General features: G+C 39.9%; 1 protein-coding gene and 1 long non-coding RNA gene across 4 annotated transcripts; one reads left to right on the forward strand and one right to left on the reverse strand.

The window, feature by feature from the left end:
• Nucleotides 1–1991: 1991 nt before the first annotated feature.
• On the reverse strand, nucleotides 1992–31552 carry LOC118888038. Of its 3 annotated transcripts, none has more exons than XR_005018225.1 (6): nucleotides 31226–31552; nucleotides 25069–25290; nucleotides 23615–23724; nucleotides 10828–10944; nucleotides 7276–7603; nucleotides 1992–5368 (listed from the first exon to the last, which is right to left on the reverse strand). It is a non-coding gene; the product is annotated as an uncharacterized LOC118888038 (long non-coding RNA). The 3 variants fall into 3 exon arrangements; XR_005018226.1 differs by lacking the exon at nucleotides 31226–31552 and adding an exon at nucleotides 30621–31190; XR_005018227.1 differs by lacking the exon at nucleotides 1992–5368 and adding an exon at nucleotides 6760–7007.
• Nucleotides 31553–31806: 254 nt separating this feature from the next.
• ING2 (inhibitor of growth family member 2) lies at nucleotides 31807–39093 on the forward strand. The gene is made up of 2 exons (XM_036839020.1): nucleotides 31807–32432; nucleotides 37051–39093. Exons 1-2 carry the CDS (start codon nucleotides 32261–32263, stop codon nucleotides 37719–37721), a joined length of 843 nt encoding a protein of 280 aa, XP_036694915.1. The 5' UTR covers nucleotides 31807–32260; the 3' UTR covers nucleotides 37722–39093.
• Nucleotides 39094–72089: the final 32996 nt, after the last annotated feature.

The following is a 72089-nucleotide window of genomic DNA, read 5'->3' on the forward strand; positions in this document are numbered from 1 at the left end:
TTATATTCTAGAAATAATAGAGGATACTTTATATACTTGAAGTAATTGTTTTTATTTCACTAGGTAACTTTTTTAAAAGTTTCATTTTTGAGCATGTTAAATTGGATACCAAAGTTTAAAGTCCATATTATGTAAATGGGTTGCCTTTATATAATATATTGTGAGGAGAAATGGCATGAGTGTTGTGAAAGCAGTTTTAATTACCTCAGTTTCCTCAGCCTTGGAATGTGTATTTTGTGGGACAATGATTGCAAGAAAAGTAAGAATAAATTTCTGTAATGCATCTAATTAGGTGGTTTAGTAATTTCCTGAATTGGCTAAATTTCCTAAATTTCAAGTTAATATAAAAGTTACTGAAAATATTTTAAATTACAGTAAACTTCTTATATGGTGGCATTGCAGGAAGCTGCTTAGTGTAAAAACAAACATCTAATTAATAAACATTTGCTATAACTTTATTAAAAGCTTATAATCAAAATTTAAAGAACCCCTGATTTAAGAGAAATGCATATTTTACAATTCTTCAAAATAGTGTAGTGCAGAAGAAAACAAGCTTTGGAATCTTATTCTTGAGATAGAATCTTGGCTCTTCCTCTTTAAGTAGGCATGTAACTGGGAATTTAACCCTTTATCTGTAAAATAGAAGAGTTGCCTCAGAGCTGTGAGGATCAAACAAGATAATACATGCAAAGTACATACCATAGTTGAGGAATTGCTTGTATATGTATTCTCATTTTCTCAGAACCTGATGAGTAACTATTGTCATTTGGTCCATTTTTCAGATGAAGAAACTGAATAATTTTGTCAAAGATCAATTTCAAGCCCATATCTGATTCCAGAGTCCAAGCTCTTACTATGTTTTATTGCTTATTACCTTTCTCACTTCTCTAAATGATAACATTTCTGAAAATCCCCCTCAGACTGGTTTCCTACTAGTTTTAAGTGACCACATCATTCCAAAGGCTCATTTCCTTGAACTGGGTCACATAAGGAGATCTAATGTTGTACTGCTTCTCCTTAGTATTTGCATGTCTTGAATATTCTTGACTAGGGAATTATCCCATATGGGTGCAGTTGAAGTTTGTTAAAATAATTTGAAATCAAGTTTACTGAATAGGATATTGTGAGAGGAAATACTGATTTTTCTTCTAAATCAATGAGGTGAGATGATGACCTGAAACTAATTTTCCTTGATGGTGCTAAAGTCCAGAATTTTTTTTTTAACGGTAAAGTTAGAGAGTTGACTTTAAAGAATGGTATTGTTACAAGTTTTTAACCCAAATTTTTGGGGCCTACCCCTGCTGCCATTGGCTGGGATAATTGTCATGAGGATATGTATAATTCCAAGGCTTTTGGTATGTGTTATCAAAAGCATGCTCCATTTTAAATTAGGTATAAAGGGGCCATCGTTTTCCCTGCCAAGTACAGCTTTTCTTGGTACGGATTTCTCCTTCCTCTTTGGATTCCTGAGCGATGGCAGTGAGGAGGTAACCAAAGCAAGCAGCAACTGGGAACCAGGTCAGTCTTAAATTTGTGTTATTGCTAGTTGAAGGGGAATTTGTAGGCTTTGTCTTAAAAAATGGTGCTGAAGCCCTGTATCGACTCACTGCCTAGACACTGGCAAATCTATGGGTATCTGTTTAAGCACGACTTTAAAAAAAAATGTTTGTGTGGTTTATGATTAAAGAAATTCTTTGTAGCTTTCTACCGTTTAAACAAAAACAGATAAATGCAGGGTTGTCAAGCCATTAATGTTCCTACTCCCTCTCTGCAAAAAAAATTAATAGAAATTTCAGTGAATGTAGCTTAGTTGCTATTCAGCTAGAACCATTCCTTTTTCCTTTTCTTCCCTTATTACCAGCTTTATTCTATCCACTTTTCTATTCTGTTCTTTAAAAAGACTACTGAAGGAAGATCATTATCTAAAAATCCTAATTTTTAAAGTTCTCTTTATCTGTTCCTTTGTGGTTTATACAGCAAGAAAAGTAGTGTAGTTAGTGGACAAGGTCCCAAACAAAATTGACTAACTTGGAAGGGGGGAAAAAAGGTAATACTAAACAGGAAGGGTTAGATACAAGATATTCTTTTTAGTAAAAGCTAGAGATTTCATGTGCCAGTCCTTAACACAAAGCAATCAAATACGTTTTGTGATCTTGAAACTTTAATGAGTAGAATCAGAATCCTCCTTGGAAGTCATTAGTAACAACCAAACTAACAGCATAAACAGTAAGTATATGGAGTTATAAAACTGTACTATGATATGAAGTGGAACTATTATAATGTACATAAAACTTGAAAAGGAGTGTAAAGACAAATGCACAAAAAGATAATCACCTAGTGTTCTCCTTATGACTCTTTTCATGTTTGTCAGTTTACCAGGGCTCGGACATTGAAATGATAAAACCCGAACTCTGAATATGCGTTTGGTGGTTTTCAAACTTTATTTTAGTCATATTTCTTCAAAGAAAAATGGAGCCCTGTGTGTGTAAAACAGAGAGGAGCAGACCTACTTTGAAAGAGGGCAGTCACACCCCATCAATGAATTCCTCTACCTTCCTTTCTCAATTCCTTGGCACCTCCTTGGACTGAACAGAAGGGGGTTTAGCAACTATGAGGCCTGGTGTAGATGCCAGCTTCCTTCTGCAACTGGTATTAGAGTGATGTAAGGCAGAAAGTTACCAATTTACTAAATGGAATTAATCTGTTTTAAAGTAATATGCCATATTAGAATTTGCAATTAGTAGGGACTCAGGTCAGGCTTAAGGGACCATCACGTAAATTAACATTTAGATAACACTAAAAATAGCTACTATTTCTTACTTTTTTGTGAACTATAATTGCAGAAGTCCATATATAAAGTCCAATAATTATTAAATGCCCACATAATGATTACCTAGGTCAAAAAACGAAACTATATCAGCAATGCAAGAACTCACCATGTGGGTAGCTATCATTTATTGGGTGCCTACAGTATACTGATGCTTTATGTACATCTTACTTAAGCCTCCTTACCCTTAGGTGGGTTGGTATTGTTGATCCTATTTCACAAATGAGAAAACATGACGATTTTGACTTGTTTCCCTCAAATCACAGAACAAGTAAATGTTGAAGTAGGGACTCAAATCCAGTGTTCTAGAAGACTAAACAATGACTTGGTTCTAATTTGGGGCACTGAATGTGGATGCCAGTGAGACATGCTGGCCCATGGTATTTGTTTATGTACTAGAAAATAGTGTAATCACACTTGGAAGAAAATTTGAGAAATTTTATTTAACAATTTAAATTAGGAAGTTTGTAAAGAAGTAAACTTTAAGGGAAGTTGCTCAAATATGTATCTGAAAAAATCGTTGGAAAATATTTTCTAGACATTATTTGTAGAATTTTAAAGGGACAATCTGCAGAGGCAGTGGTATAATCAATGATGTAACCAATGGTGAAACAAATTATATACCTAATGAATCCTGTCTCATTACTCTTCACCATTTGTATATTATTAAATACTTTTCTACACTAGCTGAGGAAAAAAAAAATGGTTCTCATGAAATAAAAACTCACAGAGGTCCACAGAGGCCTCTCTAGTTTGTCATACCTGTGTGGACTGTCATGGATTACTTAATGAGGGAGTTACACACATGCCCAATAACCTGCAATTTGGAAACCAATATGGGATAAAGTATGTGCACCTCTGTCCTCGTTTTTCATTTCAAAATATTGAATGCAATTAACAAGAGAAATATGATAAAGGTAAAATAAGAATACTATTCTGAAAATACTCATTCCTTTCCCTTGAAATTCACATTCTCTGGCAGTCATTCTGCCATTATGGCTCATATAGGGAAGGAGAGAAGGATAATGTGACTTTAGGGAAGTCCACGCAGGGATAGCAAGGAAGGAAAAATGCACCGTTCCAGCCCTAGCAGATTTTGCGGAGGGTAAAGCAGGGAAGCGGGCATTCCAGGCAAGTGGGTCCTGACCTCTCTTCGACAGCATGAACTTCGCGTGTGTCAGTATTGCAGCGGTGGGAGTAATGACAGTTCCCATGTAATGAGCCTGCCTCATCTATCCCCTGACTGTAATCAAAGAATGCATCCTTCCTTAGGAGGGTCCGAGACATTGAAACAAAGAGGGCTTGAGCGAGAAATCCTGAAGGCATCGAGACCTTGAATGCAAAGCTGCTGAGCTGCACAGCACGGGGCCGCGTTCACATGGAATACCGTGGATGTCACTCTGCACTGATGTCCTTGGGATTGCGGAACAAGGTGGCCCTTCTTGGGATCCCTGAGATTGCTGTACGAGTAAACTTAGAAAAATCTTACTTTAAAAAAGTAATTTGAAATAAATACTGGTGGTTTTTATAAAGCATGGATAGCATAAAAGTTCTAACAAACTGTTATTGGTGGTACATATGCTAAAGGTACTCGATAAAGCTTGGGGCACTATTTATACTTGGTCAGGCATTACTTTGCCCAACACATTCTTCTAGGGGAGGAATTATTTCGAGACAGTAGCCTAAAATCAAATCATACCAGGTGAAGCACAGCTGCTTGGGTTCTGGTAAAGATTTCTTTTTCTCTATTCACAACCTTGGGGCAAATTCAGGAACTAAGCAGATGAAGACTTACGTCAGCTCAAGTATGGAATAAAACAGGGTCGTCTTTGCGTTCTTTCCTTAATTACCCCAAGTTTTCTTCGGAACATTCTGTGTAAACCCAACAGCTCTTGCTCAGTTTCCCTTTGATATTTCTCTTTCTTGGCTTCATTTATTTTTTTCTCAGTTGTTACCTTTTGCTGTTGTGAGCTAACAAATGAGTGAAGATTTAAGCTTTTTACTTTCTGAAACCATGGACGATAGTACTTCATACGTCAGACATCCTGTAAATTTCAGTGTAATAATGGTTCTGGGAGAATCGTGAAAGACAGTTGCTGAACCCTTTTTGATCTTTGTCAATATAAAGCAAGAGGGGAAAGGATTGGAAGATAGAAATAATATAAGGTCAGCTCAAGAATTTTTTGTAGACTTTGGTGGCTTTTTAGAATTCAAAATTCTATCCTTTCTTATTGTAAGGGAATTTATGCTGCCACATGTCGAAGCAAAGCTTCCCTCCTGAGTCTTGGCCTAGAGCAGACAGACAGGTGACAATGACAACATGCTGAGCTTCTATTGTCACTGTAACAAATTACCACAGACCTGGTGGCTTAAACAGTACAGATCTGTAGGTTAGAAGTCCAGTGAGGTCCCCCGGGCTCACATCAAGGTGTTGGCTGCTCTGCTTTCCCTCCGGAGGCTCTGAAGGAGAGTCTGCCTCCCGGGTCTTTTCCAGCTTCTAGAAGCGCTTGCATTCCTTGGCTCACGATCCCCTTCCTCCATCTGCAAAGCCGGAGAGGGTAGGTTGAGTCCTCAAGCTGCATTGCACCGACCCTGCTTCTGCTGTCACATCTTTTTCTGACCCTGACTCCTCTGCCTCCCTTTCCCACTTACAGGGACCCTCGCGATTATACTGGGTTCACACAGATAGTCTCCCTATTTTAAGATCATCTGGTTAGATGGTCATCTGATCAACTTTTTAAACTCCGTCTGCAACGTTAATTCTCCCTTGCCATGTAATGTAATGTATTCACAGGTTCTAGGGATCAGGATACAGATAGCTTCGGGAGTCCACAAAGAGGTGTGAATTCACCACCAACATTTATCTTAAGAATGTTGGCTTTCTAACTTCATAAATCACAAAGTGTTAACTGCCTTACTGCTGAGCAAGACAGCGTGTGGAAGGTGGGTGGTACAGCTTAAAAATGAGTTCTGCCGAGCAGCGCGATACATTGCTAGAAGACGACTTACTGATTTTAAATGATGTCTGATCACAAGTACTTCCTCAACCATTTAATCCCTAAAGTCTAATAAGGGAACCTCTTTTTACTCCACGGATCCTTCAATAAGAGACTTTCTCTTAAAGGTCAAGTAATAGAAGTAACATAGAAGCTGAGATGGCCAACAAGTTGACAGTTTTTCAAGGCTTCGTTTGGATCATAGCAGACAGAACGAATACAACTTTGCCCTAAAGAGGCTGGAGGGTGTGGAAATAGATGGAAAGTAAGTGCTCTGTGGCTGACTTCACTTACCTAGTGCCTGACTGACCTCACAAATGTTAAATGTCAGCTTCTCACTGCTGAGCAAAATACATCTTAAATTTATAGCTCTCAAGTATAGCTGGACAAATAATCAAAAGGCATGTATAACTATTAAAGCACTCAATTCTACATTCTTCGTAGTCATATAAGTATATAATAAATAATCCTAGGCATTTGAAAAATCACACTGATTGACTTTAAATATCTAAAATGTCACTGCAAGTATCTAAAGGGGTAAAAGGGAAGTGTTCATGAGGAACATGACAGATGTTTTGCTCCAGATAATATGTATACTTCTAAAATCAGAGTTATGTTTAAAGAAAAAAAAAAAACAAATTTACAAATCCCAATTTTGTGTACCTCAAAGAAAAATATCTTTATTTGGAAAGAATATCTTTATTCCATTATTCTACCACTTTCAAAACATTTTTAGGGCACCCCTTTTGGAATTGCCTTTTGTTCCAGAAGCATATTCTTTGGAATTGCCTTAGCGATTTAGTGGTAGAAAATATTTGTATTTTATCGATTGATTTGATTTTTACTTTTACTTGAGTTTATGGTACAAAGTGCACTTATCATATGGGGCCTCAAATATCCTCATCAGGTTAGATGATTCACAAGCCCTCACTTAAGCTTTTAAAGCTGTAGGACCAGAACAAAGGTGAGTTACTTCTGTGTTTTCAGGAGTTGGCAATAGCTCTCGGACCAGCTAAAGAGGTTGTCCTGTGCTGGGCACCTGGACTGACATCTGAATTGAGACCAAGAGGCTGGGGGGAGGCGGGTGTGTGGGGAAAGTACAATAAAGTTCTCAGTGCCTCAGGGATAATTCTCCAGAGGGATGTTTAACCACAAAATGGGAAAGATGTGCTGGTACAGACGTCCTGTAGAGTGACAATGTGAAAAATTAGCTATTGGGACTCCCCAGTAAGTTCTTCCCAGGGCCCACACTGTAAGACGATGGTCATTAAAGCCACCCAGTTACCCAGGTCCTGGAGCACACCCTCTCCCCGTTCTCAAAGTCTTTTTCTCCAACAAGACCCCAAACAATTATGCCCCAGAAAGAAAACTGGGCAAGGGCTTTGCCTTAGAAATTCCCCCAGACAACTGATCAGAACAGGCTGGTGATGGTGCCTTTCCCAGAGGACTTACCTCACCCTGGTTACTGTGTTTTCCTTCCTCCTGGATTTCAAGCTGCCATCACACCCAGCTGAAGCAGCTCTTTGCTGTCAGTGCCGTGGTACCTTTCCCACCAGATGTCTACTGATTAAATCCACTGGGAAGCAGCTGCTGAACGATGTCAAGAATCTCACTTTACAGTTGACTTGGTCTCCCTGAGTTCCCTACCCTAATTTTTTGGTCATCACTGACTTCCTGGAGAAGCTTTTCTCATTAAAATAATCTCCAATGTTTTGTTCCATTCCAACAGTTAAGAGATGGCAATCACAAACACAGTACATGCTCTAAAATCTGATGTAACCTGTAAAAAGAATAAATCATTCAATCAGTAAAATTGGTGAAATATCAGCCAAAGAAATGACTTGTGATATAACTCACAACCAGTGGATGTCACACTCATGAAAAGGGCTGCTTCCTCAGGAGAGGAGAGAGCCAGCCTCATAAGATTATGCTTTTTTAGGCAAAGTCCATCTCAGGAGAGTCTGACAGCAGCCTACCTCTCTAGTCTTTTCCCACCTTCCTTGAGAAAGTCTCTGTATTGCACACAACACTCTGCCACCAGGAGGCAGCATTAGGGCATTGATTTTTCAGGGAATAAACAAAAACACAGGAAACACAGATAAACATCTTATTCAACAAACATGTATTGGGCATTTTATGTGCCAAACACCTAAGGAGTTTACATTTACTAGAAAATGGAATGGTGCTAACAGGTATCAAAAGCAAAACTGCCTACTTCCAATTTTGCTGATAGCTTAGCTGAACAACACGATCTCTTCCAAATATCCAAGTCAGCCTTTTAACAAACATTGTATTTTTCTCTTATTTCTCACTTCCAGCCCCTCTTCCTGTGATTAGTCCCACCTGTGGATGGATGAGAGTTCAGAGAATGCTCTGATCAATTCTAAGTGAGGCAAAGAAACGGTCACTATTGGCCACTCCTTTCTTAAAATTACAGACAGCATGTCAGACTTTTCTCTTCCCAATGTCATTGTAGGAATTATTTGTTTGGTTTCCTCTGGGCCACAAAGCCTGAATTATTTATTATCTGGTCCTTTACAGAAAAAGTTTGCTGATCCTTGATGTAACCCATCATCATCCTTTCTTGAACAAACTCAGAAGATTCCAGATGGTACATGAAGAGTTTCTGTCTGCTTCTTCCAGCACCCTGGCCTCGCTTGCTTCCTTAAACACATCAAGTCCTTACCCTCTTCGGGACTTTAATACTTGCTGCACCCTTTACCTGGAATGCCTTTAAAGGGTCATTCTCATCCTTAGGTCTGATCTCAAATATCACTAACTAGAGTGAGTATCCCTTGCTCCCAGGAATCACAAATCCTTCTCTATTTCCTTCATAATTATCTTGTCTATGTTTTGCTTAGTCATTGTTTCCTCCACTAGGATGGAAGCTTCCAGAGGCCAGGCACCTTACTGTCTTGTTCATCAGTGACTGGCACTTAGTAGGTGCTTGGTAATTTTTAAAATTGCAGTAAAATACACATAACACAAAATGTATCATTTTAAGTGTACAGTTCATGGGCATTAAGTACATACACATTGTTGTGCAACCATCACTACCATCCATCTCCAGAACTTTGTCATCCCCATGCCTCCTACCCCCAGCCCCTGGCAACCACCATATTCTACTTTCTGTCTAGGTACCTCCTATAAGTGGAAACATACGTGTCCTTTTGTAACTTGCTTATTTCACTGAGCATAATATCTTCAAAGTTTATCCATATTGTAGCATGTGTCAGACTTCTGTACCTTTTTAAGACTTCCTTTTCCTTTCCTTTATATGTACATATCACATTTTGTTTATCCATTCATCCATCTATGAACACTGTAGGAATTTCTTAATTAAAAAAAATAATCTTATCAATAGTAAACATTTCCTGGGTCTTTTAAATTAGGCTTAACTGAGCTTTAAAATTACAACTAACGGATGTACAGTTAGTATATGCTTAATTTTACATCTGAAACGTTCCCACTAGCAAAACCAAGAGAGTAATCAGCATGTGCATTCAATACTACTGAGGACAAGAAAAAAGGTAAGACTATATTTTCGATTTTGGAAATATTCATAAGTTCTTTTGTATCAGACTATGTTTATTGTTAAAGCAGAATACAAATGCAATTTCATTCAATTTTCTTAATTTAAAAACAGCACCTAGATCGGCAATGCTTTTTTTAATTAACAGGAATCTTCTTAGAAAATCATTTTGTGCTACCTAATTAAAATTTCAATTTCACAGTTATGGAGCCAAGGCTAAAGGAAAAACTGAAAGAATAAGTGGTCTGAACATAAGGAAAATGTAACAGAGGAACACAAAGAACAAAGGAAAGCTGGATTTTAGTTATTTATCTAATCACATCAAGTGGCAGTGGTAAATTGAAGAGGATCAGAATATGCTACCCGCAAATATGCCACTTTGGCATAAGGACTGTTTTGAGCTGATGGCAATTGAGAAGCAACAGATGCAAGAAAAACTCTCTGCTCTCCCCTTTCCTGCCTAAAAGCAGAGCACAAATTTCCGTTTTTGAGAATGTCATCCTCTCCTGTACCAGGAAGGGAAAAACAACATTCATCACAGGAGATGGAGCTGATACCAAGATGAGTCTGCATAAATGAAACCTTACTAAATAACCCTATCTTCCATTACTTTCCCCCATATATTTACTTTCCCACAATTTACCACCCACAGAAGTCCAAACCCCTTTTACTTTGTCTTGTCACTTCTCCAGAACTTATCACCATTTGTTAAGATGGTATATAAGCCCACGGCATTTCATTGTTTCTTTGGATATTCACTTTATATGAAGGCCTCCATGCATGTGAAAAAATTAAAATATTAACATCAAACAAAATTTGTATGCCTTTTCTTCTGTGAGTCTGTTGTCAGTCTAACTCGCAGGCCCCAGGCACAGAACCTAAGAGGAAAGTTTTCCTCCCCTACATAATTATTTGAGAACTTAATCCACTAGGCATTTGCTCAATGAGTTCTCTTTTAATGAGGAAGGAACAGTGGTGTAATGGAAAGAACTTTGACATTAGATAAGCCTGGATTGAAATCTTGAATCTACTGTTTAATGTATGACCTTGGGCAAGTTATTTAAACTCTGTGCCTCAATTTCTGCATCTATAAAACAAAGATGGTAAGACCCACTTAATGTCATTGTTATGAGAGTTAAATAAGATGAAATAGGTAAAATATTTTGATTTGTATCTCTGTTGTTAAAATAAAGATGGTTGGGAAGAGATAAGAGTTTAGGAAGCCGGATAGATAAAATGTGAACCTTGAGCTTTTCTCTCTTTCTCTCGTTGGAGCTAATGTAGAAATACATGGGGGCCCATTGGGTTAGCTGGCAGTTTTGTGCAAAGAACTTTGCAACTGAAAGAGGACTTTGAGAAAAATCCAAGATCCCAAAGAGTATAAAATAAAGCATAGAAGGGAAGCAACTATTGTGGATATTGCTGAATGATTCACAGGAGGAAGGGAGAAGGAAGGAAAAGAGAATACCTACCTGAATATCAAGACGTAGCAAGAGCTTTTACTCAATAATTCTGCTTCAAGGGGCCTCTATTAAGGGCATAATCCAAAATACATAAAAACAATTGAGCACACAGATGGTCATCTCAACCTTATGAGATAGAGAAAAACTAAAAACAACATGAATGACCAAACATTGTAATTAACTTATAGTATTTTTATATGATGGAATATTATTTAGCCATTATAAACAATGCAAATGAGTATATACATTATCAGCTCAATTTTGTAAAAAAAAAGTACACAGATGAAAAAAAGACTGGAAGGACATACAAAACAGTATTAAAAGTACTTAACTTTGTGTGGTAGATTGTGAATGTCGAAATTCAATGTACTTCTTTTTAGTGTTGCCTATTTTGAAAATTTCTACCCTTAATCAGAGTCATTTTTATAATGCTCCCTCTTGAAAAAAACACCACCACCACAATAAAAGGTATTCAAAATCCATATGCAGGAAAAATATCTGTAGTGCAGGCATTCTTTGTTATTGATTAAAAGGAGATCCGATCACTTCAGGCTTCAGATTTGTAGGTGGCAAGATGGAACTTAAAGAGCCTGAGACCTGTGTCCCCTCCAGTGCGGGAGGGCCTCCTCTGCCTCCACACAGAGAAGGCCTGCACACTTTCGATAGTAAATTTAGATTCTCAACTGAAGCCTCAGAATTTTGTACTTAAAGCATGGAAGAGAGAACCCTGGTTAGACCTTGGGGGCTATAGTTCCCAGTATTCCACATTACCATAAAAAGACCTCAATACGACTGTTGGAGAACATTTGATTTTGAACAGGACCGTGTGCACATACTTGATCACAAGAGATTTAAATCTGATAACTCAATCAGACGACTTCTCACTCCCTGGTGCTGGCAAGAGTTTAACTGTGCTTCTCTACAACAGGCGCTTTTGTCCTTCAGAGACCACAACGAGGAACGAATGACCGTGTTATGACTCAGCAGTGTATTTTCCTCCTGCTGCAAATAGGATCTTCCAAGGGCCATTCCATGGGGACGTTTTTTTTTTAGAGTTCCATTGTTCCTCTAGGTCAGAAATTTAAATAACTATAGGGACTTCCCTGGTGGCGCAGTGGTTAAGAATCTGCCTGCCAATGCAGGGGACACGGGTTCGAGCCCTGGTCCGGGAAGATCCCACATGCCGCAGAGCAACTAAGCCCGTGCACCACAACTACTGAGCCCGTATGCCACAACCACTGAGCCCATATGCCACAACTACTGAAGCCCATGCGCCTAGAGCCCGTGCTCTGCAACAAGAGAAGCCATCGCAATGAGAAGCCCATGCACCACAACAAAGAGTAGCCCCCACTTGCCACAATTAGAGAAAGCCCATGCGCAGCAACAAAGACCCAAAGCAGCCAAAAATAAATTATTTAATTAAAAATAAATAAATAAATATAGACTCTGTGGCCCTCATCTGATTTGCAGGAAATATTTGAGCAACTTTAGGCCAAACTCAAGAATGGCAGGCTGACACCAAAGTACCAACAAAGCTTTCTTCGTTCTTGCCTTCTCAGGAGCTACCCATCTCTTCGTTTTTAGATTTTCTAGGTGAGTCAGTTAATGTGCTGTGTCTCCTTGATTATAGGCAAACATATTAGACTTTCTGACAGTTCTCACTGAAATTACTCTCTCTTGACCTTAAGTATTCCCCACCCTTTCTCTCTGAATGACTCCACAACACAGCTAACTCTAAAGTAATCTTCACAAATCTTCTCTCTTAACCTTTTCATATCTTTAACGTAGATAAGGGGTCAAGACCCATGTATCCACGCTGAAATTTTTGCATGATGGTCTGTTTAGAATAAAACATATAAAGAATTCTTCCCTCAGCTAAAATTTTGACAGGAAGAGTCCCCTTAAACATTCTATCACATATATGCCAGTATATGCATAGAAAATCTCTGGAAAGACTGATAAGAAATTGGCTTTCTCTGGGAAAAGGAGCTGGGAAGGCAGGGTGAAGGGTGAGACTATACTTACTTTCACTGTATATCCCTTTTTACTGTTTGGATTTACCATGTGCACTTTTTTTTTTGAATTTTTGAATTTTATTTTTTTATACAGCAGGTTCTTATTAGTTATCTATTTTATACATATTAATGTATACATGTCAATCCCAATCTCCCAATTCATCCCCCCCACCTGCCCGCCGCTTTCCCCCCTTGGTGTCCATACATTTGTTCTCTACATCTGTGTCTCGGTTTCTGCCCTGCAAACCAGTTCATCTGTACCATTTTTCTAGGTTCCACATATATGTGTTAATATACGATATTTGTTTTTGTCTTTCTGACTTACTTCACTCTGTATGACAGTCTCTAGATCCATCCACGTCTCTACAGATGACCCAATTTCGTTCCTTTTTATGGCTGAGTAATATTCCATTGTATATATGTACCACATCTTCTTCATCCATTCGTCTGTCAATGGGCATTTAGGTTGCTTCCATGACCTGGCTATTGTAAGTAGTGCTGCAATGAACATTGGGGTGCATGTGTCTTTTTGAATTATGGTTTTCTCTGGGTATATGCCCAGTAGTGGGATTGCTGGGTCATATGGTAATTCTATTTTTAGTTTTTTAAGGAACCTCCATACTGTTCTCCATAGTGGCTGTATCAATTTACATTCCCACCAACAGTGCAAGAGGGTTCCCTTTTCTCCACACCCTCTCCAACATTTGCTGTTTGCAGATATTCTGATGATGCCCATTCTAACTGGTGTGAGGTGATACCTCATTGTAGTTTTGATTTGCATTTCTCTAATAATTAGTGATGTTGAGCACTTTTTCATGTGCTTCTTGGTCATCTGTATGTCTTCTTTGGAGAAATGTCTATTTAGGTCTTCTGCCCATTTTTGGATTGGGTTGTTTGTTTCTTTAATATTGAGCTGCATGAGCTGTTTATATATTTTGGAGATTAATCCTCCATCTGTTGATTCATTTGCAAATATTTCCTCCCATTCTGAGGGTTGTCTTTTCGTCTTGTTTGTAGTTTCCTTTGCTTTGCAAAAGCTTTTAAGTTTCATTAGGTCCCATTTGTTTATTTTTGTTTTCATTTCCATTACTCTAGGAGGTGGATCAAAAAAGATCTTTCTCTGATTTATGTCAAAGAGTGTTCTTCCTATGTTTTCCTCTAAGAGTCTGGTCTTAGGTCTCTAATCCATTTTGAGTTTATTTTTGTGTATGGTGTTAGGGAATGTTCTAATTTCATTCTTTTACATGTAGCTGTCCAGTTTTCCCAGCACCACTTATTGAAGAGACTGTCTTTTCTCCATTGTATATCCTTGCCTCCTTTGTCATAGATTAGTTGACCATAGGTGTGTGGGTTTATCTCTGGGCTTTCTATCCTGTTCCATTGATCTGTATTTCTGCTTTTGTGCCAGTACCATATTGTCTTGATGACTGTAGCTTTGTAGTATAGTCTGAAGTCAGGGAGTCTGACTCCTCCAGCTCCGTTTTTTTCCCTCAAGACTGCTTTGGCTATTTGGCGTCTTTTGTGTCTCCATACAAATTTTAAGATTTTTTGTTCTAGTTCTGTAAAAAATGCCACTGGTAATTTGATAGGGATTGCATTGAATCTGTAGATTGCTTTGCGTAGTATAGTCATTTTCACAATATTGATTCTTCCAATCCAAGAACATGGTATATCTTTCCATCTGTTTTTGTCATCTTTGATTTCTTTCATCAGTGTCTTATACTTTTCTGAGTACACATCTTTTACCTCCTTAGGTAGGTTTATTCCTAGGTATTTTATTCTTTTTGTTGCAATGGTGAATGGGATTGTTTCCTTAATTTTTCTTTCTGATCTTTCGTTGTTAGTGTATAGGAATACAAGAGATTTCTGTGCATTAATTTTGTATCCTGCAACTTTACCAAATTCATTGATTAGCTCTAGTAGTTTTCTGGTGGCATCTTAAGGTTTCTCTATGTATAGTATCATGTCATCTGCAAACAGTGACAGTTTTACTTCTTTTCCAATTTGTATTCCTTTTATTTCTTTTTCTTCTCTGATTGCCGTGGCTAGGTCTTCCAAAACTATGTTGAATAAGAGTGGTGAGAGTGGACATCCTTGTCTTGTTCCTGATCTTAGAGGAAATGCTTTCAGTTTTTCACCATTGAGAATGATGTTTGCTGTGGGTTTGTCATATATGGTCTTTTTATGTTGAGGTAGGTTCCCTCTATGCCCACTTTCTGGAGAGTTTTTATCATAAATGGGTGTTGAATTTTGTCAAAAGCTTTTTCTGCATCTATTGAGATGATCATATGGTTTTTATTCTTCAGTTTGTTAATATGGTGTATCACATTGATTGCTTGGCCTATATTGAAGAATCCCTGCATCCCTGGGATAAATCCCACTTGATCATGATGCATGACCCTTTTAATGTGTTGTTGGATTCTGTTTGCTAGTATTTTGTTGAGGATTTTTGCATCTATATTCATCAGTGATATTGGTCTGTGATTTTCTTTTTTTGTAGTATCTTTGTCTGGTTTTGGTGTCAGGGTGATGGTGGCCTCATAGAATGAGTTTGGGATTGTTCCTTCCTCTGCAATTTTTTGGAAGAGTTTGAGAAGGATGGGTGTTAGCTCTTCTCTAAATGTTTGATAGAATTCACCTGTGAAGCCATCTGGTCCTGGACTTTTGTTTGTTGGAAGATTTTTAATCACAGTTTCAATTTCATTACTTGTGATTGGTCTGTTCATATTTTCTATTTCTTCCTGGTTCAGTCTTGGAAGGTTATACCTTTCTAAGAATTTGTCCATTTCTTCCAGGTTGTCCATTTTATTGGCATAGAATTGCTTGTAGTAGTCTCTTAGGATGCTTTGTATTTCTGCAGTGTCCGTTGTAACTTCTCCTTTTTCATTTCTAATTTTATTGATTTGCGTCCTCTCCCTCTTTTCCTTGATGAGTCTGGCTAAAGGCTTATCAGTTTTGCTTATCTTCTCAAAGAACCAGCTTTTAGTTTTATTGATCTTTGCTATTGTTTTCTTTGTTTCTATTTCATCTATTTCTCCTCTGATCTTTATGAATTCTTTCCTTCTACTAACTTTGGGTTTTGTTTGTTCTTCTTTCTCTAGTTCCTTTAGGTGTAAGGTTAGATTGTTTATTTGAGATTTTTCTTGTTTCTTGAGGCAGGCTATAAACTTCCCTCTTAGCACTGCTTTTGCTGCATCCCATAGGTTTTGGATCATCGTGTTTTCGTTGTAATTTGTCTCTAGGTATTTTTTGATTTTCTCTTTGATTTCTTCAGTGATCTCCTGGTTATTTAGTAATGTATGGTTTAGCTCCATGTGTTTGTTTTTTCCCCTGTAATTGATTTCTAATCTCATAGCATTGTGGTCAGAAAAGATGCTTGATATTATTTCAATTTTCTTAAATTTACTGAGGCTTGATTTGTGACCCAAGATGTGATCTCTACTGGAGAATGTTCCATGTGCACTTGAGAAGATAGTGTAATCTGCTGTTTTTGGATGGAATGTCCTATAAATATCAATTAAATCTATCTGGTCTATTGTGTCATTTAAAGCTTGTGTTTCCTTATTAATTTTCCGTTTGGATGATCTGTCCATTGGTGTAAGTGAGGTGTTAAAGTCCCCCACTATTATTGTGTTGCTGTCGATTTCCTCTTTTATAGCTATTAGCAGTTGCCTTATGTATTGAGGTGCTCCTATGTTGGGTGCATGCATATTTATAATTGTTATATCTTCTTCTTGGATTGATCCCTTGATCATTATGTGGTGTCCTTCCTTGTCTCTTGTAACATTCTTTATTTTAAAGTCTATTTTATCTGATATGATTATTGCTATTTCAGTTTTCTTTTGATTTCCATTTCATGTGCATTTTTTTAAAAAATATATTCAAATAAAGTAAAAAAAAAAGTAGAAATAAAGAGACGATTAGAAATCCTGCTTAAATGGACATTTATATCATGTTCTTGGTTGGGACAACTGTAAAATGTTCAGTCCCCCACCTTATCTATAAATTTAGTGCAATTCCAATAAAAATCCTAGCGAGATTTTTTACAGGAATCTGGCAAATGAAAGTTAAAATATCTATGAATAAATAAACCTCCTCAAACTAGCTAAGATAGATTGAGAAAGTGAAGGGAATTCACCTATCAAATATTAAGAAATGGTATTGAGCCAACAAAACTTAAAAACAGTGTATTTCGGGTAAGGAAAGACAAAAAGATGGAGAGAACAGAACAGAGTCAAGATATAGAGCCAGGAATGTGTACGAGGACTGAGTCACACAGAGGTGGTATAACAAATCATAGGGGAAAAGAAGAATTATTTAATGGATGATAGAAAAGTGGTTTGCTTCACAGAAGAAAAAATAAACATTTGTCTCCACTATACACCATATACAAAAATAAATTCCAGTTGGATTAAAGGTGTGAAACATTTTTTAAAAACCTATTAAAAAGAGGAAAATTTCCTTAAATTTTCTTAAAAGAAGCCTTTGAATTTACAAATGGATATATGAGTATGCCAAAATTAAGTAGTTTCATTTGAAGAAAACATAATGGCAATGTTAACACATAGGTAACTGACTGGGAAGAGATATTTACAATATTGAAAACCAATAAGGGGAAAAATAGCTACAGAGAACTTATGCAAACCTGTAAGAAAAAAAAAAGAAACAGGAACCAATAAAAGAAAATGGTCAAAGAATTTTCATAAAGAGATTCTCAACCTCACCAGTAATCAAATCCAAAACTGAAAAAATAATGGTTTTTTTTAATCCAATAAATTAAACAAGATTAGGAAGTTGGATAGAACCAAGTGATGGTGAGGAAGTAAGGAAGGAAGAACCCAAATGTACAACTCATGGAGTGTTAATTGGTGTGGCCCTTTTGGAGGTCAATTTGGCAGTATTTAGTGAAGTGATAAAGTCCACATGCTATTATCTAGTAATTTCATTCCTAGATATACTCTAGAGAAAATTTTTAATGGTTCACAAGGGAACTTCACAAGTAAGTGCTCATTGTAGTGTTGTTTGTAGTGGCAAAGTTGGAAGCAATTACTACTATGCAATAATGGAGAATACTAAACATTTCTCATCAGTTATAAAAATGCTAAATACATTGCAATAGTTAAGCAGTTATAAAAAAGCAAACAGGTGTCACTTTAAGAAAATGATACTTCTATAAAAGTCTAAATTTATACAACAAATAAAATGAGAATTTGTATTATTAAAAGATTCTTTTAATTTATATCAGGATAATGGAAAAACTTTTATTAGAAACCAGAATACCTGACTCCACTATTCAGGAGCTATTTGACTTCAGGCTAGAATCTAGCCTAGATACTTAATCTCTTCAAGCCTATTCCTTCATCTGTGAAGTTTTTTTTAACTGGATTTATAAAAACAGAATTTACACATAACTAAAAGGGAAATATGGTATATACAGAAAAATCTATTTCTGGGTCAATTACTTTCAAGCAAGGTAGGAGGTAGAATATATATATTAAAACATTCTGGAGAATTTAAAGATAGGAATGAGAGTTGGCTATGGGAAGCCCCTATTTTCTCTTTAGAATAAACTCATTACTTCTCTCAGGAAGGAAATGGTCATAGTTTCAGGATAAGTGATATTTATTACAGTACAAAGTAGCTCAAATTTGGAAAAAAATTTAAATGTATTTTGTAATTTTAATCAGTCAAAGGGCAGAATGGAAATCTAACTTTGTAAATAGAATATGATTCAACAGTCAAAGGGAAGGACATCTATCTCCAAATCCATCATAAAAATTGTTTTAGTTCATTCTTCTGCACTTGTTGGTCAGTTAAGCATTAGGTACTTGATGGTATTGTTCAGATCTTATGTCTTTACTAATTTTTTTTTTTTACATTTCCTATTGATTCCTGAGGAAGGGGGGTGTTAAAATTACCAACTATGATTATGGAATTGTCTATTTCTTCCCTCAATCTACCTATTTTTGCTTCGTGTATTTTGAAGTTCTGTTAATTAGAAGTGTATACACACTTATAATCATCTTTTTGATATATTGACTATTTTATCATTATCAAATGTTGCTCTTTATCTCTGATAATTCTCTTTGTCTAGAAATCTACTTTATATAATATATAGCCACTCCAGCCTTCCTATGCTTATACTTTGTGTACAACTTTATCTATCCATTTAATTTCAACCTATCAGTGCTTTTATATTTAAATTGCATCACTGGTAGACAACATATAATTGAGTCTTACTTTTTAATACATCCTGACAATTCTTGCCTTTAATTAGATTGTTTAGTCCATTTACATTTAGAGTAATTATTGATATGGATTAGGTCTATTTTATTATTTGTTTTGTCTGTCCCATCTGTTTTTTTGCTCCCTCATTATTCTTTTCTTGATTTCTTTGGGATTGCTTGAACAATTTTTAGAATTCCATTCTAACTGATTAACTTTAGCAAAACCTTTAGGGTTTTTGTGTGCGTGTGTGTGGTTGTCCTAGGGCTTACAATACACATCCTTTTCAGTGTTTTTAAAGTTAATATTGCAGCACTTCACGTAAAATACAAGAACCCTACACTCCCCCTCTTATCTTTAACCTATAGTTGTCATATGTATTTCATCTGCATGTATTATAACCCCATTTTATAACATTATAATTTTTGCTTTAAAGTTATATATTTTAAAGATATTATATGGGAAAAAGCCATTTATATTTACCTTTCTGGTGTTCTTCATTCCTTCCTGAACATTCAGGTTTCCATGTAGTGTTATCTCCCTTCTGTCTAAAGAACTTCGTGTAACATTTTTTGTAGTACAGGTCTGCTGATGATAAACTCTCTTAGTTTTCTTTTAAATGAAAACGTATTTATTTTGCCTTCATTCTTGAAGGATATTTTTATTTCATTTCATCTTGAAAGATATTTCTAGATAGGGAATTCTGGGTTGACTTTTTCTTTCTTTTCTTTTAGCACTTTAAAGATGTCATTTCACTTGATTCTGATGAGAAGTCAATAGTACTTCAAATCTTTGTTCCCTTCATATAATAATATTTTCCCTGGCTACTTTCAAAACTTTCTCTTTGCTTTTGCTTTTCAGTAGTTTGACTCTGCTGTACCTAGATGTGATTTTCATTATAGCCTGCATGGGCTTCAATGAGCTTCTTGAATCTGGCTATTTATGTCTTTCACCAAATTTGCAGACATTTTGGCCATATTCCTTCAAAAAAAATTTTTATGCCCCGTTCTCTCTTTTCCTTCTAGAACCCTACATGTTAGATCTTTCAGTATTACCTTATAGGTCCCAGAGGTACTGTTCATTATTTCGTTTTAAAATATTCTTCCTCTCTGATCTTCAGACTGAATAATTTCTATTGATCTAACTTCAAATTCACAGACACTTTCTTCTGTTATTTCCACTCTGATCTTAAGGCTATCCAGTGAAAATTTTATTTCAGACATTATACTTTTCAGTACTAGAAGTTCCTTTCAGTTTTTAAAATCTCTTTACTTTTCTGAGATATTCTATATTTTCATTCATTACAAGGGTGTTTTCTTTTAAGTCCTTGAGCATAGTTGTGAGAGCCGCGTTAAAACCCTTGTCTCGAATTATAACTGATTCATCCTGGGCTACTCACCATTGATTGGTTTTGGGGTTACATTTTCCTACTTCTCCATATGTCTAGTAGTTTTAGATATCATCCTGGACATAGTGAATGATGTACTGAGCATCTCTAGATGCTCAGTTCTGTTATGTTTCTCTAAAGAGCAGCAATGTTTTTGTTTTGGCACGCTGTTCACTTGGCTGAACTCAAACTCTAACTCAGTGCAGTGCTCTTGGCCTTAACTGGGCTGCCTGGAGTCCACCTTGCACATGTGTGGTTTAGGAATTAGCTAGAGATTTGGGCAGTTTCCACACAGACTTTAAGGCTCCCTCTCTGTGACTCTCTTCTTTCTGGGATTTCTCCTCCACTTTCCATTTTTGTTCTTTTAATTGCCTCTTCTTCATCTCTTTGGTGAGGCAAGGATTCCCACCCTAGGGTTATGGGAATGGCCTAATACATGACACCCAGCACTTGTCAGGTGAGATCGATGGCAGTTTACTAGTCACGCATACTCATAGCCTGGGCGAGGACACCAGACACCATTCAGGGATACATGAGGGTTACACCAGAGAACACAGTAAACAACCAGGTACTGAGGGAGGCAGATTTTGTAGTATCAAGGTAGTCCCTGGTTCCTGTGGGGGGATGGGATTGGTTTCTTTGAATAATTCCACAGGCTTGCAGGGAAATGAAACCTGCCACTCAGGTACAAGCAGGAAATGTACCTGGTCCCCAAGACAAAAAGGGTTGTTTGGCTAGGGGATCTTAAGACCATGGGAGCAGATGGGGAAGGGAACTTGGTGTTAGGCTGTTCATAACCTTCCTGATTCTACCAGATGTCAAGGCAGTACATGATATTAATTCTAGGCCCTGTACCACACTGTGGTTGCCCTGGTCTCCATCCTCTGGCTCTTCAAGCCAGTACATCTGCAAGTTTCTAAGTTTAAGTCTTCCTACAAAACTGGGCACTGCAGGTTAAAGACATAAAAATAGGAAACGCCTGAAGTGCCATTTCATTCTTCCAAGTATTGACTTCTTTTGCTTGCTTTCCAGTGCCTTTTGGTATTTTTAAAATATTTTATCCAGAATTTATAGCTGTTATTTGTGGGAGGGTGATTTGATAGGACCTATCTGGCTAGTACCAGAAGCAGAACTTTCAAAGTTCATTCTTATTCTTTGGCTGTAAGCAGTTTAACTAAATAGCTGAAGAAATACCAGATATGATTTATTGATTATAACAGGAGTTGGGTGGAGTCTTTGGAATGATAATATAAGAGAATATTAACTCATAGCCACAATTAATAACTGTATGGCTCAAAAAATATTGTTACATAGAATACTTACATTTTGATTTAGTGCAAATTTTGATTCCACACAAATAATTCAGTCAAAGTTCTGCTGGACTCAGCACTCATCAGATAAAATCCAGAAAAAAATGTTTCTTATTTCATTTTTTTTTACATACTGCGAAAGTACATATGAAGGAAAAAAGCAAAAGCTATTATTTGACAACATGGTCCCATATTTCTTCTTAAATATGCACCATCTTCCATAAACCATGATTGACTCCTACAAATTTTACTCTCTTTTTCTCCCTTGCTTCTACATTTATTGCTAATTTGATTTTATTTATACTTGTGCCTGTAGGCATTTTCCTAACACTCTATATACGTGTTCTATATCCCTACAGAGACTATAAATATCTCCTGGACATGGACCAAAGATTTGATTCGGTTTAAATCCATACATAGCACATACTTGCATATGTTGATTATTCTTTTTTCAGTGAATCCTATCAAGACTCGAATGGACAAATTGGGTTTTAAATTTCTTCAGAACTTTATATATGGTCGTTTCCTTTGGTGATCCCAGAATCACTCACAAGCCTCAATAGCAGGTTATAAACATGGCTAGGACTTATTAGAGCAAAGGAAAGAGAGCAAAAGCAACGGGAAAAAGATGCATTGGGGAAGTCCAGAGAGGTCAGCACAAGCTTCCAATGTTCTTGGCCTTAAGTTGCAAGGAATTCTCTCTCTCTGTCTAGCAGCAAAACTACAGGCATGCGTGGAATAGCTCTACCTGAGGAAGCCCATTTGAGTCTCAGGGTCCAAGGCTTTTATGGGGAGCTATTAACGTCCACACATTCTGCTATACAATCAGCTATGGCAACTGAGACTCAGGACCCCAACAATGAAACCAGGTGTACGTGTTGTGCAAAGCAACCTGACAAGCCAGTATGGCGTTCCATTTCTCCAGGTGTACACAACAAAATCGTCACTAACATAAAGAACATTGCACAGGCCAAATTCCCAGGGTTGGCCAGGTCAGTCATGGTTTCCTTGGAGACATGCAAGGAATAAGCAACCAGACCTGCTGCATTACCTCTTCCTCCCAAGGGTCTGTCCATCCTTGCTATCCCCTATTACCGACTCCCGTCTTACTAATAGAAGTGATACAAAGCTAGCTAAGTCCTGGCTTGCGGGAAAATATTTTTAAGACCACTGCACATCTAAATCATTTCCTCTAGTCTCTCTACCCTTCCCAACATATTCCCAGCCTCCAATTTCTATGGCTGGCTGTTCTTTACAGACAAGCAGGTTACATCTAGGAAGCAACAGTTTATGCTGTTTGGAAGAGGAGGCCTAAAAAAAAACTACAGGGTTATAAACATTGTATGATTTAAATCTGTATCTTTCCCAACAAACCTGCTCTGCTTCCTGGATCTTCTATTCTGCACAACATTGCCACCACCTCCTTATGGCCCCGTCCCCTAAAAACAGTCACTAAACCCAGTTGATATTACCTCCTGGAAATTTCCTGAATCTATCTCCTTCCTTCCACATAACCTCATTTCCCTGTTAATTGCTCCTTCCTGGCTTCTCCTTCCCCCTCCCTACCCAGGCCCTTATTCATTACAGCAGAGTTGTCACTCCCATTCTTACCTAGAAAGCAACCCAACACACACCGAAGAATAATTTCTGAAAAAGATGCCTTATATGAGGTATTGTAACCACTCAGGTCACTATGTTCAATTGTTTTCCTGTCTGTTTCCCGTGTGTTTCCACTAATATCAATTTTATTAAAAAATAAATTCCTAGCCCAAACTGAAAACTATGCCCAGTGGAATGGAATCAGTTTCTTGGAGTTCTTTGAGCCACGCAACAGAAATAATAATAGCTGCTTCCTGTACCTCATCCTCTCTTTGCTTTATGACATCTGGGCTCTTCTCCCAATCTTTTTCCTTCCTCAAGTGCTATGTTCAGATTCCTCTTCATTAGATACTTCTGCGAAATTTCAATCCTATAGAGAAGACCACAGCTCAATAAGAGACATCAGGGAAGGACTCCTTCTGGGGTAGACACAGTTTGCAGTTCCCTTCTGAGGTTGCAGGTACAAGTTATAGATGGCATGAACACAGAACATTAGCCTGAATGTGAATTTTTAAAACATTTAACTCATAAAAATGATAAGAGGTATTCCCTCTTAACCTAAGGTATTCAAGTAAGATCACACAAAAATTTAGAAAGCTCTTAACAAGTTGAGGGCTATACTGAATGAGAAAAAAGCTACACATAACTTCTCCTAAACTGCTAAAGAACTTCACAAAAAAATGTATTTCTGAGCCAAAACTGCCTAGATCAGTTTCTAAAGTGTGATGTCTTCAAAAGCTTCAAGCTTAACAATGTGGTATTTATTAATTTTATTTTTGTGTAACAATATATATATATATTTGCAATTAGAATGCTAGTATGTAAAGTATAGACATTACTAGCAGTAGTAGCAGAAAAATTCTCAAAAAAGTGAACTAAATCTGAATACTGAGTATATTTACTCACGTGCTCCTTTCCCAGTAGGTAGTATACATATGCATTTTGTTATTGCAGAATGTACGGAAAGCTTTTTGCTTCTTTTATATTAAAAATAAAGTTTAAATTTTGTTGAAGCAATACGTGTATCAAAAAAATCAAATGTGCAAAATGATATTTGTGAAAACTAAGTCTCCCTCCAACTCCAGATCCCCAGGCTCTAAATCAAAGGCAACTACTACCATAGATAACACTGGACTATTCTTCCAGAGATATTTTACCTGAAGAGTAAAAGTTAGGCATATTCTGAAGCTAACATCAAGGAACTATATTCAATATCCTGTTATAAACCATAATGGAAAAGAATATGAAAAAGAGTATATATATATGTATAACTGAATCACTGTGTTGTACAGCAGAAATCAACACAACATTGTAAATGAACTATATGTCAATAAAATAAATTAAAAAAAAATAAAACTAACATCATGTAAGGAAGCCACTAGGCTCTTTTGCAATTATTTTTGAATCATCATGCCACTTTTCAAAGATTACGTTAGATAGGCTATTAGTCCAACCCTGTATTACAACTGTATTTTTTGTTATGCATAAAGGAGTAACAAATAGTTTCTGTAGATATAATTTAAATATCATGGTCCCTAAACTTTAATTCTCCTGTTGTACCACCACCGTTAATGCCTGAAATAATCATTCCTTTCTCTGTTTCTTCTGTTTTCCCATAACAGTAAGCTTTTTAGCCTCTAATACTTTCCATAGAAATTGTTCCCCATAACTTTTATATCTCTGCTTTTTTAATCTCTCTAATTCTAGTACTTACTTTCAGGAGGTAACAGAAGAAAGTATTTCTACTGTGACTTTCAGGCACTTCTTCAAAGTTGTCTCCCTGAAGATGTCATTTCTGTGACGAAAGTATATTATGCTAAAGGATCTGGAATGTATACCACAGTTAGAACAAGCAAAAGATGCCACACTTTGGCTGCAGATAGATAATGAAGAACACAACCTATGTTTTCTCAAGCAGAAAACAATTGAGGGCAGTCTAGAAAACAAAAGAAAATAAGATAAATTATTTGTTAAATATTTCTAAAATGTGGGTCTTTTACTTTATAGAACCAGCACATTTCAAATTACTTGTAGGGGCTTCCCTGGTGGCACAGTGGTCAAGAATCCGCCTGCCAATGCAGGGGACACGGGTTTGAGCCCCGGTCTGGGAAGATCCCACATGCTGCGGAGCACGCGCTCTGAAGCCCACGAGCCACAACTACTGAAGCCCACGCGCCTAGAGCCCGTGCTCTGAAACAAGAGAAGCCACCACGGTGAGAAGCACGCGCACCACAACAAAGAGTAGCCCCTGCTCGCAGCAACTAGAGAAAGCCCGCGTGCAACAACGAAGACCCAATGCAGCCAAAAATAAATAAATAAAATAAATAAATTTATAAAATTACTTGTAGCAAAATAAGGTTTTAACACAATTTTCCAGAAAGATATATTGAATAAAGCGAGATATACTGGTTTCCATAGATAAAAGAGTCAGAGAACTCCAATTTACAGAAATAAATTAGATAAACAATTTTTTAAAATTTACCCTCAGAAGCTAAATCAATATTCACCAAAGTGCTGGATTAAATTAACCTTGCCAAGAGCAATTAATGTAACAATAGCTCCAATAAAGCCTCATTAAGTAATCAATTAGAATCATTACAAGGAACAAAAGATTCATCAAAAAGCTCCTCACCAGTAGCATGAGTTTTATTTTTAAAAAACCATTCTTATTTTAACTAGAGCTGAAGGCAAAAGGCATTTGCCCTTGAAAATAAATGTCTAAAGGATACATGATTTCTAGTACTTTTGATTTTATGATTATTTTGGAAATTATTGTTCAGGAAATTCTAATTTTCCTTTAGAGGTAATTTTGTCAAATTTGCTGCAAGACTTCTCAGAAAAAGTAATTTTATAATATCCCAAGTTCTTAATTGTTTTTTCTATGGGTACTTTTCTCCTTTCCAATGATTATCAGCTAAGATTAACTAATATTTGTTTCACTCTTAAATTTTTAGGTGTACACTTATTTCATGAATTGCTGTGTGACCCTGGGCAAGTTACTTAACTTCTCTGGGTCCCCATATTATCACCTGTAAAAAAAAAATTGGTCTAGAGGTGAGCTATAATAGGGATTCTCAACCTCTCCCCCTTCCTTCCCTATAGACATGATGGTTATGATGAATTAACATCAGCAGCAGTGGCTCATCCAGCTACTCAGTGAGGCTGCCTGTTGCCTGCTCTCTCTTCCTTTGAGGGAAATCACTGAACTAAGATTAGTTTTAGCTATACAAAGTCTATGAGTCTATAGTGATCAGAAGATTAAAAATGACCATCTGAAATTGTGCAACCTTGAGATGAAGTTTTTTCTTTGCTTTTCTTTTTTTTTAAATAAATAAATTTATTTATTTATTTATTTGGCTGTGGTGGGTCTTCGTTGCTGCGCGCGGGCTTTCTCTAGTTGCAGCGAGTGGGAGCTACTCTTCGTTGTGCTGCGCGGGCTTCTCATTGCGGTGGCTTCTCTTGTTGTGGAGCACGGGCTCTAGGTGCGTGGGCTTCAGTAGTTGTGGCGTGCAGGCTCAGTAGCTGTGGCACGTGGGCTCAGTAGTTGTGGCTCTCAGGCTCTAGAGTGCAGGCTCACTAGTTGTGGCACACAGGCTTAGTTGCTCCGCGGCATGTGGGATCTTCCCGGACCAGGGCTTGAACCCGTGTCCCCTGCATTGGCAGGCAGATTCTTTTTTTTTTTTTTTTTTTTTGGCAGGCGGATTCTTAACCACCGCGCCATCAGGGAAGCCCCTTCTTTGCTTTTCCTTTTCCTTCATCCAACCTCTATTTATTCAGCACTGTGCAGGGCTCTGATACAACAGACACAGTTCTTGAATAAAATTATCTTTTTTGAGGTTCTTAGTAAAAAAAAGAAACACACATAATTTAAAGAGGATGAAGTCTATGCTAACATGGCTTTCAACACCTTCCCTCTTTACCACCCTTCTCTGTCCCTTTGATGAAATTAATAGGAAAATCTCTACAACAAATTAAGAGTAGCATATGACAGGCATTGTACCAAGCTTTAATCTCAAACTTGCAAAGGTAAGAGGTCAAAGCTTCAGTTTACATGTTTTGGCTACTCCAAGATTCTAGGCTATTGTTGGGTTTATTGATTATCTACAAAAACATTTTAAGGTAAGGTAGCTCACTAAGATAAAGGGGTAATGACACGGACAGAATGTGCTGGCATCTCTTTTATCACACTTATGGATCAAGCTATTACATTATTTGTACAGGTTAAACTATTTACACCTACACTATCAACCATTTAATTTTAGACAGGTTTATTGTTTCACCAGCAAAATTAGACTAGAATTTCAATTTTGAACATTAGTATAAATCTCTCTCCCCTAAATTTTAAACCCTTTCCCCTGCTTTTAGGAAACATAATTGCATAATTCAAACTCCTTTAATACTGTGACCTAGTTCCTCCTCTTGATGTTATAAACGGCTCATGTAACTATGGTAACCATCCAGGGAAAATTGAATGTTTTTCTGGTCAGCAATATGCAAAGTATACCATACGTGTTATTTTTCTCTCTGGGATAACCAAAGTGGATAATACGTGTTTGCTCTTCTTCTTGGTTATGGGAATGACATTTTATCATACTGAAAATTCTATGACTATAGACCCAGTCATTCACAGTACCTTCATTAAAAGGTTTAGGATCCTCTTTTGCTGTTAGTGGTCATTCTAATTGCTGCACAGTACTATAACCCATAGTATGATTGATTGTATACACCCATCTGCGCTGCCTACCTCATAAACTAAATGTACAGGCTAACAGTACTCATATTAGCAATATTCCATCTCGAGACTCTGGTATTTTCTTAACTTTGTCCTTTAGTCCTAGACAAAGTGTTTCCTTAAAACAGAAAAACTAAAATGGAATCATCTTGGGAGTATACTTAGATACCAAGAAGACTTATTTCCCGTTTTTAGTGATTTTATATGTCTTCTTTTTTGCTTTATTTTTTTTTCTACAATTAAGTTGTACTACTTATGCAATAAAGCAATCAAAAATGCTTTAAAACTGAGCTCAGTGGAGATGTAGACTGTTAGTATTTGTGGTTATTGTTGTCGCCTATTGTACTAATGAATTGATTTAAAGTTTCAGGTTTTTTCAGTACAATTTAAAGTGCTTCACTTGGACCTTCTAGAACAAATTACACTCTAAAGCAAATGCCTAGATTTTTAAAGGATTTATTTATTTGCATTAGGTATAATTACATTTCTACAGTGGGCTATCAATTGGTGACCTTTCAATATGAGGATTTTGTTTAAAGTGATTTTCTTGAATTTCCCTACATTTTGAACAGTGCTTTTTAACAATCCAAATATCTTCCTTAGAAAAAACATTGCTATCTGCTTCCCTGAATTAAATAGGGAATTAACTGCCTTTTACTAGTTTAGAAAAGACCTCACTAACCAAATGCAGTGTGGAATTTGTTTGGATCCTGTTGAACAAACCAAGTGTAAAATAATATTAATGAGACAATAGGGAAATTTCAATTGTCTGGATATTAAATGACAGTAAGATAATTTTTGGATGGGATAATGGTATTGTGGATGTTTTTAAAAAGTTCTCTCTTATCCGTTCATATTTAAAGTACAGAGAAAATGATAATAATCCAGCAAGGATAAGGGAGTGAAATATTAAGGACCATATATTGATAAATATTCAAGCTGGGTGAATGGTATATTAGGATTTATTGTACTATTACCTCTACTTTTGTGTGTGCTTGAAATTTTCCATAATAAAGTTTTAAAAAATATTAAAAAGAAAAAAAGGACTTCAAATTTAATTGTCCTGACTCAAGCAGTAGCTGAATCTTCTCAGCAGGTATCTTTAGGAAACCTTCAGAACTACTTGCTAGTTTGTTTTCCATCAGAGTTTGAAGTGGTCCCCCCTCCCCTTACAGTATAAATAAGGGCCTACCAGAGATCTCTTAAACATTTCTACCAGGGATGTCTCACAGTAACTGATTTAGAAATTAAAGCTAACCTCAAATAGTTCTACTAATTTGGGGGTGTCAGTTACTTATCTTTTTTAAGGTTACTTCAGAAAATATACTGAAGAGCAAATAAGATGCCTTTTTGCTTTATTCATACAATTAAATATCACCAATTAACTTCTATATTGTGGAGAATTGGGGACTTTTAAATATTGCATTTAGCAGGGTACAGGAACCGAATTTGAAAAGGCCCCAAATTTCCAGTTAAGTGATAACTAAAAAGAAAAGGACATGATAAATAACCAAAGTCAAAGGGCTGAGTTTGGGGAGTATAGTGATTTTTTTTTTTACCCTCCTCACAATCTGCTTTCACAAGTACGGCAGGAGTTAAGTCTTTGATTAACTTTTATAAATTATTACAGCAAAAAAAGCACATGTCTGACAATTCACATACACACATAGATTACCATATGAGAGTGTTCTTTATAGGTTTAGATCAACACAAGCTGCAGAATCATTATTTAGACTTTTTGCTTCCTTTCAGCCTGTTCAACAGAATTATGAAAGGTCAAAATAATGCTCTAAAAGGTCTTCACTTCCATACTCATCCTTCCTTCCTCATCCTGCTCATGGTTCCTGGAAGGAGTGCTCTAGGTATTATGAATCATTGCGTTTTCTCACTTCTAGTCTCAAACCATGTGTTATATCTGCCTGCAGACCACTTCTCAGGCTCAATAAAACCCATATGTGCGTTCTGTGTCTAATCGGAATCAGTAAATAATAAGGCATCTTGCATTATTTTGGGCCTTCAATAAAAACTAGCTGATTTAAATCTATGAGTAAACAAAAATAGTAGGGTTTACGTAAAAGGTGATTAAAATTCAATTCTTAACAGTGACTTTTTTGACAAGACCTGGCTGGTTAATCTGATTTAAAGAATGACAACAAGAAAATCCCTAGACGGTTCTCAGAAATACAAGACACTGGACTGCCTGGGTTGACTAAATATTCAAGTGGTCAAAACCTCCAAGTGTCACAGGATAATAATACAAGACAATCTCTGAGTCCTGAGCCATATTATCTTGTTCCCAAGACTCAAATTTCCAAGAGTGCTTTGTTCCGGTTTGAAATCTAAAATATCCTCTAGATCAAGGTCTAGATTTCTCTTTCCCTGTCAGTGGTAACGTACTATTAACAGCTGTTTCAAAAGTGCCCTAAATAGGTCACCATACAGGTGCCCCACCGCTGCAAACCAATTGGATATAAGGAGAAATCCCAATTTATCGCCCCCTCATGTTTTCTTTTTAACTCAAATGTACTACTCACAATAGTGCTTGTTTACATAGGCATTCCGTTAAAATTCTCCGCGTATTCTTTCTCTTTACACCCATTTCTTTGAAAAATACACGCTGTTATATACACTGAGTCCATCTGGAATTAAAATCAACTCCTCCGCTTGGCATTTCATTTAACCCCAGATAGGAATTAAACCCTGTCGGCCGGTCACGTAGATGACGACGTGGGCCTGATTCCTGATTCGGTCTCCATCCTCGGTCCTCGCGTCTCCATCACCCCTGGACCTCGGCCCCCAGTGGTTTTCAGTCTTACGTAGATGTTAAGGTGGTGGTGCCCCTCAGGCCGCCAGGAAGCCCTTGCCTACGTTTAGTGTTTAAACGTTCTGATCCCCGGAGGGAAAACTTTTTTTTTTTTTTAAAGGTTGTCTGTCGGACAAACAGGTATGGGGCAGAGTGAGCCTAAACTAACGCGATTCCTCAGGAGCCCTAGGGTGGACAAAACCTGCACGTCCTGGTGCGCCGGGAGACCCCCGCGTCTGCGGAAGGGCGGGAGCTCGCAGAAGCCAGGAGGGAGATTCAAAAAGCGGACGGACTAAGGGAGAAAGAAACGCAGGGGGCCGCGAGGGCACCGCCTACCTCGGCGATCAGCCCCGGTGCTCCGGGAGCCCGAAGGCCGCGGCGGGAGGAAGACACAGCCAGAGGGCGGTGCCGGCCCGACGGGCACATAGCCGCCGCGCATGCCCGGAGCCGCGCTCGCCTCACGCCCGCCGCGTAGTTCCCTCAGGACTCCCTCCGGGTCGCTGCGTAAGGCGGCCGCCTGCTGCTCCTTTTAAGGCTCGCGAGGGGCCGCGCTGCATCCATCTGATGGGGAAAAAGTCGGTAACACCGCGCCGAGGGAGCTGGGCCAAGCTTCCCCGTCCCTGTGGGCAGGACGGAAGGAAGGGGTCAGCCACCTGCCCTCTCAAGTCCCATTCAGACATTGAGCAGAGGCGGACCCGACAGTGCTTCCCCTTTAAGAGGGGGCGGGGCGCAGCCTACCTTTTGGCCGCCCTCCGCACCCTCCCCCCGGGCCAAGAGTTGACAGACCAATCGCCCGGGTGGCGGAGGGAAGGCGGGAGAATGCGAACCCTTCGGCTGGGCGGTAGGGGCGGGCCCCCGGCCTTATTAGGAGGGAGTCCTGCGCAGGCGCAGAGGCGGCCGCAGCCTGAGGGGCGGGGGCGGTCCAGTGAGAGACTCTCCGACAGGCACGGAGGGTGATTGGGAGGAAGGGGGCCAGCGAGAGGCTTGTCATGGGGATCCGAGGTACGAGACGGCATTGGTAGCATCTGGTGACTCCGAGGGGGACAGGAAGTGTCAACGCCCGGGACCCCGGCGCCAGCTCCGCTGGGGGGATCCCCGCTGCTCTAGTCCTGAGGAGGGAGGGGGAAAAGGAGGGAGCCCCGATCTCGCCCCGCCCCTGGGCTTGTTACCGCGGGGGCGGGGAGTGAGGGCTTCTTTTGCGGGGAGTAGAGATCGGGGGACTCGGCTGTGCCCTCTCGAGCGGCTGCCGGTGTCCCCGCGGCGCCGGGCTGCCGAGCAGAGGAGCCGCGGCGGCCGTGGCTGTTGCATGTGTGGCTGCTGGATGCGGAGGCGGCGGCGGCGGCGGCGGCGAGGAGCAGCAGCGGCGGCAGGATGTTAGGGCAGCAGCAACAGCAACTCTACTCGTCGGCCGCGCTCCTGACGGGGGAGCGGAGCCGGCTCCTCACCTGCTATGTGCAGGACTACCTCGAGTGCGTGGAGTCGCTGCCCCACGACATGCAGAGGAACGTGTCCGTGCTGCGAGAGCTGGACAACAAATATCAAGGTAGGGGCCGCGGGGCTGCCGGTAAGGTCCTCCCCCACTCGGGTCCGCTGGCCGCCGGGCACGGTCGCTCGGAGCCTGCCCGGGGAAGTGCCACTTTCCTTTTCTCCTGTGACAGTCTCCCCGACTGCACAGAGGGGGTCTGGTGTGTGGGACGGGGGAACGGGACTGGAGACCGGGTTCGCGGCCCTCCCTTCCCCCGCTGCGGTCGGCGAGGACTTCTCGGGGGTCTCAAGGGTGGGGGTGGTGGCCGCTCGTCAGCCGCCGCTGCAGACCCAGCGGCTGCAGCTGGTGTGGAGACGAATCAGCCATTTTAAGCAGCAAGCATTTGTTCCGGCCCTCGCCTGCCCGGTGCCGCAGACCCTCCTGCCTCGGCCGGGGAGCGTGCAGCCGGGCGGGGGCTGTGGGGAGTGAGCGGCCGGCCGCGGCCGGACTCCCGCTGGCCTCCGGGGCCTGGCTTTCCCCACCCCCCCCTCGGGCCCCCACCCCCTGAGAGCAGATGCATTGGAACGTGCAGGGGGGAGGGGGCGCGAGAGGGCTGCGAAGGCGGCCTCCGGGGAGGTCCCTCCCTCAGCTCTCCGGCTCCCGGCTTGGGAATAGAGGAGGCTTTCCCTCTCCCGCCCCAGGGAAAGTTCCGGGCCACAGCCTTTCCCAGCTCTTTTCAGCCAAATGGTTAAAAGGCTAGGGGTCCCCGCGGGGGAAGGGAGAGGGGTGTGTGTGGCGGGGTGGACCCCCCGCCCGCGCTGGGGGCGGGGCCTGCGGTCGTGACGTAGGACATGGGCGGTGCGCGGACGCGCGCACTCCCGCCCGTCTGGAAAATGGCTGGTTGCAGGAAGGCTTGGGCGACACTGGCTGTTCGGGAGGGGACCGTGCGGGACATTAGCTCGTCCTGAGCGGAGTCAGTGTTGGGATTTGGGACATGTTTGTTTGATTTTTCGACTTTTTCCCAATCACTCAATCACGACAAAGACACAGTCAGCTACTGTGATCGTCGCTGGCCCCTGCAGCGCGTAGGTTCCGGGCGTTGCGTCACTTCCGGGCCCCTGGAGGATGTGGGTTAGTTGACTGGGCAACCGCCTGGCGTCTCTTAACCCCTGGGTCCCTCCTCCGCCAAGTTGAAGTGCAGAGGCAAAAGCCACCCTTTGTGGTCAGACCCAAGGAGCTAGGGTTGATTCCCTGGAATCAGCCTTTCTTACAGAGAGAATATTATTTACTATTTACCATTGGTGGCCCTTTCGCCTGTAACTACAAGGGGAGGAGTTTAAATGGGGAGCCGTTTGGTTTAATAACCCTGAATCAAAGAACAGACCTTGGACATAATGTGGAATCAGCCATACGGACTTTAAAAAGATAACTTCTTGGACCCATTTTCTGTTTTTCGACACGTCGCTAGTTTTGTGATTTAGTGTCTAAGGAACGCATTTCTGGGGTGATATTTTCGGGCCTGTAGCCTGATAGAACATTGAAGTGTCTCTGTGTTTTTTCACCTATAATTTATTTCTGCCTTTTGAACCCGTATGACTGACAGGATTGATCTCTGTTGGGGGGAAGCGAATTAATACGATTACTTACTGTGTGTCAGTTGCTGCACCACGTCCAGAACATTGTCTCATTTAATCTTCACAATGCAGTAAAAATTCATTTTACAGACAAATTAAAATTTACAAGGAGTTTAAGTAACTTGTCCAATTAAGTGGGGAATGTTTGACTCCACAGCCTGGCTGCTGCAGGTGCACATGCTCGTTTTTAAATTATTTAAGTCTTTTTTTTTTTGTTTTTTTGTTTCTTTAAATAAAAGTTCTCCAAAGGTATTTTCTATAGACATGGAGCACATACCTGAATTGTAACCTAAAAATGTTGTATGTTGTACATGTGTGCTTAAGAATTGTATGTTGAACATTTTTAGTTTTTCAAATAATCATAACTCTGAAGTTTGTAAAGCTTGCAGGCTTTTACGTTTCTTTAAAGACATGTTTGCCTTCACGAAAGTTAAGCTATTTTTTTTTTCATTTGAATTGGGGAGGGGCAATTTGTTCCAGGGAAATTTGCCATCTTGACCATCTAGAGTCGATAGAAGTAGCTTTGGTAACATGAGAAACAGTATTAGGCCTTGAAAGATCGAGAGATTTAAAAAAATTTTAGCCCCATTAAAATTGTAGTTCTTGGGCTTCCCTGGTGGCGCAGTGGTTGAGAATCTGCCTGCCAATGCAGGGGACACGGGTTCGAGCCCTGGTCTGGGAGGATCCCACATGCCGCGGAGCAACTGGGCCCGTGAGCCACAACTACTGAGCCTGCGCGTCTGGAGCCTGTGCCCCTCAACGGGAGAGGCCACGACGGTGAGAGGCCCGCGCACCGCGATGAAGAGTGGCCCCGCTCGCCACAACCAAAGAAAGCCCTCGCACAGAAACGAAGACCCAACACAGCCAAAAATAAATAAATAAATAAATTAAAAAAAAAAAAAAAAAATTGTAGTTCTTTTGAAGAGTAATACAAAAACAGTGATCTAGTTTTCACTCTGCACATGCTTACTAAGCTCAACTTTCAGTTTTCTATTAGCTTTATATGCTTGTGTGTTCTTGGTTTTTCATGTTTTTTGTTTCTTTGCTAGTTCTTAAGTATTTCCTGTTTTTAGATTTAATACCTACAGCAAAATTCGATGATATATATTATATAGGTAGTCAAAGAAATTTCTCTCCTATTTGAGACACTTTCAGAAGTTACTGAAGAACCTCAAAAGTAGCCTTAAAAACATAGAGAAATGAAGAAAACAATTTCACAACTGAATGAAGTATTATGGGGTATGGTTATTAGAGAACCTCAATTTTTGTTCCAATATTCTCGTTCCAGTATTTCTCGTTCATAGTTCAAAGGTAAATAACCTTTGAACTAAAATTTCGTACTTAATTTTAAGTGCCTTCCATGCAGCTGCGTAGAAAGCGCTTAAAGGGCAGAGCCAGACTGACATAATGGCAGAGTTCAAAGTCTGGGGTTGATACCTGTTGAGCTTAATTTTCTTCACATATAGAAGTGGTGGCTTCCTCCTGGGACTGCTGTGGGGATTACTGAGAAAGTCACATGGAAGAGGTTCAGTAAGTGTTATTTCACCAGGTAATTAAGGTGTCTTAAAGATGTGAATTTTTACTTCATGTATAATATCAATGTGCTGCTATGAAATAATATATTTAGCTTCTAATTCCTGATTATTCGATACAGAATGTTTGGAATAAGTTTTGCTTTTATTTTTTAAACCTCACATTTTGTGTGTTTGAGGGGAAAATATATAATTTCCTTATTTTTCCTGGAGGAAAATTGGGTTCTTAAGAAATCCACTTACATACCTAGCTGGGCAAATGGGCTAGATGTGAACGTTGTTTAAAAATATGCTCTGCAGGTATGAGTACCCTCAAATGTGTGGGAGCACATTGTCGTGAATCCCGGGTTAAATAGTTGTCCATCAAGTGTGAGTACCTACACTCTCCAGGGCGGCGCGAATTCACAAGTTGTGCTGAATACTTGCTGTATGTTACCTTACTCACAGACACTACCAGTGTTGGTCGTCTAACATTTCTGTTGTCTTTAGAACAGTGATATTAGAAGATAGAACAGTGATATATGGCATCGGGTGTGATAAATTCCAGTTAATTTTTGCTTCTCCACCTTTACTAAAACAGAACTCTTTCAGATAGCATTGTATCTCATAAGGATGAGAAACAGATTTGAATAAGACATCTATGTAAATTTTGGTGACATCTGGAACTATATTTTCAGATATTTGTATACCTTCTAATGACTCGGCCATTTTTAATTGATGTAAGTGGGTCCTCATGCTGTGCAATATCTAAATCAGCAGTTCAAAAAGCTGAGAACCAACGGCTGAGTTATCTACAAAAGCACAGTGATCCAATGCTGACTTTACTATAATTTTGTTAGTAGCTTAGTCAGTTGATGCCAGAACCTGAACCTAAACCTGCTCCGGAAATAGTTTGATTTTCAGACTCTCCCATGTGATGAAATAAAAGAGCCATTCAGGCTAATATGATGGGAAACTAAGAGTTACTTGTGTCTGCTTTGCTTAAGAATGTCCAGGGGATGATATGAAAGTCAAGGTATAGCGTCTCTCTGGAGTTCTGTAGCAAGTCATCGATTGAACCGTAAATCCTGTAAACACAGTTGGACAGTAATCTAGCCTAGTCCTGGAACCTTTTTAAGTTTTACGGCTGGAGTCCAGCATGGAATTTTTATATACAGAGTAGTTTTGAGGTTTACCTGAAGTATAGGTGATATGGCACTGGGTGAGCTCTAGAGTGGCACAGAGTGTTCCTGCCCAAGTAAAGACTTTTGATTAATAATTAGCCACACATCTCTTATCCTTTCTAATATAGACGAATGAGTATTAAGAGAGTTTTGTGTTCATTCTTTTTATTAGTTTATCTCTAAATGTACTTTCATGTTGGATAATATGTGGTCTTTGTAAGGGAAATGAAATGTTTTTCATGTATTCATACTATGGAGGAGTGTGGTTTTATGGTTTGAGTTCATTCTAACTGTACCAATTCTTTGAAAAATAACTACCTTGAAAAATGTTATATGTGCTACCATATATTTTCTTTTCCTTTTTTAGAAACATTAAAGGAAATTGATGATGTCTATGAAAAATATAAGAAAGAAGATGATTCAAACCAGAAAAAACGCCTCCAGCAGCATCTCCAGAGAGCATTAATCAATAGTCAAGAATTGGGAGATGAAAAAATTCAGATTGTCACACAGATGCTCGAATTGGTGGAAAATCGGGCAAGGCAAATGGAGCTACATTCACAGTGTTTTCAAGATCCTGCTGAAAGTGAGCGAGCCTCAGATAAAGCAAAGATGGATTCCAGCCAACCAGAACGATCTTCGAGAAGACCCCGCCGACAGCGAACCAGTGAAAGCCGTGATCTGTGTCACATGACGAATGGGATTGAAGACTGTGATGATCAGCCACCTAAAGAAAAGAAATCCAAGTCAGCCAAGAAAAAGAAACGCTCCAAGGCCAAGCAGGAGAGGGAAGCTTCACCTGTCGAGTTTGCAATAGATCCCAATGAACCTACATATTGTTTATGTAACCAAGTGTCTTATGGGGAAATGATCGGATGTGACAATGAACAGTGTCCAATTGAATGGTTTCACTTTTCATGTGTCTCACTTACCTATAAACCAAAGGGGAAATGGTATTGCCCAAAGTGCAGGGGAGATAATGAGAAAACGATGGACAAAAGTACTGAAAAGACAAAGAAGGAGAGAAGATCGAGGTAGTAAAGGCCATCTGCATTTTAAAGGGTTATTTGTCTTTTATATAATTCTTTCAGAATTTACTTTCAGAAAATGTTTTAGGGTAAATGCATAAGACTATGCAATAATTTTTAATCATTAGTATTAATGGTGTATTAAAAGTTGTTGTACTTTGTCTGTGACCTTAATTTTCTGCACTGAATTACCAAATATTTTAAACCAGGTAGTCTTCAGATCACCTGATGAAAGGAGCAGGGAGCAGGGAAGGGTGGTGTGAATATGATCACCACCATGATCACAAACCATGCCTAGTTCCTTTTCACTGAAAATGCAATGCTAATTTTGGGGTAGACACCAAAGTTTTGCTAGCATTTTAGTCTATGTGCTTAAAAAAATTTAGATATAGTTGGAGTTCTCTGTAAGCATTCAGATTATCTTGGGTAATTTAAAATATGAACACTATACCATTCAGAGCTTCTCTCTTCCTGGCCCCATTTATACATACACTTGGTCATCTCTAGTCTTCCAAGAATTTAAGGAACTAGAGATACGAATAATTTGGGATTCCATGTGGAATAATGTGCTCTTATTAGAGTATTTGCTGCTCTATTTTCCATAGTAGCATTTTGATACACTGTCAGTAGCCCATTTATAAATACCTTGCTGCTGCTTCATAGCTGCATTCAGTCTAGTGCTTATTAATAAGGGAGTTGTTTTGTTTTAATTGGGACAAGTAGGAACAGTTAGGATACCAAAAATGCTGCCGTTGGCTTATATTGGCAAAATTTGGGTTATGCAGTATCATGATTCAAGGTTGAGCAATTTTAAAAAGGCATTTAATAATATATTTCATGTTGACCCACGGCTGGGACGCCTAGCCACAGGCCTGTCAGCGGGAAGAGGGCATATACTAGTCTTTAAATATTGCCTTTATGTCAGACAGTAGTTTAACTAGTTTTGCTAGTGGCTCTAGGTCATTTCTGTCCCAATCAGAAATTATATATTATTTTAAGTAGTAGTGTATTTACTTTCTTAACTTTCTGGTATTGGTGCTGTTTGGTGTCTTCACGTTCAATGAACTAATTTCATTATAACAATGCAATTAATAATGTATTTGTAAATTGAATTTTCCAAGATTCTAAAATTGAATTTTCCAAGATTCTGATATTTTAAGGGTAAGCATCTTGATGGATATATGTCCGTATATTTGGAGAATTTTTTGGTTTTTCAGGAGTGGGGGGCAGTGGATTGACTAGTCCTTAAAATCTATGTGTAACATACTTTTTATTCCTCATTTCTTCCTAATCTGATGACCTTGATTCTTTTTGATTAACATGTGAAAAGTCCTGTTTGCTTGTTTGGAAAAAAGAAAAAAAAAATGTGTTTTTCTCTTCTAGCTCTCCTGTGTGACTTTTAGGCATATCATTTCACCTCATCCGGGTGTCAGGCTACTCACCTGTAGTATGCAGTTGGCTTAAATATCTCCAAGGTTCTTTTGAAATCTACAGTATTTGCACTGTAGTGAGGATTTTAATAATCAAAGGACTTGTTTTTCTCTTTCATTCTTTTTGTCCTTCATTCTGTGGTATAAAGACAGTTTAAAGGTGAGCTTAGAGACGGGTAAATGCACAGTATTTTATTAGCTTCTGTCCTAAGGATATTTTGATTGATGACTGGAGTTGATTATATTGAGCAAGAAATACTGAGTTGTGAAGAAATCCTTTTCTCTCTTGAGAATATAGCATTTTGTCTTAGGGATTATATCCTTGTTACCAGGATAGAGCTGTTCACCTGACACCATTAAAAATATCAGTATGTGCAAAGCCCCCCAAAGCTTCCAGGTGTGACTCACATACAGGTCAACACTTTCATACATAAATTTGCATCAGCATATGGGGAAAAAATGAACCTACAAATAGAAGTCCCAAAATTTGGATTAGGCTTGACAGGAAAACAAGCATGGAAAGTCCTGGAAGATGTGTTCTCTTTGAGAACTAATGTTTGAAACAGTTTTATTTTTATGAATTTTAGTTTTCTGTACCACGCAGGAAATAGAAGCCTTAAGTTTGCATAACATTATGACTGGTATTTCTTTTTTTAAGTATAATAGATTTCATATACTATTTCATACCGTGCTTACCAACTCATACTATATACCAGTGGTTCCCAAACTTGTCTCACATTGGAATTACCTCAGGAGCTTCAAAAAATACTGATACTTGTGTCCCACCCAGCAGTTGTGACCTAATTCATTTGGAATGTAGTTTTAATATTAGAATTTTTAAAAGATTCCTAGGTGATTGTAATGTACAGAAAAGTTACAGAACCACTGCCATATTATGAAAATTTGAACTTATTGAAAACCACTAGTGGATTCTCTACATCCAGGTTTGTGTGACTGAAGCCCATATAAGTGTGGATACGTACATGAGAGTTTGTCCCCCGTCCCCAAAAGTTCCACCAACAATACTTGAAGACTCAGTACTTGAGTGCTTCTTGTGTGCTAGTGTGCTAGGCACTGTTCTAAGTAGCGATGGTTTAAAAAGAAGAAACAGTCCCTGCTCATGGGCCAGACATTCTAGAGGCAGAGTTATGTGTGTGTGTGTGTGTGTGTGTGTGTATATATATATAATATAACTCCAGGTAATGGTGTTAAATCCCAAAAGGAAAGGATAACGGAGTAAGGAGAGGGGAAATGAGTAGAAAGGGAGGTGAGTCTTCTACTTAATGTGGTTAAGGAAGGTCTCTCTAAAGAAGTGATCCTTGAGCTGAGACCAGAAAGAAATAGTGAAGTGAGGCAAGCAAAGATTTAGAGGAGGGAGGAACAGAACAGTCTTGTCAATTTGACTAGAGCATTTGATGTAATGTGGGAGGGGCTTCTTGGAAGCCATGATGGAAAATGTGTGCAAACTTATCATAGGGAGCCTTGGTGAAGATAGGGAGGTATAGGAGACTGTCAGAAGTCTTTGTACCAAAAATATTGCTGGCTTAGACTAGGGTGGGAGCAGCGGAGGTGGTGGTAGGTGGTAGGACTCTTGCCTGTGTTTAAAGGTACAGCCATCAGCAGGACTTTGGCCCAGAGATTGGAAAGCAAAGGGGTGACAAGGATGACTTGGGTTTTGGACTTGAGGGATCAAGATTTGTGTTTTGCACTTAGGTTCGAGGTGCCTGATAGATTTCTAGTGGGACTCCAGCGTGGAGTTGGGGGGCTGAAGTTAGGGGAAGGGACAGGAGATAAATATTTGGGAGTTAGCCTGTGAAGGGAGTTTAAAGTCATGTGACTGAAATCACTCATGTAACTAGATCAGCGCTTCTCAAATTTTAATAAGCATGTGAGTCACCTAGTTTTCCAAAAATGCAGATTCTGATTCAGTAGGTCTGGCATGGGGTCCGAGACGCTACATTCCTAACAAGCTCCTCAGTGATGCCAGCGCTGCTGGTTCAGGGACCACATATTGAGTAGCAACCACATAGTTCCAGGAGAGGGAGGCGTGGGCCTTGTGGTACCCCAACATTTGAAAGGGGCCAGCCGAAGGAGACTCCCAGATCTCTCGGTGAGATAAAGCGGAAAAATGTGACACACCGGAAACAAAAGTGGAGAAAGTGTTTCAAGAAGGGAGTGATCTCACGTGCTGGTCGAGTAAGGTGAGGGCTGTGACTTAATGGTTAGGCAGGGAAGATTGTTGTGAAGTTTAACAGGCTGCAGGGTTTGGGCACGAAGGCTTGGCTGGGGTGGCTTGCGAGCAGAAGGGGACTGAAGCAGAGCCAGCAACTGGGCAGCTCTGGTTCTCACGTAAAGGAAAATAGAAGTGAGATGCAGTTGAGGGGCAGGGGAACTCAGGGAGGATTCTAACTTGGAAGGAGAAACACATATTACGTGCCGATTGGACTATTCCATTAGAAGGGGACAGATGACAGCTGCGGGGAGGGGCGGATTATCGCGGCAGTGGACTCTGGGCAGGCAGGAAGGAGCGAGAGCCAGGACTGTGTTAGCCTCAGGCCCAGGGACAGTGCCGGTTCACGTGTCAGAAGGGAGGGCGGCGTTTCTGCTCATTTATTCAAGGATTTATTGCGTACCTGTTGTACCTCTTATTTACAAGGCACTATTTTAGGTACTGAGGATAAAGCAGTGACCGAAACAAGACAAAAGTCTGTAACTTAGTGGTGCTTAGGTTCTGGAGTGAATGGATGTAAATGCAGATAGCTTGCTAGATTTTGTACCGGGAAAACGGGATCGTTCTCTTCCAAAGCTTCCGCGTTGCCAGTGAAGGGCTGAGACGGAAAACGCGTTGGAAGTCTGCAGCTGTTGGTGGGAGGTGTGTGTAAACTCTCACTGGGGAGATGGGGCAAGTGAATGGGCCCGGAGTGCCAGTCAGAGCTGAGGGGCAGCTGGAGTCTTTCTTTGGTCATAACTTCAAACGGACTCATTCTGTTGCCTGGATGCAGGTGTGAAAAAAGAAGTGTACAAAATAACTTAAAATTTCAAAATCTCTGCACAGTAAGCCAGAAAAATGGCAGCTGCCACATCCTTTCCCCCCCCCCCCCCATCCTTTTTATATACCCAGCGGGTGGCTTCCTCTGAGGGAATGTGTTCTCATCTCCCCACCTGAAATAAAAGGAGCCCGTGTTCCAGGAGCTGTTGGTATTAATAAGCTCGACAGCTCTTCAGCCCTTGAATCAAGTCCTGGTTTGATGTCATTCAAAATCTATTTTAAGTAAAGTACAAGTTATCTTGAAATTACTATGTTGCCTAAACTCTATATCAATTAAAGAAACCAAATCTCCTTTATCACATCCTAAATGTGAAGGCAGGGCTCTGGACCAGGATTGCAGCTGTGGGCTCCTCCGGTATCACAGTCAGGTAACCTGTCCTTGGCCTGCGGTTTGTTCAGCTGTAAAACGAGTGATTTCAGATACGGTTATCCTGAAAATGTGGTTATTATTCATGCCCCTTAACATTACTCATAGGAAACAGTTCTGGTCACAAAGTTCACTAACTGGTTAGTTCACTAACTAGTTTATAAAATAACAACTTTTTTTTTTTTTTTTGGCTGCGCCACGTGCAGAATCTTAGTTCCCCGACCAGAGATGGAACCCATGCCCTCTGCGGTGGAAGCGCAGAGTCCTAACCACTGAACCGCCAGGGAAGTCCCTAAAATAACAGCTTTTAATTCGTGTATGTGGTAACTAGACTTTTAAGCAGCATTTTCTAAACTCCAGACGCTAGAATGAGCCTGATGGGTTTTTGCCATTTCCGTAAACCATTCTAATTTTATATTTAAAAGTCTTATTTACTCAATACTTTTCTTTAAAAAGCGACTCCCTTTGTGATGTCAATTTATTTTTAAAGGGGAGCATATCACTTTGGTAAACGGAAAATTAGTATCACTTTCTGTGAGTAAAAGACTGTAGGGACTTCCCTGGTGGCGCAGTGGTTAAGAATCCGCTTGCCAATGCAGGGGACACGGGATCAAGCCCTCTTCCAGGAAGATCCCACATGCCGCGGAGCAACTAAGCCCGTGTGCCACAACTACTGAGCCTGCGCTCTAGAGCCCGTGAGCCACAACTACTGAGCCCGTGTGCCTAGAGCTCGTGCTCCGCAGCAAGAGAAGCGACCGCAATGAGAAGCCCGCGCACCGCAACGAAAAGTAACCCCCGCTCTCCACACCTAGAGAAAGCCCGCGCGCAGCAACGAAGACCCAACGCAGCCAAAAATAAATAAATTTATTTTTTAAAAAAGGACTAAAATATAATGAAAACAAAGCAGTGTTATTAAATTCCACCTCTGTAGTATTGCCTGTGAAAGCAGAGGCCAAAATCACCTCTCTTTTTGAAAAGGTGTGATTAGTAAATAATATTAGGTAAGGGTAAAAAACATAATAACCACCAAATTGAGTCTGCATGATGTAATTGAAAGGATTTAAAGAGGATTCTGAGCACTTCTTTACCATTCTACTCTGGGAAACACCTAAATCAACCGAAGATTAACCACTGCATTTCAGTCTTGTCTATCAGTAGAAAACAGAAATATTAACATGTCTTAATTTAAAGGTCTTTATCTAGCTACATGCAGATGCAACGTGCCTCTTGCTAAAGGTCTCTGTAAACCCCATGAGGTATTGACCAGCCTTATCTGTATTATTATTAAGAGTAACTGATGTGATCCTGACTCCACAGAAGTTTTATTTTCGTCTGTTTTCTAACCTCAGGATAAAAAACTGCAGCCCCTCCGATGTCGCTCTTTGGGAGTTGAGAGAGATTTCTGGGCAGCCTTGTCCACAGTCACTGCTGGACCTGTAGACCCAAAGAAATCCCTAGAATTTTCCAGATAATTTCCTCAGTCACCCACTTGCTAGTGGATTCTTGATTTAGCAGTCTCCGTTATTTAAAAAAATGCCATTTTTCTTACGAATTGGATAACACCACTATGTCCGTGCCTGCCATAAACACGGAAGAAATGAGATGTTTGGTGTAACAGTATCTTTTGGTATATTGGGTAGCTGTGTACCTATAAGCACTGAGGTAGTCTTTCACATGTGAATTGTATTGGATAAAAAAAATGTCTTGCCTTCTTAAGTATGTCCTTCAATCCTTTCTGGCATATGGTAGGACATAAAGATTTGATGCTTTCATCCTTTGACTCTGCCTGGTAGCTTGTATCCCTCTTTCAGTTTATTGTGTGTTGGAAAAGCGTTTGGTCAAATTTGTGTCTAGCTTAAAAATAGATTCGAAGAGAGGATCTAGTGCCTGGGTATCAATGTATGGATTTGTTTTTTTCAAATATGTGAATTTTTTTTCTTTGCTGTTCTCAGCTGTCTTCAGATAGCAGTGTTTTGCTATATACTTGCTTTGAACAGCAAGATCTAATTATTTGACCAGGGCCCTTAACTTATTTATATAGGACACTAATCTTAGAAACTACCCACATATAAACAATGCTGTTGGGCCAACTGGCTAGTTTTCTCCCCAGGGGCTCAGGTTCTGGATGAGTAATGTGGGATCGTGGCCTCAGTGGGAAGTAATGGTTTTGGTACCGAGAGGATAACTTGCTGTTTTACTCACCAAGGATGTAACATGGTAGCAGATAAGAATCCCAAGCCTTTTGACAGACTTCTATTGTACTTTTGTGCCTTCTTGAGACATAACATGCTCCAAATGGCAGAAAGTTTCTTCTGTGATCTTTAGAGCACGTTTGGCTTTTGGCTCTTATAAATTTATATTTCCTATCAATTTGAAAAAGGCAAATTCTCACAGATTAAATGACTACAAACTGTAGCAAAATAGTGATTGAAAAGTTACTCAGTTTTGACTACAAAAAGTTTGTAGTAGGTTTGGCCCTGAATTTATGGTGCTTAAGTATTGCACTGAATATTTTCTACATCTACATCAGTTTAGTGTTGCTTCAGGATAATTCTGACTAAACTTAAGGTATAATTTAGTGGAACTTTTCTAATTGCACCATGAAAAACAGACACTTCCAGTGGCTGGTTAAGAGAAGGAAAAAAGACAGAAAAATCTAAATTATTTTCTTTCTATTTAAGTCTTTATTAAAATTCATCTTAAATTAATTAGATTTCTCTTTCCAGTAGTAGATTAAATTCTTAATGATCTGGAACTGAGAGATATAAAAACTTTTTTTAAAATGTCACTTTCACATCATTTGAAGATCTGAAACAAGACGTTGCTCCTTTTGAGCTAACAAGAGTACACTTAGGATTGTGGGAAAGCACTTTTGTGAAGAAGTACTTTATGTGTGAGAGAGTTTGCAGTACCTTAGCAAGTCGTTTGTTAATCCAGTGAGTTGCAAAATAGTAGCTAAAGGTAGATTTTTTACTACTTTACATGTAGGGTTACGGTAGACGATTTGCTGGGTTTTTTGGTTTATTTGTTTTTACCAGATCCTTGAATCTTTGTTTTACTTGCGATGCTCCACTGAGTTCTGTCCTTCTGAGGGGGCAAGGATGCAAATGTTATGCACTAAAAGAGAATATTACTGTACACAATCATTTGTAAATAATCCCCAGGCATAAACTGGGTGTCATTTATTTCCTTGACATATTTTCCCATTTCAGACCTACCTCATCCTGACTCTTGACATTAATAAGACAATTCAAAGATAATTTAAGTAGCCTGAAAAAGTAATTTGCAAAAGCATACCACATAGAACATAGAACTAGAAGAGCATTCCTGTGGTAACTAGGCAACATCTTCCATCTTGGGGTGGGATTATGCTCCAAACCAGAGTTTCCCAAAGTGTTCCATGGATCCCAGAGAGCTAATCTGCCCAAGAAAGCTGGGGTACTTTGCATGTTATACCCCACCTCTTAGAGATTCAGAAGGTACATATTAGAGGTTCTGAGAAATCTTGCCACTATAATGCCTATTCAAACTCATAATACCTACTTCCCCTATAATACCCGCTCATATCCCGAGGCAGTAGGAGGCCTTTCACATTTTGGGGGAATATTGCCCTAAACCATACTATGAGAAGATGGATCATATTCAAATATTCTGGGTAATCGCACTGTATAGGGAGTTACACCCCAGCTCCTCCCCTTCCTATATCCTCAGCATTGATACCATTCGTACCATTGTTTAGGAGGTATCTGTCAGGAATAGGGACTTACACCTTCTTTCTGTTTGTTAGACAGTAATACTCAATTGGGTTGAGGAAGTGTACGTGTTTTAAGCCTTCCTTAATGAATCTGATGCAACAAATAACAATACTGTCCAAATACGAATTGTCTGTCAAATATAACTGGGTTATGTAGCCTATTAGCTCAACCTTGGAAATAATTTAACTTGTTCAGTTTCTTGATTGGTAGAATTGGCCTAGATTTCTATGGTACACAGGGACTGTAAACTTCATATTTTGATCAGAGAAACCCTAGAAGAGACCATTGTTAATAATCTTGTACCCGTTTCTGGGAAAATATGGACTACAAAGGGCAAGGAATAATGAGGATCTGAACTGAAGCCACACTTTATTATTACCATATGGGTCAGGTAGCTGGGAGAGCTGACCTCTGCTCCCTGTGGGCTCTGAAGTTTATTAGAATTAACGTCACGGTGCTTCTAGAACCTGTAAAGATCAACTAAACTGTTTTCCTTGGAGATTTTCATTGTTATCTCAAACTAATATAATTTGTTTCTGTAAAACGCATTTACTGAAAAGGTAGAATTGCTTAACCAATGTCATGGTCAAACAATGTCTATGAGAGGGTAGGGAAATACCTTCCATAGATAGAACAACACCCTGGATTGTGCATGAGGCACATGGCCTCTAGAGAAAGGGGTCGCCGATTGCCCGAGAGCCACAACTCCAGACGGTGTCACTGACAAAGTTCCAAATGTACCACATCTAGCACAGATCAATGAGAGAGAGGGAAATCTTTTAGTCTGTTTCACCTCGTCATTAGCTGGGGTCTTCAGGAAGATCAATAGCCATGAAGGATAAGATAACTAAATTATTCCTGGAACCAGAAGATTAAGTTACAGCCATATTGGATGTGCTGATGTCCATATACTGAGAGGCAACTGGCTCCCAGTTAGTCCCTATAAATGTGTTTGATGAAGCTAGTTTGAGAATAGTTTAATGTTTATTCTGAAGGGAATAAAGTATCAAGTCCAGGAAAGGATGATGTGCAAAGGGAGATTTTCCTTCTCCCCTTTCACAGTCGTGTTCATTTTACAACAACAGAAAAAAAGGCGAAATTCTCCACCTACCGCCATCTTCCTGTGATGCATGACCTCCAGTTTTATAGCTGACAGGGTGCCATATATTCTAAAACAATGAGAAATAACCCACTTTTTACTGTAACTTTTTGTTATAGTCTTGGGCACCGTGCGAGATTGGAGGGTAACCCATTTAGTTGCCTCAAATTTTTAAAGCTTCTGGGGCACCACAGGGAACATTTGAAATACTGATACTGAGAAACCTCCTTTTCTCAAAGCACCATAAAATACACTCCAAACTCTTTGTCATGTTTAATACAACTTAACTTCTTTTTAATAACATCACCTTGATAATATTTTAATCAATTGTGAATGAATGATTGTAATACTCAGTTCAGAAGAAAGTTTTAAACTGAGAGAAATATCTATTTTTATTGCAAAGAAGTATAATAGGGTAATCAAACGACTCTTAAGAATAAAAATACATCATTAGGATACTATCTTGTGGGGGAAGTGGAATGGAAATATAATTTCAGGGAAAAATATTAAACTTCTATTTGTTGGTATCTTTTTAAATGTACGGTGTGGGGTTTATATTCCACTGAATGTATTTGAGTGATGTAATGGTTTTATTTTAAAATGCCAGTATAGATAATATGCCAGAAATGATGTTCTTTGCACTCATGTAAGCTTATGATGAAACATCTTAGAGGGGAACTCATGTGTGTGAGAATATACACGGTCTTTCCCAAAAATGTAGGGGATATGAGAACCTTGATCGCTTCACCTCAAATGATCTAGCCCACCTGAACCACCCACTTGCATGGTGTTATCTCAGACTTTGTGACTACCAAAATCTACCTACTACCCCAAATAAATTCTCAGTTTCTAGCCTCCTACCCTCTGACCACCACCTCCTGTCATTCTAACTCACTCCCAGCTCCACCGTGACCTGAGCGATTCTTCAGCACCACACCACCAGGACCTCCAAAATATTCCCACCAAATCTTCCCACCCTTTCAGCTTCTCAGGTTGCCTTTTGTGCTTTACCTGACTCAGATTCCATGGCCCATCCTGCCCATCACCTGCCTGCATACCTTCTCAGCTCCTTTGCTTCTTTCCCTCCCTCAACCCTGATTAAATCCAACTCAGCCCACTTGGCTTCTGCAGCTGGGTGGCTCGAGAGAGAAGCTAGATTAATACACAACTGTGCTGACCATTCGTTCCTTCCGGTCATGACAAAGCCCAAGCAACCCTGCTACATTTTCTGAGTCACTTTGCTCTTTCACTCTCTGAGACCCCTACTCTACTTTTTCTCCTTTTTTCAAACCTCCAGTACCCGTCCTCCCTCCACACTCACAAGGTGATTAACTCGTTTCTTATTTCATTAAAAACAACAACAACCAAGTTTATCAGAGATCCCCACCTGCCAATTCTGCCGGAACCATTGGCCTCCCTGCTTCCATCTCCCAATGATGGATGACAGTCTGTTCTCTAGGTCACCCCCTCTACTTGTGCACAGGAAGTCCCTTCTGTCTCAGTTACCCATGCTTCCCCTTCCGCTGGACGTTTTAATTGCCATGTAATGTTGTTATACTTCCAATCCTGAAAACAACAACAGCAAAAACAGTGACAATAAACAGCCCACGTTCCCTGCCAACTAGGTGTCCCATTTTCTTTGCTCACCATTATGGAGAAACTCCTCAAAAGTGTTGTCTATGTTTGTCTCCCTTTCCTTCCATTCTTTCCCTAATGGATTTGTCTCCAGTGTTCCAACGAAGCTGCCTTCACGTTACCAAATTCAAGTCAGTTCTCTGTCATTATCGTTTCCTGCCAGCATTCAACACAAACGATCACTTTTTCTTAAAACACTTTTTTTTTTTTCCTCTTGGCCACCAGGGTACAAAGTATACTTGCTCTGGAATCTCCTCCAACCTCACAGACTGTTCCTTTTCATCCTGCTTTGCTGGATAGGCCCCCGGTTCCTGTCCTCCAAATGCCAGAGTGTCCTAGGCAAAGGCTTCAGAGGTCTTTTCCATCTACACTCACTCCCTAGGTAATCTTGTCCTGTCCGATGGCTTTAAACACCCTTTATACTCTGATGACTCCCAGATGTAATCAGCAACCCAACCCTCACATCCAGCCTTCCACATCTGCCTGCCTTCTCAACATTCTCCTCTGTTTGTCTAATGGACATCTCAGACCTTGACGTGTTAGCTCCTGATTATCATACGCCCTCCCAGCCACCAGCTTACTCTTTCCTAGTCTCCCTCCTCACGGTAAAGGGCAATTCCATCTTCTAGCTGCTGAGGCCGAGTTGATTCCTTTTGTTCTCTTTTACTCCAAAACAAATTTGTAAATTCTCAGGATTTTTTTTTTTTTTTTTTGGCCACATGACACGCAGGGTCTTAGTTCCCCAACAAGGGATTGAACTCTCACCCTGTGCAGTGGAGGTGCAGAGTCTTGTGTGTGTGTGTGTGAGAGAGAGAGACTGCCCTGGAGTTTCTTTTTTTTTTTTTAATTATTTATTTATTTATTTTTGGCTGCTCTGGGTCTTCGTTGCTGTGCGTGGGCTCTCTCTTGTTGAGGCGAGCGGGGGATACTCTTCATTGAGGTGCGCAGGCTTCTCATTGTGGTGGCTTCTCTTGTGGAGCACGGGCTCTAGAGCACAGGCTCAGTAGCTGTGGCACGTGGACTCAGTAGTTGTGGCTCGCGGGCTCTAGAGTGCAGGTTCAGTAGTGTGGTGCACGGGCTTAGTTGCTCCGCGGCATGTGGCATCTTCCTGGACCAGGGCTGGAACCCACTTCCCCTGAGAAGTGCAGAGTCTTAACCACTGGACCACCAAGGAAGTCCCTGTAAATTCTCAGTTTGACCTTCAAAATAGAGTGGGCAGCTTGCTGCTGACTGCTCCTCACCTCCTCCAGACCGGTGTCAATCACGGCCTCCAGGACCATTGTAACAGCCTCCTAACCCATCTTCCTGTTTCCACTGTTGCCTTATGTTTCTTTTCCACGGAGCAGCTAAAGAGATTTAGCAAGTCATTCTTTCAGTGGCTTCCCATCTTACAGTAAAATCCAAGTCCTAAAGATAGCCTCAGAGGCCCCACTTAATCTGGCTCGCGTTCCAACTTCTCCTGGCAATTCTTCTTCTGCTCATTCTGTTACAGCCACGTCGGCCACTGCTGTGTCCTGGGCACATCCATCGCTCTCCGGCCACAGGTCTTTGCACATCCTCTACCCTCTGCCTCAAGGTTACGCTCTCAGATGTCCATTTCACTGGCTCCCTCTGCCACCCAACTACTCCACAGATACCTGTTTTATACTCTGCAAAGTCCAATGTTCCTCTGACCCATCAAAACTCTTACCCAACGCCATCCAGGTTAGGAGGAAGACCACAATCTGTGAAACTCTAACTAAAGGATGGTTATCAGAACTTCACCTTGTCAGAGAATTTTACTATTGTTATATTGTTAGTTCTGCTAATGTGACATTAATCCAAGCGAAACTTGCATTTGTGGAAATTTGAGATCGTAAAGAAAGACGATTCAGAATAGGAAAAAACACCAATGAAAAGAGAAAATGTTCCAATGACGTGTTATCCTCCCATTACATTTAATGTTTCTTCATAACATATGGTTGGTTGTTTGTCTCCTACCACTAGAATGTAGCTCCTTGGGAGCAGGAACTGTGTCTGATTTCTCACAGCTGTATTTTCAGTGCTAGAACAGTGCTAACACGCGAAACTCGTTGATAAATATTTTTTGAATGAATGTCATGAAACTTTTGTTAATCTAGTCCACTGTCTTTGGTCTTTAAACGTATCATTCCTTCTCAGTAGGCCTATTTTCTTAGGATGAAGATGCTGAGTGGCCCAGGTGTTTGTACGTATCACTAAGTAATGCTGAGTGATTCTGGTTGGGGAATCTGTTTGTCAGGGCATGATGGGAGCATTTAATTCATGCCTTCTTTCTCTAAATCTATAGGCTGATGCATTTAGTTCAAGTTTGGGGAGAAAACATGTTTTGGAGAAAAACACAGGAATGCATTTGGTTCCAAAGAAAGAAGTAAAATTTTATGTTGAGTAGAGGAAATGAGAAATCAATTTTAATAAAGCGTATTTCTATAACACAAACCCCTGTTATGGAGGCATTAAATGGACAGTCAGTATCACAAAATACGAATTGCCTACTGGAAGTCTGGTCTGAATAAAGGAAGGCGGGGCTCTCTGAAATTTTACTTGAACCTACTCTGACCTCAGAAGCAAAATTTGTCAGATTCTGTAATGATCAAGCCACACACACCAGGCTTGCTGCTTGTCCGCTGGGAAAGTTGAAGGGTCAGCTTAGGGCTTTTGATTTCCTGTGTCAAAATGTAGGAAACCATCCTCTACTATGCAGACATCACAACTGTATTACTGTGATCAGGGAGGCCCTTTCCCAGGGGGGGCCTCTGTCAGTGTACAAATGCTTTCTTTTCCAGAGTATTGTTCTCCACATAAAGAAGCCGAAGATCAAAGAGCAAATGTGCAAGGTCACAGTAGGTTAGAAGAAATGTACAAAATGCTATGTTCCAGGAAGGTACTGACGCCAGTCTTGTATGTTTCGGGGAAAGGGGGGTATAGAAACAAAATATCTGGCAAAAGTGTTGCAGTTAGTTTCCCGTGCCAGACAGAATAAAGTGTTTCATGGATTCTTTACTGCTGAGCTACAGTGACCTCCAAAAGTCTTCCCAATCAGTTTGAAGGAGCACTCATCAGTTGATTAGCGGTAGTGCTGAAGATCAAACCCATTCTAATGGAAACTTAGACATTCTTGACAGACAGGCGTCCGGCTTTCTGATTGTTATTCTATGCAGATAATTTTGCACAAGATCAAAACAAGTTGTTGTTGGTCAACTCATCACAGACTGGGTTAAAAAGGATCTACAAAGAGAATTTACCCTTCTGTTTGCTGGGTTCCAAAGCTGGTTTTCCCCACTTTCTTAGTATGGAGTGAAGTACTTGGAAATTTTCGGGCTACCTCGAGTTGGGGGAGCAGAGATCCATGCTTCTAGATTAGATCCCAGGTCGAACACAGGGTCATCATCAACAGATTGCAAAGAGAGGGATGTGCAAGGCTTAGTCATTATTCTGCCCTTGTTAAGAGCGCTCTAAAGACTTGGTGGTAGTGGTAAGGAATTCTAAATGAGTTGGCATCTTTTCCGCTTCCTTTCAAAATACTCCATAGTCTCCTTGACTTTTGTCATGATTGACAGTGTTGTCATTTCTCTAAGCTGTCTGATTTTGCCTTCATTCAATACTTATTGAACATTTTCCATTTTCTATTTCAGCTCATTTTCTAGTTGCCTTTTTTTTTCAGTTTTCCTGTCCCAAGGAGTCCAAAAAAGCTGAAACAATACAGGGGATAAAAGAGAGTGATTTAAAGAGGCCCATCCACTTAACTGGCCCATACACACAAGCCTGGAGTTTCCAGAAGAGGCCTATAGCAGCACAGGGATTGATATAGTAAGCTAATTTAACATCTCTTCTGCCCACCCAGGAATAGGAAGGATGCCTTTAACTCCTTTATCTCAAAAATGCTGTCAGCTGTATCAGGCCCACACTTGAGGACCCTCAATAGGAAGAACTGACTTGATGTGGATCTGCACCTAGTGACAGAGGATGGTCATTCTAACCTGGTCCTCAACTTTACAGCAGTGCTGTATTTATTGTATCCCTCCTACCTTTGTCTTCTTCCTAAATTTGGAGTCATCAACTCACTGCCTCCATCCAATAATAACAGTTCTGCTTCTTGGATTCTCAGTTCCCCAGGAATGTAAAGTTCTCAAGATGGAATTTTGAGGTCACCAAACGTACCGGGACTTCCCTGGCGGTCCAGTGGTCAGGACTCCGTGCTTCCACTGCAAGGGGCATGGGTTCGACCCCTGGTCGGGGAGCTAATATCCTGCATCCCACGTGGCATGGACCAAAAAAAAAAAAAAAAAAAAGGAAATGTACCAAGTCAGTGGAAAGAGTTGGCTGTCAGCACTTTAACCAAACACATCATGACTAACAGGGAGACAGTTCCCTGTTATGTACCTTGTGACATGATGTAATCTGAAATACCCAACACCTATGAAGACTTTTGTCAACATGTTGAATCTAAATCAAATCAAATGTATCTACATCTAACATCTAGAGGGGATAGAACAAGTTCAATTACAACATAAGAAAACAGAAAATTCCAGAATGTGAGATAACTGGCATGGACATTTCAAAAAGTTAATGTTTTAGAAAACAAAGGGGTGGAGAGTCATTGTGTGTAATAGAGCCTGCACAAATGCAATGTGTGAACCTTGATTGGATCCTAGCTTGAAAAAAAAAAAGCTACAAAAGACATTCTTGGGGAAATTTGACCACAACTGGATATTAGATATCACAAAATTAGTGTTAATTTTCTTAGTTGTGATCACGATTACGTAGGAAACTGTCCTTACTCTTGGGAGATGCATGCTGAAGTACTTAGGTATGAAATTTCATAATGTTTACAACTTATTTTCAAATGGTTCAAAAACAACAAAAATAGTATACACATACATATAACTGTGGGCAATTCCTAGATCCAGTTAGAGAATGAGAAAGTATTCATTATACTATTCTTTAGCATTTTTCCTATGTGTACAGTAGTGTGTAATAAGAAGTTGGCGGAGAAGAGTTTATAAAACAAAACCAAAAAGCAGGGATGCTTTCCAGAAAGATAGCAATTGCCTTTCCCAGCATAGTCAAGTGGTGCTGCAGACTTCGCGTATCTGTGTTTGCATGAGATCTTCTCCACGCTGGACAACAGAAACGGCCTAGCCTTGCACACACACCACTAACAGAGTTCCAAGACCCTTAACTGTGGAAATATATTCATTCTATGGAGCCAAAGGGCCTCTCTCAATCGAGGCAGGAATAATAAGGACTGATACATGGTTATGAGTTGTATGATGCTCTTTGTTCTATAAAAATGTGATTAATAAATTCGTTACTTTTGGAAATGTTGCAAGAGGTTTCAAACCTTTGGAAGAGAGAGTTGTTTTGCTTTATTACAGAGATGGCTCTAGAACGACCTCCATTCTGCTTTCCAGCCTACTGTTTGCGTTACTTTATTTCAGCTTCCTGGCTCAGAAACCTCCTGATTTCTGAAAGCCTATGAAAGACACTTGAGATTAGTGGACGATCCCCTTCAGCCCGGTCGGAACCTCGCTCTTGCCATCCAGGGTGAGGAATCTGCTTGTGGACACCTGGCATTCTCACCGGCTGGGCCTGGAGAATTCCTTCCAGATGATTCTGTGTGAGGTGCCCAGACGCTGACCCTAAGCCTAACCAGAAACCGGGACTCCTTTGCTATGGTACCATGCTGAAAACGCCCTGCGGTAAAGGAACCTGTCTAATGAGGAAACCTAGCAATTACTCAACTGGAGAAAACCGGATGTCTTAATCCTCGTGGGAGCTAGCTGGACAGCTCTGAAGTGTCCTCCCTGTAGGCAGATGAGTTTCTGTTTTGGTGTCAGTCACGCGCCCACCCCAGAGGAGGGGGCCGTAAGGAGAATTCCAGAGGTGGCTCATGATTTGTGTTTCCTCCTTAGGCTCTGCTCCAAACAGGCGGCAACCACTAGAGACTGAACAGAACTCTGGGAAGAACAGGTTATCAGCAGTGGGACAGAGCTAATTAGTCTAGCATATTCTGCTTAGAGACAATTCATGTAGTATGTAGACAATGCATGTATTGTTATAGTGTATAATGGAGCAGAGAGACGGGGGAATTCAACCAAGCAGCTTGGCTTCAGCAGGGAGGCCAGCCGTGCTCCCAATTTCTTTGTACCCACTGCTTGGTTTAATCATGTCTCATCCCTCATGCTGCCGCTGACATTTCAGGTCTCTCACTGTATTTATTTCCAGTTAATAAATGCTTGGCTGGGACTTCCCTGGTGGTTCAGTGGTTAGGACTCCACGCTTCCACGGCAGTGGGCACGGGTTCCATCTCTGGTCAGGGTAAGGCGTGGCCAAAAAACAAAGAAACAAAACTAAACCAGAAAAGCAAGCAAACAAACAAACAAAAACGGGGTGGGGGGGGGGGACGTGGGGAAAGGTTGGCCATTCTAAGTGCAGCTCCAGGCTAGAGTAGGGCCAGTTTGTGTTTTTTTCCCTCCACCCTGTTTTTTTTCCAGGAGATTTTTTGGTGTGTGAGCTGGAGTTGTTTCCAGATAGGGCTGCTAGGTGGAACATTGCTAGAAGAAGTGATATACAGGAGGCAAAACTTTACCTCTACCCTATTAGGGTCTCCAGTTGGGCCTGAGAATGAAGTTGACATAAAACATTAACAAGGGAAAAGCAGACAGATTTTCACATGTGCGTGGGAGCCCCCATAGGAAAATGAAGACCCACAGAAGTACTTAGAACCAAATACTTATATGAAAAGTTGGACAAAGAGTAGTAAAATTGTGCGAACATGACAAGCCAAAGGGACATGGGCAAGGGCATCCCATCGTGGAGAACTGACTAAGAAGATAAGGATTAGTTTAACAAGCTTTGTTTGTACAGATTCCCCTTGGCCTTGAGTCCCATCTCCGGAGATCAGAATGTTCTTTTCCTCCTGGGGTAGGGAGGTCATCTTTCATGTGGGAGCTTCATCTCCTGATTTCAGGGAGAGAAAGGTTGGAGCAAACTTCTTACATCTGCTGTTTTTCATATGCCTTTAACTTAAGGCATATGGTTAGGTGGGCCAGTGGTTAGGACTTGGTGCTTTCACTGCCGAGGGCGAGGGTTCGATCCCTGGTCGGGGAACTAAGATCCCGCAAGCTAATGGGTGCGGCCAAAAGAGAAAAACATAAAATAAAATCTCAAATGCCTTTAACTTAAGATAATCCTTCTGCCAAAATGTCACCCTTCAATCAAATAACCCCTCACCCCGTGAGTCTTCTCTGTGTTCACATCACGTTAGTTCTGAGGGGGAGCAGGGAGAGGGGTGACCGAGAAAAGTGGCCTTTCACAGCTTATAACCTAATAGGAGGGATGGACACACACACATCTGTAGCGAAGTAATCAGGGATGGGGCCCTCATTGCCCCGTCACCCAAACCCCCCACCGCCTATGCCTTCAGCTACACCCTCTGTCCTGCTTCCTGTTTGCTCTTATCCTAAGCCAACCTCTCCACCCGTGTCCCATCCCCTTGCTTGTCTTACTAATGACTTGCTTCTTCCAGGAGGCTGCTCTCATCCCTGCCTCATCACTTTATCTCTGCTGGACCATTCTTCTCAGGCTACAACCAGTATGATCGCGCACATCTCTGAAAATAACTCTACCTCTCGCCCAAAAACATCCAGTCCTCTGTTCTTCCCCAAGACCCCCTCCAGCTAAACTATCGGAAAGCCTCTTGCTGCCCTACAACCATTCTTCACATGGCAGCCTGAATGATTTAAATATATGCTACATGTATGTGCATATGTGTGTGTGTGTATCCTCTGCTTCAAATCCTGTATCTCATCATCAGTGTCAGTACCATGAAATCTAAACTCTTTATGATGTGTGGTCCCTGTTAACCTCTGACTTTGCTTTGCAGCCCGTTCCTGCTGGCTCTCAGGATTCAGCTCCAGTGACTGGATTATGCAGTGATAACAAAAGGGAGTCTATATTAATAATCCCAGCAAAGAAAGAGGGCTTGACCTGGAGCAGTGGGTCTGGGATTGGGGGTGGGGAGGACATGCTCAGGTGCACAAATATTAGAGAAATTTCAAAAGGAGATGCAATAGGGATTGTCCTTGATTTCTGCCTTTAATTCTTTGTGGACCTTGATTTTAGATCACAGATAATGACGAATTATCTGAAAAGGCAAGGTTGTGAAGTTTTGTTGCTCAGAAATAAAGAACTGGCTCTCTGTTGAATATTCTAAATCTAGGCAGGTGGTCACTGAGAGCCACAAACTCTGAACAGCCTTGTTGTGAGCTGTTCATCCTGTGTGTTCATTTGTTGACGGACACAGAAACTCTAGGAGGAAAATATAGATAGATGTTAGAGACAAAATATGGAGAGAATGCAGCACTTAGGCAACAATCTTCCCCCTCTAACTTTCAAATCCTCCAGGTTGTCACTCTTTAGCCTTCATGAGAAATTACCTGGCAACAACTATGTATTATTTGGCCGGAGTATCCATACAGGCATTTCTGATCACAAGGAAAAATGCATTTTAAATACTTTTAAAAGGTTGCCGTTAGTGTTTTGTCTAAAAGGATACACAGGAAACTCATGCTTGCCTCTGGGGAAGAGAACCAAAGGCCTGGAGGTCAGGAGTGGGAGGGAGAGGTATTTTTACTCTACATCCGTTTAAATATTTTGAATCTTGTATGTGTTTACATGCTGTCTACTCATACAGAACTAATTTTTGTAAAATGACAGCTTGAAACGGCCAGAAAAATTACATCTATTTCTTTACGCTTACTGCAATTTAATATGCAAATTTTAAATATTTTTTTCTCAAAATGGGCAAATATTTTGCAGTTGGTTGAATGTGTTTGTGGTTCTGGACGTAGAGTTGGGGGCCCTAGGACTGAGGTCGGTGATGGACGCCCTCGGTTCTGCCCAGACTTGGGCAGATCCTGGGGCTCTGGTGAGTTTCACTCCTGTCCTCTGTCAAATGTGGGAACATGGATGATCTCCTTAACCCCTCTCAGCTTGGACATTCCATGAATGCTTATGTCTATTCATTTCACAAAGTGAAAAAGCATCTTTCGACCTTTCTATTGGAGGAGATGTTTCAATCAGCATCACCTGTGAAATTTCAACTTGAAGACAGGCTGAAGGCTTGACTTCAGAGCTAAGCCCCTAATCCTCATCAGCACTTCACACCCTTGAACTTGGTGGATTTGCTGAGCAGCTAAAGACTCCCGCACCTGGAACTTGCTGGGGACTTACAGGCCTGCACACGTCAATTCACACGGGTTGAATCTGAATATGATACGAGTTCCCACCCTCAGGAGCCAACACGGATGGAAAATATTAATGCTTCCTTCAAATGCAAGGTTTTTTTTTTTTTCCTTTTTGGAAGAAAGATTTTTAGAGAAGATTCTAGTTATTGTGCTACAAGAGAAAAAGAATCTTGTTTGCAAATGTCCATTGAGTCATCATAATATCAGAAGTAAATGGGGAAAAAAGTGTTTATTTAAGAGAAGAATAAAAATCGAGTCAAATTTTTTCCTTCAGCAGCGACAAGTCTTTAGTCCTAACAGATCCTTAAATCCAAGCCCACTGATGTCAGCGGGATCCCAGTATTATTTCCTTGCAGAGCCTGCTGGGCTGAACTCAGTCTTGGACTCTTCACTGTAAACCTTTTAGAACCTTTCAGTACTTTAATTGCAAGTGTTGAACCCGGACCCGGATTACCATGAGAATCTGCCCTTCTTGGTCTCAGAGATTTTGTGTTTACATTTTTTTTTTGGCTGCATCGGGTCTTCACTGCTGGCCGCGGGCTTTCTCTAGTTGCGGCGCGCGGGCTTCTCATTGCAGTGGCTTCTCTTGTTGCGGAGCACGGGCTCTAGGCGTGTGGGCTTCAGTAGTTGTGGCTCGCGGGCTCTGGAGCGCAGGCTCAGTAGTTGTGGCGCACAGGCTTAGTTGCTCCATGGCATGTGGGATCTTCCCGGACCAGGGCTCGAACCCGTGTCCCCTGCATTAGCAGGCGGATTCTTAACCACTGTGCCACCAGGGAAGTCCCTGTGTTTACATTTTTGACTGGATACAACCTCTCATAAATTCTTAATTGCTCTTGTTTACAGTAATGTGGGATGGACATGACAGAGAGTTCTTGATAAAAGAAGGTCTTTCCAATGATCTTTTAAGGCATTTGAATATAGACACTTTATGCCTATGAAATCACATATAATTTTTCTGTTTCTTGGTGCCCAAGGCCTAATAGTCCCACAAATGTAGTTAACATATTTAAGCAATGGCCCCTGTGTTCTCTGTGCTACACGAGGTTGGTTTGTCTGAGGCAGTTAAACTCCCTGGGGGAAGGTGTGGTGTAGAGGAAAAAGGTAAGGACGATTCGCTCTGGTAGAGGTTGGGCTCCTCAGGATAAACCTCTGGATAACCCAATGACGGGATTTCCAAGAGGCTGGACTTGTTGCAGACAACTTCGGGAATTGGAACCCAGTCTCCTGACCTGCCCAGCAACCCACAGGAAGAGCCAAGCTGGCCCCTTGGGCAGCTGGGGATGGAGAGAAAGTCTGAGCGGTGTGCTGGTTCCTATCGGAGCTTCACACTGGGCTTGGGGCTTATGAAGGTTTGGGGGCAGAGACAATAGGGGTCTGGGAAAAGGATGTTCAAAGGGAAAAACATTTATATGAGAACACAAATACTCAGACTATGGCTGGTGTTTTCTTACTGCCCTGGACAATGAGAGCTTCTTGGAGGCAGTGAGGACCTTGGGACTCTGGATGACCCCCCGAACTGTTCTCAAATTTCTCTCCTAGAAATAAGTAAATAAGTTAAATAAATAAATGAATAAATAAATAAAATTCCAGTTCTTTCCATCCCTGGGGACTCCATGCTCTGTGGAAGGGACTCCAGAAATTTGGATTTTGGCAGTATTTTTTCTATTTCTGTTTTTTTTCTTTTTTAATTTTTATTTTATATTGGAGTATAGTTGATTAACAATGTTGTGTTAGTTTCAGTGTACAGTAAAGTGACTCAGTTATACATATACATGTATCTATTCTTTTTCCAGGTTCTTTTCCCATTTAGGTTATTATAAAATATTGAGCAGAGTTCCCTGTGCTATACAGTAGGTGCTTGTTGGTTATCCATTTTAAGTATAGCAGTGTGTATATGTCAATCCCAAACTCCCAATCTATAGAATTTTTTTTGTTTCTTTTTACGTACCATCACGAGAGAGGCCCCTTTCACATTAGGAGCAGATGAACAGGTCTGTTTTTCCACAGCTCTGACCCCTCTCCCATGATGGGGGGGGGGGGCAAAGCCTTCTTTGTTGTATCAAAAGTTGTTTTGCTGCTGTGCTAAATTCACTGGTGGTGTGCACAGCATGTTATAAATTATGCACCAATTATATGGCTGAGTTCATTATCCCCCTTCTGAAAATATGCAGTCCTTCCCAAACAATTAACACTTAATTATCTTTCTATATTGTTTCTTAATAGTTCCATATGTTAGGTGTTTACTCCTCCACCAGACCACATGCCTCTGGATGGTGAGGTCAGGACTTACACGTTTTGGAAGTCCCAACACAGCAATCCTTAGTCTGTCCTAATGAACGCTGTCACCGGCAGGCTTGGTGTTTTAAGAAAATGTTGGTAGCACAAGTAGCAACGAAGTTTGGGGAAAAGGTTGGGCAGTTTTTCTACAGTACAAAGAGCATGTACTTATTAACAAAGTATCTGGCAAACCAATGATGAAATCACTGGGTAGATGTAAAAGGTTGAGGGAAATAGCTTCCCAGTCTTGTAAAGGTGGAGCACCAAGTGTGTTTAAAGGAAACCACTGGACTGTGTGTATTAGTCAGGGCCATCGATCTTTCTGCTGTGAAGAGCTAAATCTACTCCCAATTCTGCCTCTCAGACGCCCTTTCTCTGCTCCGTTGTCAAACATTCTCCCTCTCACTGACACTTTTCTCTGGGTATGTGTATGGTATTAATCAGTTTTCAATGATACATCTGCTCTTCTAGCTCCCAGCAGATCTTCTGATTCCCAATTCAGAGACAGAGTAGAAAAAGCATGGCTGTCAGAGCCAGGCAGACCTGGGTCCTAGTCTAGGCTCTACCATTTACTGGCTGTATGGTTCTTAGCCATTCTGAGCTTATATCTTCAACTATTAAAAAAATAGGAATATTAATATCTACATCTCAGGGTTATTGTGAGGATCAAAAGAAATACGATTCTAATCCAGATTCTAATCTAGCTGGCACCCAACAAATGTCAGATTCCCTCACTTTCTATCTGTATGAAAACATAATGCAAAATAATCTTACAGTGATGGTAACAATAATAACAGTCATAGTTAATTTCTACTCTGTCACTAGTACTATGCTAGAAACTTTAGTCTTTTGTGAAGTATGCTCTTTTGAATACAAAATTCTCATTAAATACTTTTTCTTCTCCTCTCTGCTGTTTTACCTAAGCCTTCATTTTCTATGGAAGCTAGAGATTTTCTGTAGCTCAGAGAGCTCTCGATGCTGATGAAAACCATTATATCCTCTTCGTATCTTGTAATTATGAAACCTCTCAGCTTCACAACTGGATTCTTTCTGAAGCACCCATTCCATTATCTCTCTGCTCTCATCAAGAGTTTATAATGGCTCTCCAGTCTATATCAGATTGAGGGATTAACCCCCAACTCCCCAGCCCCATAGGCAGCCCTCCAATCAATGTTTTATTAGGAGAGTCTGCCTTCTCTTTCTAACTGCACCTGAGACCTCTCTCCATCCTGCCCACTTCTGGACATGGACAAACCCATATCTCATTACTGATTTCCTTTATGTAAGCTTGGTTTATGCATTTCTTCTGCTTGAACAAGAATTCTTTCCTTACCTTCCTTCACCTAAATCCTACACTTGCTTTAAGGTCAAATTTGAAGTCCACAGAACCTTCCAAAACTAACCAAACTTCAAAACTATATAATTAATATTATTTTGCTTCAAAAATTGTTTTTTTCCAGGTTACATCTCCTCAACCACTACAGATTATAATCCTACAAATAAAAGGAAATTATATTCGGTAACTTTAATGTTTCTCTCTACCTCTGAGCCTAATCAGACCTAGTGGAAACAGTAGGTACTTAATAAGTACAGAAGTAGATCACTGTTATAATGATCAGTAAGCCGTGGGACTCTCCACCACAAAAACTTCTTGAACACCCAAAGATTTCAACTCAAGTCTGTGAAGAAACTTTTGCTTAATTGATATATAGTATATGTAGGGTTAATTTTGTTTTAAAATTCATGCATTTTGAAAAGCCAGCCTACTCAAGAAGATTCTGAGAGTTTGCAATCAAAGCTACATAAAAATTTTTTTTAAATGTGGATAGATTAATAAGAATCATGTAGTGAAGGAGGGAGATAATTATATCTAGAGCTTAGTCTACAGATTGTTGAAGGGTTACTTCCCTGATATGTGACCTTTTGTCTTTCGGAACATAACATAACTGTCCATATGAATATATGTCTTGCACAAGATAAGAGAATAACGTCCAACCAAGATTTTTTTTTTGTAGCCACTACCATTGTCCTTCATATCTTAAAAAAGCATGTATCATTATAAGTGTAAATATGCTATATAGGTTATTTTTAATATAATTATAAAGCACAGTATCGTAAAGCATACCCTCTTCTGAATGCTGACTTGTATAAGTGGATGAGTATGGATATTCATAAGAGAATATGAATATCCATAAGAGACTAAAGAAAACAAAATAGTTGTGAACTGGAATCTTCCTGGCGCTCACTGTGGGACAAAAGCAAGCAAGCAAGACAAAAAAATATTCATTGTTCATACACTTCTATGATTTTACAGTATAAAATTTACAGGCATGCAAGCCTGTGGTCTGAATACATCTAATGCAGGGAATCCTGAGTCAGGGACTACACTAAAGGTCACTTTAATTGAGCCCAATATTTAGCTCTGAGCTCCATGGCAGCCAGGGAAAGATGCTGATTTATGTGTCTTTTGTTATTTGACTTTGAAAAAAATCACCAGTTCTTTGGATCTGAACTTCTTTCCACTGTCAAACTGTGAGAGAAGCTGGTCCTAGGACACTGAACAGCTAAGGCAGGGTCTTCAACAGAAATTTCAAAAATATGTGGCCTTTCTTGTCAAGACACAAGACAATGTGCCAAGATAATTCTGTACATGATTTTGACAGGGAATTCAAGTGATTTAATCTATAGAACCTTCTGATACAGCAATATGAAGAGGAGGTCATGAAGAGGACTTCATGGGTTATTTGGTTTTCTTTTCTCAAGCTGAAAATAGGGTGAAAAAGTGATTCAAAACTGAGTTTCAAGAGGTCAAGTCAGCAAAGCCATTACCTACCTTATCACTTTTTCCAATTTTCTTTTCCTCTGTCCTATTTTGGTTTATTTGTGGATTAAAAAGTAAATTATTTATGTAACATTTTGTTACTGTAAATAAGTAAAAAGTTTTTCAAATCCGGAACGCTCCTGTGGTGTTTGCTGCCTGGTGTGGGTAAGGTGTCCATCCTACACTATATTTGGCCCCAGTGGCACTTGTAAGGGAGCCCCCTCTATGTTAACACAAAGCACAGGCTTCAGCTCAGGGGATCCTGGGAGATGATCTTCAATCTGGGCTGAATTGTTTCTGTAACCTGTCTTCTCTTTCCTTCTGGGGGCTTCACTTTCCTAGGGGACTCTCTGAATCGCCCTGCTGCCTCCACCACCTCCCAATCTGGGCCAAAAGGAAGTGCCGCCATTCCACTTGCAGACTCTACCCCAAGCTTGACCAAAACGATCTTTCTCTGGCTCCCCTGAACATTCATTCATTCATTCATTCACTTGATCATAGTTAATTCAGCATCTTTGCTGTGCTGGATTCTCTTCTAGGTCCTGAACAGCAGAGATGAGTAAGGCGGACTCCTAGATTCTTTCCCTAATGGAGCTATTATTTTAGTGGGAGAATATACAGTGAACACTTAAATAGAAAATTTAGTTATTGTTAGTCATAAGTACCATTCAAAGACCACTCAGGGTTGGCAAGAAGAACTTGCATACATTAAGGGAGAATAAGAAGAAATAATGATAGGAAATGCAAATAACAAGGTATTTACCTATGCATTTTACAAAGTGTAGGCTCTTAATCTTATTTTATTATTTTTTTAATTGAAGTATAGTTCATATACAATGTTGTGTTAGTTTCAGGTATATAGCAAAGTGATTCAGTTATACATATATATGTATATATTTTTTTCAGATTCTTTTCCCTTACAGATTATTACAAAATAGTGAGTAAAGTTCCCTGTGCTATACAGTAGGTCCTTGTTGGTTATCTGTTTTATATAGAGTAGTGTGTATGTGTTAATCCCCAAATCCTAATTTATCTCCCCCAACCCCAGGCTTTTTATTTTGAAATAACCATCCTCTAGCTCCAAAGTGTTGGCACTTTGCCACCAGCCTGTCTTCTCTTCAGCCTCATCCACCGTGCTGCTTTAGCCCTCAAAAGCTATTCTAATGCTTGTCTTCTCTCCTAGACTCAACATTTTTCTCTTTTCAAATAGCATTGCCAAGAAGCCCTCAAACAAGTCAGTGACCCAGTAAATTACCTAATGCAGACTGTAGCTCCTGCGATCACTGGTACAAGCTCGGAATACCCAAGTGGAAAATGTTACCTGGGGCAGGTGACCACCAAGGACTTAGAAATGAGGGAAATATCAAAATTTCCAAGGGATCCGAAGAGAGATAGGCAAATCTCTTTGATGACTCTCAGGCTCGTTAAAGACCCTAGTAATATATAGAAGATGTTTGCTTATCTGAACAACATGTCATTGTAATATGGGGGTTTAAATGTGAATGGATTAAATTCTCCAACCAAAAGACACAGGCTTGCTGAATGGACACAAAAACAAGATCCATATATATGCTGTCTACAAGAGACCCACTTCAGACCTAGGGACACATACGGACTGAAAGTGAGGGGATAGAAAAGGATATTCCATGCAAATGGAAATCAAAAGAAAGCTGGAGTAGCAATACTCATATCAGATAAAATAGACTTTAAAATAAAGAATGTTACAAGAGACAAGGAAGGACACTACATAATGATTAAGGAATCAATCCAAGAAGATATAACGATTATAAATATATATGTACCTAATATAGGAGCACTTCAATACATAAGGCAACTGCTAACAACTATAAAAGAGGAAATCGACAGTAACACAATAATAGTGGGGGAATTTAACACCTCACTTACACCAATGGACAGATCATCCAAACAGAAAATTAATAAGGAAACACAAGCTTTAAATGACACAATAGACCAGATAGATTTAATTGATATTTATAGGACATTCCATCCAAAAACAGCAGATTACACTTTCTTCTCAAGTGCACATGGAACATTCTCCAGGATACATCACATCTTAGGTCACAAATCAAGCCTTGGTAAATTTAAGAAAATTTAAATCATATCAAGCATCTTTTCTGACCACCATGCTATGAGATTAGAAATCAATTACAGGGAAAAAAACGTAAAAAACACAAACACATGGAGGCTAAACCATACATTACTAAGTGACCAAGAGATCACTGAAGAAATCAAAGAGGAAACTGAAAAATACCTAGAGACAAATTACAGCAAAAACACTATGATCCAAAACCTATGAGATGCAGCAAAAGCCATTCTAAGAGGGAAGTTTATAGCAATACAATCCTACCTCAAGAAACAAGAAAAATCTCAAATAAATAATCTAACCTTACACCTAAAGGAACTAGAGAAAGAACAAATGAAACCCAAAGTTAGTAGAAGGAAAGAAATCATAAAGATCAGAGCAGAAATAAATGAAATAGAAACAAAGAAAACAATAGCAAAGATCAATAAAACTAAAAGCTGGTTCTTTGAGAAGACAAACAAAATTGATAAGCCTTTAGCCAGACTCATCAAGAAAAAGAGGGAGAGGACTCAAATCAATAAAATTAGAAATGGAAAAGGAGAAATTACAACGGACACCGCAGAAATACAAAGCATCCTAAGAGACTACTACAAGCAACTCTATGCCAATAAAATGGACAACCTGGAAGAAATGGACAAATTCTTAGAAAGGTATAACCTTCCAAGACTGAACCAGCAAGAAACAGAAAATATGAACAGACCAATCACAAGTAATGAAATTGAAACTGTGATTAAAAATCTTCCAACAAACAAAAGTCCAGGACCAGATGGCTTCACAGGTGAATTCTATCAAACATTTAGAGAAGAGCTAACCCCCATCCTTCTCAAACTCTTCCAAAAAATTGCAGAGGAAGGAACACTCCCAAACTCATTCTATGAGGCCACCATCACCCTGATACCAAAACCAGACAAAGATACTACAAAAAAAGAAAATCACAGACCAATATCACTGATGAATATAGATGCAAAAATCCTCAACAAAATACTAGCAAACAGAATCCAACAACACATTAAAAGGGTCATGCACCATGATCAAGTGGGATTTATCCCAGGGATGCAAGGATTCTTCAATATAGGCCAAGCAATCAATGTGATACACCATATTAACAAACTGAAGAAGAAAAACCATATGATCATCTCAATAGATGCAGAAAAAGCTTTTGACAAAATTCAACACCCATTTATGATAAAAACTCTCCAGAAAGTGGGCATAGAGGGAACCTACCTCAACATAAAAAGGCCATATACAACAAACCCACAGCAAACATCATTCTCAATGGTGAAAAACTGAAAACATTTCCTCTAAGATCAGGAACAAGACAAGGATGTCCACTCTCACCACTCTTATTCAACATAGTTTGGAAGTCCTAGACACGGCAATCAGAGAAAAAAAGAAATAAAAGGAATACAAATTGGAAAAGAAGACGTAAAACTGTCACTGTCTGCAGATGACATGATACTATACACAGAGAATCCTAAAGATGCCACCAGAAAACTACTAGAGCTAATCAATGAATTTGGTAAAGTTGCAGGATACAAAATTAATGCACAGAAATCTCTTGCATTCCTATACACTAACAATGAAAGATCAGAAAGAAAAATTAAGGAAACAATCCCATTCACCATTGCAACAAAAAGAATAAAATACCTAGGAATAAACCTACCTAAGGAGGTAAAAGACCTTTATGCAGAAAACTATAAGACACTGATGAAAGAAATCAAAGATGACACCAACAGATGGAGAGATATACCATGTTCTTGGATTGGAAGAATCAATATTGAAAATGACTATACTACCCAAAGTAATCTACAGATTCAATGCAATCCCTATCAAATTACCAGTGGCATTTTTTACAGAACTAGAACAAAATATCTTAAAATTTGTATGGAGACACAAAAGACCCCGAATAGCCAAAGCAGTCTTGAGGGAAAAAAACAGAATTGGAGGAATCAGACTCCCTGACTTCAGACTATATTACAAACCTACAGTCATCAAGACAATATGGTACTGGCACAAATACAGAAATATAGATCAATGGAAGAGGATAGAAAGCCCAGAGGTAAACCCACGCACCTATGGTCAACTAATCTATGACAAAGGAGGCAAAGATATACAATGGAGAAAAGACAGTCTCTTCAATAAGTGGTGCTGGGAAAACTGGACAGCTACATGTAAGAGAATGAAATTAGAACACTCCCTAACACCATACACAAAAATAAACCCAAAATGGATTAGAGACCTAAATGTAAGACTGGATGCTATAAAACTCTTAGAGGAAAACATAGGAAGAACACTCTTTGCCATAAATCACAGCAAGATCTTTTTGATCCACCTCCTAGAGTAATGGAAATAAAAACAAAAATAAACAAATGGGGCCTAATGAAACTTAAAAGCGTTTGCAAAGCAAAGGAAACTACAAACAAGACGAAAAGACAACCCTCAGAATGGGAGAAAATATTTTCAAATGAATCAACGGACAAAGGATTAATCTCCAAAATATATATACAGCTCATGCAGCTCAATATTAAAGAAACAAACAACCCAATCCAAAAATGGGCAGAAGACCTAAATAGACATTTCTCCAAAGAAGACATACAGATGACCAAGAAGCACATGAAAAAGTGCTCAACATCACTAATTATTAGAGAAATGCAAATCAAAACTACAATGAGGTATCACCTCACACCAGTTAGAATGGGCATCATCAGAATATCTGCAAACAGCAAATGTTGGAGAGGGTGTGGAGAAAAGGGAACCCTCTTGCACTGTTGGTGGGAATGTAAATTGATACAGCCACTATGGAGAACAGTATGGAGATTCCTTAAAAAACTAAAAATAGAATTACCATATGACCCAGCAATCCCACTACTGGGCATATACCCAGAGAAAACCATAATTCAAAAAGACACATGCACCCGAATGTTCATTGCAGCACTATTTACAATAGCCAGGTCATGGAAGCAACCTAAATGCCCATCGACAGATGAATGGATAAAGAAGATGTGGTACATATATACAATGGAATATTACTTAGCCATAAAAAGGAATGAAATTGGGTCATCTGTAGAGACGTGGATGGATCTAGAGACTGTCATACAGAGTGAAGTAAGTCAGAAAGAGAAAAACAAATATCGTATATTAACACATGTATGTGGAACCTAGAAAAATTGTACAAATGAACTGGTTTGCAGGGCAGAAATAGAGACACAGATGTAGAGAACAAACATATGGACACCAAGGGGGGGAAAGTGTGGGGATGGTGGTGGTGGGATGAATTGGGAGATTGGGATTGACATGTATACACCAATATGTATAAAATAGATAACTAATAAGAACCTGCTGTATAAACAATAAATAAAATAAAATTCAAAAAAAAATGATACAGAGTCTTTACCTGGCAGGTGTACCCTTCAGTTATAAAAGTGAGGGACTCAGGCAATTACAGCCTTATGTTATAAACATTTGAATCATAATTTCCCTTTCTCTGAATCTATGTTAATCAAAAACCATTCTGTGATTTGGTTTCTCAAATCCACAGAGAAAATAAGAACTACATGAACTCTGGGCCTACTTGTCAGTAATATTTCTTATTGAAATGAATACATTGGAATTTTGATTAATATCATTCAATGACTTGTCAGGCTTTTCCCCAAATATGATCAAACCTGGAACATTGACTCAATCTAGTTTCTAAGTTCCAAAAAGTTGTGGACTGCCTTAGGAAATTCATTTGATCATTTCTTCATTCAGTTGAATATTTTGGATGCGTCTTAAAGCCCAACTACTTTGCTTAGGAATATAGCATTGAGCAAAATAGATGTGACCCTGACAGAGAGCTTTCAAGACAATAGTTATAATAACATATGACAAGGGTTTCTTGGCATCAATGTTTTAAAAAAAGAAAAATTTTGAGTCTAGAAGATTAGGTTCAGGAAGTTTTTCTGGAGTAAACAGTACCTAAATAGAGACTGGGGCAGGAAGAGGGAGAAGACAGCAGAGGAAATCAGGGGAAGGAGAAGCAGGATGAAGTCAACAGAGAGAAGTCCAGTTAGGCTGGCCTTTTATTATTTTGATTTTTAAAAAATTTTTTATTTTAATTTTTTTTATTGAAGCATAGTTGATTTAAAATGTGTTAATTTCTGGTGCACGGCAAAGTGAGTGAAATAATGCCATTTGCAGCTCCATGAATGGACCTAGAGATCATCATAGTAAGCGAAGTAAGTCGGAAAGAGAAAAACAAATACCATATGATAGCAGTTATATGTGGAATCTAAAATATGATTCAAATGAACTTACCTAGGCTGGAATTTTAGATGCTTGCAGGAGGCTCAACAGATGCTTGCAGAGGACCGAGTGATCAAGGCTTTGGGATGTGGGGCTTTATCCTTCGGGCAATAGGGAGACACTGCATGGCTTAGCAGTAAACTAGCATGACTGGATTTGCATTTTGGGAAATTCTCTGGCCACGAAGAAACCGAACTAGAAAAGAGTGAGGGTGAAAATAGACAAAACCTGGGCAGGGAAGCCAATCTGGAGGCAATGGTTGTAATTTGTGTGAGAAGCAATGGCGGTCCAAGGTAGAAACAGTGGGATTGAGGGAGAGGCGTAGGGATTGGAAAGACATTTCAGAGGTAGAACTTGTGGCTGAGATGAGAGAGGGCCTGTAGATGGATGAAATCTGGGCGGTGGTGGGGAGATAGTAGAGTTGAGAACAGCAGGCTGCTGTCAGGGGCAACCGAGTGGGTGGCCAGGGAACCCCCTGATCTAGACGCTGATCTCCTATTCAGACTTTTCTTGAACATACCCAAAAGGAGGAAGATGTGCACATGTGAAGGGAAGGGTCATCTCCCAGCAGAGGACACAGAGGAGGGAACACAGCTCAACATGAAAATGGCCAGCTCATGTTGGATGTTGCCTAGACTTCAACAGTGAAGGTTAGAATGGAAACCCTGGGTAAAAGATCCCTCACTGCTTCTCTGCCCAGGACTCCAGGAACTTCATAATAGTGAGAGACCAAGCGATACAATACATGTTGGTACATTTAAAATATTCTCTGTACTTCCTGCCTTTGTTTCTTTTTGTATTCATACCCCTCCCAGAATGTTTGCCTTCATTGTTCACCATCTCCCCTCCTTGTGGATTTCATTGCCTTTCTCACCCTATCAGCCTTCGGTCGCTCTCATGCCGCCCCTTACTGTATGTCTCATAAGGTCCTTTTCAAGGCCACATAGCTTCTTTGCTTTCAAACACTCAAATTCTCAGGTTTATTTAATTTTCTGGGTTTGGTTTTGCATACTATATCCTTAATTGCATCTTAATGACTTTTGTTATTCCTCGTGAATTATTGAATTCTGCACACTTTCAGCTAATCCCTCTCGCAGCCCATCTTGCTGTTTTTCTGCTATGGTTTTATCTGTGAAGCCTCATCCACCTTCTAAAAACGAAGTCTGAGATTAGTATTTTTGGACGTTTCAAGGATTAGCTTTTCAGCCACTCTGGTATGTTTTTTTTTTTTTTTAATTGGAAAGAAAAAAAGAATGAGATTCAGGTATCTTAACTCTTTCTCATGGATTTGAATTTGATGTTCAAGAATGACAAAAGACAAATATAGACAATAGAATATGTGTGGAAGAAAACAGTATGGTGCCCTTATTAAGAGTAATCATCAAGAAAGATACTAACTTCTTTTTTGTTTTTTGGCCATACCAAGTGGCGTGCGGGACCTTAGTTCCCCGACCAGGGATTGAACCCGTGCCCCTTGCAATGGAAGCGTGGAGTCCTAACCACTGGACTGCCAGGGAATTCCTGATATTAACTTATTTAATGAGTTTCTGGCAGTCTTTTCACAAGGGCTGTGAAAAGGGGCGTTTATAAATTAATCATCACTGAATTCAAATGGACTCTCAGTGCTGTCTGGACGTCCTAATACATTTCTCTGCTTTACTCATCTTCCCTGTCTATTCAGTGACTGTTCTGAAACTTTCCCACTTTCCTCCAGCCTCTAATCTTTTCACCTTCCTTCTTCAGCTTCTTAGAGTCAACTGAAGTCATCAGCCAAGAACTCTCTTGACATGCTGTGAATTAATTACCTGTCCCCATATCTAGCCTCTCCTGCTCTCCGTTAGGAGGTGTTCTTTCTTCCTGACCTGGAGACCTCCATCCCTATCACTTTTGCGAGGATCCCTTTGCTCTTCTGTTGGTTCAGCCTCTTGCTTTCAACTGGAGTCTTTCCATGACATGCTCTGCCATCTTAAAACAAAGCAAAACCAAACCAAAAATCTCTGCTTTGATTTGTTCTCTTTCCAATTGATTTGCACCCTTTCCAACAACCACCACGTTTCTCTTCTTGCCTTTATAGCTAGATTTCTAGACAGATGTGTATAGACCCGCTGCCATCACATCCATGTAGCTTACGTCAGGGTCTGCAGTGCCCTTGATATCATTCCATGCTCATTTTACCTCATTTTGAACAGCATTTAAAACAATAGCTATTTCTTTAACACTTTCCTCTTTTGGTCATTAAATATCAGGACTCCCTAAGACTTTGTCCTAAGCGCTGTTCTGCTTCTCTA

Source organism: Balaenoptera musculus, chromosome 21 (assembly GCF_009873245.2).
Source record: "Balaenoptera musculus isolate JJ_BM4_2016_0621 chromosome 21, mBalMus1.pri.v3, whole genome shotgun sequence".
NCBI classification, from domain to species: Eukaryota; Metazoa; Chordata; class Mammalia; order Artiodactyla; family Balaenopteridae; genus Balaenoptera; species Balaenoptera musculus.

Bases quoted from the DNA above. Each gene is read 5' to 3' on its own strand.
- ING2 (XM_036839020.1), top strand. From the start codon at position 32,261: ATGTTAGGGCAGCAGCAACAGCAACTCTACTCGTCGGCCGCGCTCCTG. The intron at 32,433-37,050 runs GTAGGGGCCGCG...TTCCTTTTTTAG, and splicing joins GCTGGACAACAAATATCAAG to AAACATTAAAGGAAATTGAT.